Source organism: Dama dama, chromosome 8 (assembly GCF_033118175.1).
Source record: "Dama dama isolate Ldn47 chromosome 8, ASM3311817v1, whole genome shotgun sequence".
Lineage (NCBI taxonomy): Eukaryota > Metazoa > Chordata > Mammalia > Artiodactyla > Cervidae > Dama > Dama dama.
The window spans coordinates 14842118-14913735 of record NC_083688.1 but is presented as its reverse complement, the minus strand read 5'-3'; the positions used below and the strand labels follow the sequence as shown (position 1 = coordinate 14913735).

Sequence of the window (71618 nt, the reverse complement as noted above, 5' to 3'; positions counted from 1 at the left end):
GAAAGACAGTGATGTGTGCAAATTGGAGGTTATGCCTTTCAAGGAAAGGGGTGTGTTTCCACAGCCCCTTCATTCCTCCCTGCTGGCTGAAATGCAGAAGTGATGATCAGAGCTGAAGCCGCCCTCTTGGACCACTAGAAGGAAGCAGTATATTAAGGATGTCTGGGCAATAGGAGGGAAGGTGCCAGGCAGGGTCCTGAGGATTGTGGAACCACCATGCCCACTCTGGCCTACCTACTCCGGTTTTTACATAAGTGACAAGTAAACCTCTCTCTTGTTTAACCCATAGTTATTTTGGAGTCTTTATTATAGTAGTTGAGCCTGTTTCTTTCTCTTTTTTTCCATTTATTTTTATTAGTTGGAGGCTAATTGCTTTACAATATTGTAGTGGGTTTTGCCATACATTGACATGAATCAGCCATGGATTTACATGTGTTCCCCATCCTGATCCCCGCTCCCACCTCCCTCCCCATCCCATCCCTCTGAGTCTTCCCAGTGCACCACCCCTGAGCACTTGTCTAATGTATCCAACCTGGGCTGGTGGTCTGTTTCACGCTTGATAATATACATGTTTCAATGCTATTCTCAGATCATCCCACCCTCCCCTTCTCCCACAGAGTCCAAAAGTCTGTTCTATACACCTGTGTCTCTTTTTCTGTCTTGCATATAGGGTTATCGTTACCATCTTTTTAAATTCCATATATATGTGTTAGTATACTGTATTGGTGTTTATCTTTCTGGCTTATTTCACTTTGTATAATGGGCTCCAGTTTCATCCATCTCATTAGAACTGATTCAAATGTATTCTTTTTAATGGCTGAGTAATAGTCCATTGTGTATATGTACCATAGCTTTCTTACCCGTTCGTCTGCTGATGGGCATCTAGGTTGCTTCCATGTCCTGGCTATTATAAACAGTGCTGCGATGAACATTGGGGTACATGTGTCTCTTTCAGATCTAGTTTCCTCGCTGTGTATGCCCAGGAGTGGGATTGTTGGGTCATATGGCAGTTCTATTTCCAGTTTTTTAAGGAATCTCCACACTGTTCTCCATAGCGGCTGTACTAGTTTGCATTCCCACCAACAGTGTAAGAGGGTTCCCTTTTCTCCACACCCTCTCCAGCATTTATTGCTTGTAGACTTTTGGACAGCAGCCATTCTGACTGGCGTGTAGTGGTACCTCATTGCGGTTTTGATTTGCATTTTAGTAGTTGAGCCTGTTTCTAACTAATAAATACTCCAACTCAAACTCTTCCTATGGCTCCTACTGTTTTCAGGTTAAGTCCAAGCAAGTGAACCTGGAACTTAGGACTCTTTGAGATAAAAAGTGCCTGTCAGACTAGTTTCTTACCTTATCTCTTCCTCCTCTTTAGTATAAACTCTATGTTTCACTCAAACCAAACTAATTGCACTTACTAAGTGCACTAAGCTGATTCATGCTTCGAGGCCTTTGCTTAAACAGTTTCCTCTTCCTGGAATGCCCTTCCTGCTTCTTCTTTGCTACCTCCTTCCAGCTCATCCTTCAGGACTCAGCTCTGGAGTCATGTCCTTTGTAAAGTTATCCCAGAAAGCCCACCCCAGTCCCAGATTATTCACTTCTACTAAATGCTTCCTTAGTACATTGTGTCTATTTCTCTGGTGTCTGGTAGACTAGAAACTTCAGCAGGGCAGGGACTTCCTTGGTGGTCCAGTGGTTAAGAATCCACCTGCCAATTGAGGGGACGCAGTCCTATCCCTGGTCTTGGAAGATTCCACACGCTGCGGGACAACTGAGCCCATGCACCACAACTACTGAGGCTGCATGGCCTAGAGCCTGTGCTCTGCAACAAGAGAAGCCACTGCAATGAGAAGCCTGCACACCACAACTAGAAAATGGCCCCAGCTCACCACAACTAGAGAAAGCCTGTGCACGAAGCAATGAAGAGCCCGTGTGCCACAACAAAGACCCAGTGCCGCCGAAAGTAAAAAAAAAAAAAAAAAAAAATTTAAGCATAAAAAAAAATCAGCAGGACAGTGAGAACCCCCGTCTGGTTTGCACTAGATGTCCAGTCCTGAGCATATCAGAAGAGCCCAATAAATATGCATCAGATGAATGAATGACTAAATTAACCAGCCCACCTCATTTATCACACTGTACTACCATCCTCTGCTCATTCTCTTGTCTGTGTCCACTGTCATCTGAGATCCCTGACCCAGGGACCACAGAGTTCTTACCACCACAACATAGTAGGTGCTCAGTAAATGTTGTTCTAGGAGCAATTCCAACCCACTGCCCTCTGTTCTGCAGCATCATTTTCCAAGAGAATTTCTGGCTCGTTTCTCACAGGCAGTGTGTGCAGCCTTCCCCCCAAAGCGTGTACTGGTTGCTGTTAACAACATAAGCCTTTTCTTGGTAGGCTGGCAGCGTTTATGGAAATTAACATTTGGCCACAGTGACCTCAAAACGCTGCGAGCTGAAAGGCTTTGCTTGTTGAAGTGGCTTGGGCTTAGCCAGTTCTTTAGAAAACTGCATCTCAGCATTGTGGTTTGGATGGCAAAGGGACACGAAGCAAGTTACAGAGACTGGGAAGTAGGTACCAGGTCAGGGGAGGTTGTGGAGCCCCAGGAAGTCACAGAAGCAGGGTGGGTATGCTCTGGTAGATGGGGGTGGGGGTGGGTAATTGAAACTCAAAGTCCATGGTAAGTAGGTCTCAGTTCACTTGGCAAGAGCCTCTTGTCCAGCCACTTTGTTTTAACCCCAGTGAAGGATAGATCAGTTTGGATGGACTTGGTTTTGCTATAGTAAGAAACAACAGGGGCAACCTCAGTAGCCTGAAACAACAAAATAAATTTCTTTTTTATATAAATCACTTTATTTATTTATTTTTGGTTGTGCTGAATCTCCGTTGCTGTGCACAGGCTTCCTCTGTTTGCAGCAAGCAGGGGCTACTCTTCCTTGCAGTGTGCGGGCTTCTCACTGCAGCGGCTTCTCTTGTTGCAAAGCACAGGCTGTAGGCTCTAGGTGCCTGGGCTTCAGGAACTGCAGCACATGGGCTCAGTAGCTGCAACTCACAGGCTCTAGAGTGTGGGCTCAGTAGTTATGGCACAAAGGCTTAGTTGTTCTGCAGCATGTGGAATCTTCCTAGACCATGGATCAAACCTGGGTCCCTAGCATTGGCAGGTGGACTCCTATCCACTATACCACCAGGGAAAGTCCACAAAATAAATTTTTTGTTCATATTCTACACTCATATGAATCAAAAAGGGGTTTTACCTCAAGGCAGGTTCTCAGAGACCTAATCCAAGAGAGGGTCCATCTTAACACAGGTTTCTGTGTCAGCAGAGGCAGGGCAAAGAGAACATAAAAATCCTGCAATGGCTCTCAAAAGCTCTGCCCTGAAGTGCCATGCATGTCACTTCTGCCCACTTCTTGCTGAAGTTTCACAAAGCAGGGATATGTAACAGGGAAAGGCAGAAAATATCTGCGAATGACAGTGATCTACCACCAAAGAAAATGCCATGTGGTGGGAGCTTTCACTAACTGCAGGATTTCAAGCAAGCAATCAACCAGGCTGGGACTTGATTTTCCCAAACAGAAAACAGGATTGTGATAGTTCTGACACAGCCCTAGGGATGTGATGACTCAGTAAAATTATATGCAGAAAGTTGAACACAGGGCCTGGGATAAATACTTGCTCAATAAATGATTCTTCAGGGAATTCCCTGGTGCCCCAGTGGTTAGGACTCCATGCTCTCATTGCCATGGGCCTGAATTCAATCCCTGTGTTAGGGAATTAAGCTGCAAGCTTCGAGGCCAAAAAATTAACAAAAAATGATTTTAAAATTAAATTATGGAGAACCATGATGGCCAAAAAGCAAGAGTGAAATGGAAGCCCTGTGATCATGCAGGATCACTGAAGCTAGAACAGTAAGGACCCTGAGCTGCATTTCTCTCCTCTCTTTTTTTTCATACACACAGCAGTGGGATCAAAGGCTGCTGTTCTGCCTTGAGAAGGCCTTTGACCTTTATGGGCCCAAGCAGGCATAGCTGACCTCTTAGCCTGCTTTGGTTTTTGCCCGCTGGGCCAATGTGACCTGTGAAACAGAACTGTGATTGTGCCCAGCCAGCCAGGCCCTCTGGAGGTCAGCACTGGATTTGGGAGTTGCAAGGAGAGCTTTCAGGCTGATTGAAGCCTGGTCCTCCTAGGCCTGAGAAATAAACTCTGAGATATACATTTTGTGCTAGTTGCCTGCACCAGGCAGGCACATAATCAGCTCCTGCCTAAGCAGTCAGCCAGGAGCCAGGAGGAGATGGAGGCTTCTCACACCTAGCAGAACCGTCTTTCTGTGGGGGAGCAGCAGCTTGCATCTCAGTGTGGATTTGGGAGGCCTCAGCTCCCTGTACCTCCATCTGGGAACATGCACAATGTCTCCTGCTTAGAGGACTCCCAATAGATAGATTTCCATGGGCGCTAAGTCACTTCGGGCACGATTGACTCTTTGTGACCCTATGGACTGTAGGCTGTCAGGCTTCTCTGTCCAGGGGGATTCTCCAGGCAAGAATACTGGAATGGGTTGCCGTGCCCTCCTGCAGGGAATCTTCCCAACGCAGGGATTGGACCCACGTCTCTTAAGTCTCCTGCATTGGCAGGTGGGTCATTGGCCACCTGGAAAGCCCAGATTTCCATACACTGGGCCATTAAAGAAAAGTTGGCATTCTTCAGTTCTGCTGGTGTTTTTCATTAATCATTTCAGTCTCCTGATGGAACATCCCAGCCAGGCCAAAAGTTTGCATTCTACAGCAGCTCCTCTGAGAGCAATACTGGGGAGAAACTGGAGGCTATAGGAGGTCAGCCAGAGGGCAGTTGAGATAATCCTGGTGAGAGGGGAAGGTGGACTGAACCAGGATGGAGCCAGAGGGAGGGAAGGAAGGACACAGACATGAGAGGTGTTAAGGAGACAGGGCAGATACAACTTGCTGACCACTTAGATCTGGGGAAGGGGGAGGAGGGATGGGAATGAGGCAGGCTGACTCCCAGGACTGCCTTAGGAAAGACTTTTTAAATTTGTCACCAAAAGTTCCTTGGCAGCAAAATCTGACCTGAAAGACATTCCAACTTGAAGGATATGAGTCTCTATAATCTTTAGGCATCTCATACATTTTACTGCAGAAATATTCATGTATTTCATTACATGGGGCTGCCCCCGACCACACTCATGGGTTACATAACGCACTGCTCCACCCCGTGTCACTTTCGTTTAAAGTCCAAAAGAACTCCAAATTCTGAATCACATTTGGTCCTAGATAAGGGACTGTGGGCTTAAAAAAATAGCAGTGGCGGCAGCTGACCACCACACTAGGCTCCTCCTGAGAGGGCCTGCAGGGCTGTCCTTGTCCCCATTTGCTTTCCGGTCATCAGTCCACAGAGGTCTCTCCTGTGAGCTCCTTGTAACTCTCTCAAGGCCTCTTCTAATCCACTGGTCACCAGTGTCCACTGCCCACCAACCCCCAATGGGCAGCTATGCATTCTAATGCCCCTTCTGTACACTGGGTCAGGAGGGGGGCCATAGGGTGTCTCGGGTCTCTGGCCTTGTTCTGAATCATGGGTGGGGGTAGGGCTCTGAGATCCTATGCTTTCTTTGCCCCCCATCCCACCCCACTCTCCAGTCCCCAGAAAAATGATAGATCTTCATCTGCTCTAGGATTTCCCACACCTCCTATCATTGACACTCATGCCACTGAGCCCCAAGTTTCCCCAGATTTATGAAAATGCTTGGTTCTGGCAGTGGGGAGCTAACTTTGCTTCTTCTATTTTTCTTTTCCCTTAGGCAGGACCTCAACATTTAGCATCCTCAAATGAGACTCGTTCTCTTTTGTTTTTTGTCTTCCTTACTGTCATCCCTAGCATGAAGGTAGAAAAACTACAGTGGCAGAAAGAGATTGGTTATACTAAAAATGACACTCAGGCTAATAAACAGGTTACCTCTTTCTAGAAGACACCTTCCCTTCCACTTGGCCACTCCTCAGGTTACCAGCTCACTGTCTCCCTCCTTTCCTGGCCCAGCCTCAAGAATGAGGAATCTTGACTCACACCTCCCCCACCTCAATCCACTCTCCACCCCAACCTCCAGCTGAAACTACTCCCTTGTTAAAGGTAATAGACAAACTGCTGCTGCTGCTGCTGCCAAGTCTCTTCAGTCGTGTCCGACTCTGTGCGACCCCATAGACGGCAGCCCACCAAGGCTCCTCTGTCCCTGGGATTCTCCAGGCAAGAACACTGGAGTGGGTCGCCGTTGCTTTCTCCAAATGGACAAACTCCTTGAGGCCATTTCCAAGGAACTTTTCTCAGTCTTCATTTTTATTCCTTCAGGAAGAAGATTATATTATTGTTCATGAATGTTCACTGCTCCTCCTACTGGGGCCCTCCCAGTGAGAGGATTATATCCCAGTCTCCTTGGTTGCTATATGGCCTGGAGAATTGCTTTCGCAAATAAAATGTGAGTGCATATGACTTGTGGTAATTCCACAGCTTGTGCCATTTCTGGGCAGAAGCTTTAAGACCCAACATCATTGTCCTTTTTTAGTGCTGTGCTTCAGTTCAGTTCAATCGCTCAGTTGTGTCCGATTGTCTCAGTTGTGCAGACCTCATGGACTGCAGCACACCAGGCTCCCCTGTCCATCACCAACTCCCAGAGCTTACTTAAACTCATGTCCATTCAGTCAGTGATGCCATACAACCATCTCATCCTCTGTCCTCCCCTTCTCCTCCTGCCTTCAATCTTTCCCACCATCAGGGTCTTTTCAAATGAGTCAGTTCTTCACATCAGGTGGCCAAAGTATTGGAGTTTCAGCTTCAACATCTGTCCTCCCAATGAATATTCAGGACTGATTTCCTTTAGGATGGACTGGTTGGATCTCCTAGCAGTCCAAAGGACTCTCAACAGTCTTCTCCAATACCACAGTTCAAAAGCATCAATTCTTCGGTGCTCAGCTTTCTTTATAGTCCAACTCTCACATCCATACCTGACTACTGGAAAAACCATAGCCTTGACTAGACGAACCTTTGTTGGCAAAGTAATGTCTCTGCTTTTTAATACACTGTCTAGGTTGGTCATAACTTTTCTTCCAAGGAGTAAGCATATTTTAATTTCATGGCTGCAGTCACCATCTGCAGTGATTTTGGAGCCCAAGAAAATAAAGCCTGCCACTGTTTCCCCATCTATTTGCCATGAAGTGATGGGACTGGATGCCATGATCTCAGTTTTCTGAATGTTGAGCTTTAAGTCAACTTTTTCACTCTCCTCTTTCACTTTCATCAAGAGGCTCTTTAGTTCTTCTTCACTTTCTGCCATAAGGGTGGTGTCATCTGCATATCTGAGGTTATTGATACTTCTCCTGGCAATCTTGATTTCAGCTTGTGCTTCATCCAGCCCAGCATTTCTAATAATGTACTCTGCATACAAATTAAATAAGCAGGGTGACGACATACAGCCTTGAGGAAATCCTTTTCCTATTTGGAACCAGTCTGTTGTTCCATGTCCAGTTCTAACTGTTGTTTCCTGACCTGCATACAGATTTCTCAAGAGGCAAGTCAGGTGGTCTGGTGTTCCCATCACTTTCAGAATTTCCCACAGTTCATTGTGATCCACACAGTCAAAGGCTTTGGCATAGTCAATAAAGCAGAAATAGATGCTTCTCTGGAACTCTCTTGCTTTTCCGATGATCCAGCGGATGTTGGCAATTTGATCTCTGCAGAGTACATCATGCAAAATGCTGGGCTGGATGACTCACAAGCTGGAATCAAGATTGCTAGGAGAAATATCAGCAACCTCAGATATGTAGATAGTACCACTCTAATCATAGAAAATGAAGAGGAACTAAGAAGCCTTTTGATGAAAATGAAAGAGTAGAGGGAAAAAGCTGTTTTGAAACTTCACAGTAAAAAAACTAAGATCATGGCTCCAGTCCCATTGTGTGGGCAAACTGTGTGCTTTGAGACCCCATGGACTGTAGCACATCAGGTTCCTCTGTTCATGGAATTTTCCACACAAGAATACTGGAGTGGATTGCCATTTTCTCCTCCAGGGGATCTTCCTGAGCTAGGGATCAAACCTGTGTCTCTGGTAGTGTCTCCTGCAATGGCAGGTGGATTCTTTACCACTGAGCCACCTGGGAAGCCCAATCCCATCATTTCATGGGAAATATAAGGGGAATAAGTGGAAGCAGTGACAGGTTTTCTTTTCTTGGGCTCCAAAATCACTGCAGATGGTGACTGCTGCCATGAAATTAAAATATGCTTGCTCCTTGGAGGGAAAGCCATGACAAACCTAGACAGCATATTTAAAAGCAAAGACATCACTTTGCCAACAAAGGTCTGTATAGTCAGAGCTATGGTTTTTCCAGTAGTCATGTATGGGTGTGAGAGTTGGACCATAAAGAAGGCTGAGCACTGGAGAATTAATGGTTTCAAATCGTGGTGCTGCAGAAGACTCTTGAAAGTCCTTTTGGCTACAAGGAGATCAAATCAGTTAATCCTAAAGGAAATAAACCCTGAATATTCATCAGAAGGATTGCTTCTGAAGCTGAAGCTCCAATACTTTGCCCACTTGATGTGAAGAACTGACTCATTGGAAAAGACCCTGATGCTGGGAAAGACTGCAGGCAAAAGGGGAAGGGGGCATCAGAGGATGACAGCATCACCGACGCAATGGACATGAGTTTAAGCAAACTCGGGGAGAGAGTGGAGGACAGGAGAGCCTGGCATGCTGCAGTCCATGGGGTTGCAAAGTGTGGACTTAGTGACTGAACAACAGCAACAAATTATCTAGTTCAGTGTTTACTATGCTCCTGTGAGGCAGGTATGATCATCCTCACTCTGCAAAGAGAAACTGAGGCCCAGAGAGGTTAGGTATCTTGCCCAAGTTCCATAAGGTGCCTTTAGCAGCAGACATCAGAGCACCCAAATAAATGTGGCTTGAACATGAGGAGTTTATCTCTCATCACAAGGGACCTAGAAGAAGATGCTGGTAGGTATCAGGTTGTTTAACTGAGCAGCTCAGTGATGTCTGACTCTGGGTCAGCTTCTCTGAGAGCCTTGGTTCCTACCAAATGGTCCCAGGATGGCTATTAAGCTAGGTATTGCATGCTTCCCTAATATACAAAGGCAAGCAGGAAGGGACATTTTCCTCCTGGACATCTTCCTTTCTACTGTAGAAGAAAGCCTTCCATAGAAGCTCCCAGCAAATTCTGAGTCCCTGCCTCTTCACCCTCTTCTGTTTTTTCTCTTACTGTCTGTGGTAGCTGCAGCCAGACTGACCCTCTCTCAGGTCAGTATGATCAGGGTTTTGGTGCCTAACCTAAACAGTGAAGGAGTTTATTGAATAATGTGGGGGGTTTACAAATTCCAAATGTAGATAGGAACCAAAAGCAGTTAGGCTAAGAACACAGGCAAAGATGTGACACAGGAAAAGCCTGGTTGGACAGCCACTACTGGCCACTGGCTACACACTGCTGTGGGACTCTCCCCTCCCCTCCAAGAACAGGCCCCGCCACTTTACTTCTCTCTCTCTCTCTCTCAAAGGTCGAAGTCCTGGGCAGAAACATCCCACTAGTCAGGCCTGGTCATGTGCTCATTTCCCAGTTGCCAGGAAGGCAAGCAAGATTCCACCCTTTCAGCTCTGTAGGTGAGAGCTGGCTCCTTCTTCCCCAAGCCCTTTGCAGGACAGAATTTCCACAGCATAAAAGAGACGTTCTTCTGCAGAGTACCAAGGTTCCCCTCAACTTTCCATAGTCTCTCTTGCCTCCAGGGCTTTACATACACTCTCCCCCTTTTCCCCTCCCTCCTCTCCAGGCAAATCCTCTTCATTCTTTTCTTTTTTGGGCTTCACCAGATATTAGTTGTGTCACACAGGACCTTTCGTTGCGGCATGCAAACTCTTAGTTGCAGCGTGTGGGATCTAGTTGAACCTAGGCCCCCTGCATTGGGAACATAAAGTCTTAGCCACTGGACCACCAGGGAAGTCCTCTTCCACATTCTTGAGATTTCATGTCTTAGATGTCACTTCCCTTCAAATCTAGGCTAGGTTCTCCCACCCCATTGTGTTTCTGCTGCAGACTGTACTTTCCCCAGCACAGTCTCCATCATCGTGCTGAAATCACCATCTTGTCTGTTTTCCCCACTAGACTGCAAGTTTTATGACTGCTCTCTTCGTCCTACCACTGGATCCCTAGCACCCAGCACAATATTGGGCACATAACATATGCCCAATAAATGTATATTGAATGAGTCAATTAAGGAATGAATGAGATGAATTAGTGGCACCACCATCCCCCTAATCACCTGGGACACTGTCATCCCCATCTGGTCTGATGTCAAGTCCCATTAATTCTACCTGCATACTCCAGTCCCATATTATCTCTCTCCTGGACTTTTACCATAGCTACTTCTGACTTGACATCTGTCACTTCTGCATGCCCAACAGCTCTTCCCTCTTATTTTGGAAACTGTCATCATTTGTTTTTGAAGAACGACTTCTCCCTCCTTGCAGTCTTGAGGGAACTGTCAGTCAAGGCACTTTCCACCTTTGGCAAGGGGTGAACATGAGATCCAAACCAAGCCAGGACTGCAAATACTGAGTGAAAGGACACAGGTATAGAAGACAGTTGGACTGAGTCATTCCAATCATAGCATCCATGAGAAACTGTTTGTTGAGTTTGGGGGTAGTACTTGGCGGGTAGAACTTGGTTCTCATCCAAGTTTAGAACCAAAAGAGAGATAGCTACAGAAGTAGGGCAGAGGGAGATCAGAATATCAGCTTTGCTACTGACAAAGTTGCTGGGAACCTACCTTTAGGTCTGATTGACATGTGAGTTTACTAATACTGAACCCCCAAAATAATCTACTCTACCCAGTCTCAGGCAGTACTGGAATATCATAGTCCTTTCTATGAGGGTCAGACCCTGAGAAATTTAAAACTTTGAGGAAGTGCACAAAAAAACCAAGGTTCTTGTGGGCAGGTAGATCTGAAAGAAGGAGGAAAAGCTAAGTTGAGCTCCATTCATTCTCCCTAAACTCACATCAGATAATCACTCCTCCTCCTCCCCCTCTGGGGAAGATAGATGGGTGAAGGAGGGAGGCAATAGGCAAGAGCGTTATCTGAAAGAGATCTCTCCACACGGAAAAAGCTGGAGGAGGAAATAAACATTCCCCTCTGCATTGTCCCCTTGTTCCTGATATGTAGATTACCCTAGGCACCTCTGGCTCCTCTCATCCCCAAGGCTCAAAGTTGTACAACTATATCCCCTGAATTAATTCCCTTTTTTTTTTCCCGCTTAGTGTAGTCAAAGTCTGTTTCTGTTGCTTGCGCCAAAAGAACATGTCTTAGTTTCCTATTGCTGCTGTTAACAAATTTGGTGGCTTAGAAGAGCACAATGTATTGTCTTCTGATACTGGAGGTCTGAAGTCTGAAATGGGTCTTCTGGGGTCATCAAGGTATGGTCAGAAACTGTGCTCCTAATGAGATGGATAAAACTGGAGTCCATTATACAGAGTGAAGTAAACCAGAAAGATAAACATCAATACAGTATACTAATGCATACATATGGAATTTAGAAAGATGGTAATGATAACCCTACATGCAAGACAGAAAAAGAGACACAGATGTATAGAACAGACTTTTGGACTCTATGGGAGAAGGCGAGGGTGGGATGATCTGAGAGAACAGCATCGAAACATGTATATTATCAAGTGTGAAACAGATCGCCAGTCCAGGGTTGGATGCATGAGACAAGTGCTCGGGGCTGGTACACCGAGGATGACCCAGAGGGATGGGATGGGGAGGGAGGTGGGAGGGGGGGTCAGGATGGGGAACACATGTAAATCCATGACTGATTCATGTCAATGTATGGCAAAAACCACTACAATATTGTAAAGTAATTAACCTCCAACTAATAAAAACAATTGGTAAAAAAAAAAAAGAAACTGTGTTCCTTCTGGAGGCTCTAGGGGAGCCTGTCTCCCTGCCTTTCCAGCCTAAGAAGCTGCCATCATTCCCTGACTTGTGATCTGCAGCCAACAATCACACTACTCTGACCTCTGCTCATGTCATCACATCTTCTCTGGCTCTCTTCCTCCCTTTTACCCTTAGAAGGACCTTTGTGATTATATTGGGCCCATCCAGATAATCCAGGATAATCTTTCCATCTCAAAATCCTTAACTTAATCACATCTACAAAGTCTGCTTTGCCAAGTACGGTAACATGATCACAAATTCCCGGGATTGAGACCTGGATATCTTTGGGGGTATTATTTTGTCTACCACAGAACACTAACAGAAAGATTTCTTAGCCTGTCTTGCATTCATCTCTTTCATCTCCAGTCTTCCTGCAAGTGATCTTTATAAAATGTGAAACTGATCATGACCTAAGAAAATTCCTGATTCCCAAAAACCCACTGAATAAACCCCACGGCACCCCTGACTCTCTTTCACTTCAGGTGGTTTGCTCCAAATGTTCTTTCAGCCTGAAAGGTACCCCACCCCAAAGCCAAGTCTTCAGTAATCTTCAAGATCCCTCTTGCAGAAACCTCCATGATTCCTCTGGCTGGAACCCAGCTGCGCTGTGCGTCTCACATCTCCAGAGACTGTCTTTTCACCTGGCAGGGCTGGGTACCGGCCAGTCAGAAGATCTAACCTTTCTGTGCCTTTGTTTCCTCTATTTTAAAAACTGCACATAATAAAGCAGTGACCGCATGTATAGTCTGTTGTGAGAACTAAATGAGACAATGGATATAAAGTTTTGAGCACAGTGCTGGCATGCAATTTGGCACACAGTACTCAATAATACGTAGATGATAGCAGCTATTACTAAAATTTAATAGTTGAGTGAAAGAAGAATGAGGTACTCTCTCCTTCCCCTGAGCTGTCAATATTCCCTTTATGATCCTTAGTATGCCCAAAGACTAGGACATTTTAAAAACCTGAATGAATAACCCTGACATTTTGTGTGTTTCTGTGTAATCTTAGCTGTTTTCCTTTCTGGGGGCTCCATCCCTGGCTAGAATCATTGTAGGGGTTGATGGTAGAAGGGAAAGGCTGCTCTTATTCCTTCTTGTTCTAGTGCCCTGAGCGCATCAGACCTCTATAAACTCTGATCTTCTTGAAATGACTTTGAGGCAACTAGAGGTTTCCACTCTCACCTTCATGAAGCTTGTGCTCCCTGGGGCACCAGCTTGCGATTCTCAGGGTCAATTGTGACTCCACTACTGTATGGCTTTGGGCTGGTCACTGCATATCTTCCTGAAAAAATGGGCATAATGGGACTTTCTTGGTGGTCCAGTGGCTAAAACACTGCGTTCCCAAAGCAGGGGGCCCAGGTTCAATCCCTGGTCAAGAAACTAGATCCCACATGCTGCAACTAAGAGTTTGCATGCTGCAACAAAAGATCCCACATGCCGAAACGCCTCAACTAATACCTGTGCAGCCAATTAAATGTTTGGTTTTTAAATGGCATAATCATCACTGCATTCTCTAAGGTCAGGAACCTCAGAAGACAAGTGTAGGCATGAGGAATGAATGTCAACTTCTTTTGTGAGGTAAAATAGAAGAAACCAAGCTGAAGAGATAGGAAATTCATTTCCAGGATGTAGAAAATGAGTTGTGGGACTTTCTTAGCAGTCCAGTGGTTAAAACTCTGCCCTTTCACTGCAGGGGCCACGGGTTCAATTCCAGGTTGAGGAACTGAGATCCTACATGCCACTTGGTGAGGCTAGGGGGAAAAACAGAAAAAGGGGGAAAAAAAGGAAATGAGTTGCCGTAAGTCTGTGGAGAAACAAAATTGCTTCATAATCACACTCTGGACTAAAGGTCCAAAGGGGCCCTTGGGGCTGATCTTGCCAGGACCTCAGGGGTTGCTTCCTGGAGGGTGTGGATGAAACTTTCACACACCATAAAGCTGTCCAAGAGAAGGACACGTCTTTTGAGAAAAACTCCCTTTTCCTGCTTATTACAGAATTCATTACAGACCTTTTTGAAAATATAAAAATGCACAGAAAAGGGAAGACTGCTCCATTAATCACACCCTGTAAAGATCATCACTTATAACTATCAAACAAAACTGTGATCTTGTTGTAACTGCAATTTTGTATCCATTTTCCCACATGATTAAATATAGAACTGGGTGAGGGGGTTTCAGTATACAAACCTTTTGCTATTTATTTAACTAAGCTTATTGTTGAACATTTAGGATATTGCCTTTGTTGTTTTTATGTGTTTCAGGTTTGGGGACTGTTGTAAGCGCTATAATTAATATCTTTGTTAAACAAGTCTTTACGTATATCCTAGATTATGTCCTTGGATTTCCTGGAAGTAGAACTGCTAGACCAAAGGATATTTGATACATATTAGCCAATTTGTCTCCTAAAACTGATTTCACTCATTTGTTCTCCCACGGGCAATTTTATAGGACTTCACTCGGGTTGCCCGTGCCATTAACTGTCAAAAGCCTACCTAGAACCCCGATGCCGGCCTGTAGGCTTGCTTCACGTTTTCCCGCCCACTCCGCACACCCGCCGCGAGCCCCGCCCCTTCGTACATGGTGGCCCGCCCCTTCCTACTCCCTCACCGATTCTGTCCAATCAAAAGCAGCTTTCCCCAGTCTGGCTGCGTGGTTGGTAAGCTGAAGTTTCCGTCGCGCTCAGCGGCGGGCGGAGCAGACTGATGGACGTGGCGACGGACCAGTGTGAGCGGCGAGCGAGGCGTGCGTGGCGTGCGTGGCGCGCTGGCCTGGAAGCTCTGGACCTGAGAGGTGTGCGGGCGAGTTGAGCAGTGAGAGCTTTTGGCGGCCATGGCTCCCAACGTGCCCGCGCCCGAACCGGTCCCAGAGTCTCCTAAAGGCATCCGAGCCGTGCTCTTAGGGCCGCCCGGAGCCGGCAAGGGTACCCAGGTGAGCTGCTGAGCCGGGCTTGTCGGTGGAGCCCGTGGAACTCCAAGGTCAAGGCGGCCGAAGGTCCGGTTCGCCCCAGACTCAGGCCGCGCGGGCTGAGGCCTGGACTGGGGGTTCCCTGGCTGGCGTCTGGAGTTCTGGCAGGTGTTTTGGGGAGGGTCCAAGTTGGAGGTCGAGGGAGTCTGAGTTAGAGTTCTTGAGTGCCCCAGGCCTGAGGTGCTGTGTTAGAGGATCTAAGGACTGAGTAGTTTCCTTTAGGGTTTATAAGCTGAGAATATTTGAAGGGTAAGGGTGAACCCTGGGCTGAGGCATGTAGATCGGAACCCGAGTTGGAGACAGGGACCCTAGACTCAGTGCGATATGACAGTGGATTACGTTCCAGGGTTACGCACCCGATAGGGGTACGTTTCTGGTATTGACTAATACCTGAAGGCGGAGGAGCATCTCCCGGACGTGGGGGAGAGCGCGAGCTGTCCTGTGCTGATAAGGAGAACTACTCAGAGAAGTGAGGTATGACCTGTTTGAGCCAAGTTAGGTGGATGAGAGAGGGTACCTCAATGTACAGGTAAGAAAACAGGCTTGGAGAGGTCAGATGACTTTCCCGAGTTAGTAAAATTGACCTCAAGGAGCCTGGAACCTCAAGGCTCTGCGTGATTGGAGTGAGGTCACTTTCTGCTGACTGTGAGGCCTCTCTCTTGGCACCTGGGACATAATGGGCCCATAGGTCAGGAATGAGATTTATGATCTCAGGATTTGGAAGCCCATAGATTGGATTATTATCCTCCTGGAATTGTCCCCACCCCTTCCAGACCTCAGGATTTTGCTGGTTATTAGGATCTAAAGAAAGAATTCCTGAAAATCTGAGCTCCTAAGGAAATGGGGTTCTGGATGCTGCTCTGTGCCCCCTCCTCTATTCCTAGTCCTTGCAGAGATTGCAAAGTCTGGGCAGACAACTTGTCTACTCTTTCTTGGAACTCTTGCAACACCCAGCACATTTCTTCGCACTTGATGAGGTTACTAGATATGGATGATGCAGAGAAGGGGAGTCTGGGAGGATTCAGTTCATTCCTGTGACTTTGCTTTTCAGCTCTGGCTACTAGGTCAAGAAGTGCTTCCGAAATAGCTCAATGGTAGAGAATCTGCCTGCCAGTGCAGGAGATTTGGGTTTGATCCCTGGATGGGGATGATCCCGTGGAGAAGGAGATGGCAACCCACTCCAGTATTCTTGCCTGAAAAACCCCATGGACAGAGGACGTGGTGGGCTGCAGTCCATAGGATTGCAAAGAGTTGAACATAACTGAGCATGCACGCACTCAGTCAAGAAAGACCACTTTCCCTTTTCTGTCTGTAGCCAGAGCCGATTTGCCCTTTGAGGCTGACTGTTACCTAATCCCCTTGTCCTTTCACACTGAAGGTTCCTCTTTCCTGTTGCTGCCACCACCCTCAGTTATTAGGTAACCTGCGGCTAGGTATGTTTAATCCTAAACTCTATGGACTTTTTCTGTGAGTGACCAAAATAAACAAGGTAACTCAAATGCATTGATTTTTTTTTTCATAGTTCATATTGAAGTTAATAATTTCAGTGGTTATGAAATGAACAGCCCGTCTCAGTGCTGAGGCAAGGGCTTGACAGTTTAACAAACTTGTAACTTAGGCCTCACTGCTGCCAGCTGAAAAATGGAGATAATACTTACGCATTCAGCATTTCTTGAGCACCAGACATTGGAGGTAGAACAGTAAACAAGACAGAGAAGGTTCTTGTCCCTCTAGACCAAAAATTGACAGGGATACTGGAAAATTATATGTCTGTAAAGCACACCTAGATGACAACCTGGTGCATAGTAGGTGTTCAGTAATTGTCGACTCTTTCATCTTAATTGATAATACATTCCCTCAACCCCCAACTCAGTTGTATCTCAGTGTAAAGGGTGATGTACTCGGGAAGTTTTGGGGGAAATTCTACCTATGAGCTGACTTATAAGGGTGTATATATGATGAGAGTTGGTCAGAGAAGGCCTTATGGAAGTCAGGGAGATGTGATTTTAGCTGGGACTTGAAAGGGTAAAATTTACACAAGTTGCTTAACCTCTGTACACCTTTCTTAAGGTATTCGGAACCATAGGGATGCTGGCAGTTGTAGTTTTAAGGAGTTAAAACTTCATAAATCAGAGGTTGCAGAGTGGCAGCCTGCAGCAGCTTGTAGCCTGCAGACACACCCCAGCTTTTAATTATAAAGAGTTTGAATACACAAAAGACGACAGGATGGTGTAATGAGCTCCCAGGTACATATTATCCAGGCCCAGCTACCATCAGCTGGTGGCCATTCCTTCCCCATCCAGTCTCCCTTCACAAATGATTTGAAAGAAGCTCCCAGATATTGTAACATTTCATTTGTAAATATTTCAGTGTGTATCTAAAAGACATTATTTTTTTTTGTGGAAAAACATAATGTCCCATAAAAAATAAATAGTAGGAGTAAATGTTTATGTTTCTATTCATTTGCATTTCAAGTCTATTTTATGAGTATTTTAAGTGTTTATGTATTTATTTGACTGCACTGGGTCTTAGTGGCCACACACAGCATCTTCAATCTTTAGCTGAGCCATGTGGATCTTGTTCCTTGACTGAGGGTTGAACCCCGGCCCCCTGCATAGGGAGCTTGGAGTCTTAGCTGCTGGACCACCAGGGAAGACCCTCAAGTTTCTTTCAGTTTACAGGTTGTCCTGTACCTTGGATTAGTACCTAGTACCTACTCAGTAGTTTTTTTCTTCCCACTGGTGCTTCCTTTTACACCTCTATAAACTCAGTGTCTTAGGTATTTAATGTTGGCATGACTGAAATAATTGTTTCCTTTTAAAACTTAGTTTTAACTAAAATAGTTAAACATTTTTAAACTGCCTGCTTTTGCATCAGCATAATAATGTCTAAAATATCTGGACCATATGGGTTTGTTATTTTGTTTAAATAACCTTATTTCCCTGTCTCCCTTTTGGGGTTGGATGTTCCTAGGGTGTGGCCAAAAGCAGGGACATGTTTCCTGTTTTCCTCTGCCAAGCCCTCTCATGGTTTCTTCCATGTGTCCAGCTGACACCGGTTCTTCACGGCCAGCACGTGTGGGCTGTCAGCTGCCATCTTGCAGATCAGGATTGGTCAGTTACGTCTGTGCGCTAACACAGTGCAGAAGCAAACTCAGTGAGACCCATGTTCTTATTCCCCCTTTTACAACTAGAGAAACTAAAGCCCAAAGAGCTTGTTCTCTGGGTTACAGGGCAAGTAATTGGCTGCTCTTGCTTCTGAAATGACTCTGGAGCTCCTGCTCTTTCTGCTGCCCTGGGTTAGATTTGTCTCCTATCCTGTGCATGTTTTCTTAGGCATGTTCCTTGCTAGAGCTGCAGGGTAGCCTTCAAGAGGGTGTAGTATTGCAAAATAGTCACCCTTTCCTGGGTTCTGTGACAGATCCACCCCCCCCCATATCCCTCCCATCTCCCCCACACCTCCCCAGCCAGAGATTTAATCCTTTTAATCCAGATTTAATGTCATCTGATTTAATCTTTCAGCCCTTGGAGGACAGTCCTGTTGTTATCTTTGCCTTTTTACTAATAAACTGAGGCCCAGTCTGTATCTTGCCCTAGGACATAGGTAAAGTAGCAAAAATAGGATTTGAACTTGTGACTGATTTCTTGAACATCATTAACATCCTGTTGTTGCTTGCAATCTAGGTATAGGAGCAGAAACGAACATAGATGCAAGCAGTACTTACTACTGCAGAGTACCACAGGGGAAGTACTGATGAGTGACTGACAACTGCTCGGATAGTTCAGGGTTAGAACAAGGACTATGATTTGTTGAGGGCTTCCCTGATAGCTCAGTTGGTAAAGAATCGGCCTGCAATGCAGGAGACCCCAGTTCGATTCCTGGGTCAGAAAGATCTACTGGAGACGGGATAGGCTACCCACTCCAGTATTCTGGCCTGGAGAATTCCATGGACTGTATAGTCCATGGGGTCATAAAGAGTTGGACACGACAGAGCCACCTTTACTTGTGATATGTTGAGACTCTTCTGTTCTTCCTCCTACCCTTCCAGTGAAGAATGTTCCATTCTTTCTTCTACCTACCCACTGATACACCAATTTATAGATGAGGAAATAGTCTCAAAGAATCACTAGCCTGAGGTTACATGGTCAGTTAAAAGGCAGAGCTGAAATTCAAATACAGGTTTTTGTGCTTTTAAGACTTTAATTGAAGTATAATACACATAGAGAAAGGTGCAGACATCTTAAGAGGGCAGCTTGATGAATTTTCACATGTGAACATACTTGTGTAGCTTGTACCCATATCAAGAAGGCCTCCTTGTACTCCCTTCCACACACACACACATACATACCTTCCCCAAGGACAGCACTAAGGTTTTGGGGGTGGTGGTGGCATGTTTTGTTAGGTAAGTTCCTTGCTAGAGCTGCAGGGTAAAGAAGGCTATTTAGTGTCATGGATAAGAGCTAAGGCTTGACAGCCTTGAGACCAGTTACCAGGTCTGCCGTTACTAACTTTGCGATTTGGAGCAACTTAGCCTCTGAATTTCACTTGTAAAATGCTGATAAAAATAGTTACTACCTCCTGTATTTGTTATGTATTATGTGGTTTAGTTGCTAAGTCATGTCTGACTCTTTGCACCCCCATGGACAGTAGCCCGCCAGGCTCCTCTGTCCATAGGATTTCCCAGGCAAGAATACTGGAGTGGGTTGCCATTTCCTTCTTCAGTTATGTATTATACATACTGTAAAACAATGCATGGAAAAATTGCTTGGCATCTTGCAAACACCCAGTTAGCTGATGATTCCTTCTCGGAGGAAGAAAGGATAGTTGGGGAGGTTTTTGATGGGGGAAAGATGCTCAGAAGTTGACTCTAGAAGGGGGAGGGTAGGACTTGGACCAGTAAGGGGAAGGGAGAGGGTATTCCTCCATAGAGAGGAGCTTGAGCTGAGGTCCATGGAGATGCTTATGTATTTGGAAACCAAACACAGAGCAGCTATTAGCAGTGGTGCAGGGCATCCGGGTAGGGGGCTTGTGGAGGCCAATTTGAGTAGCTTGGGAGAGAAAGCAAATTGGTTGGGGAGGACATGGAGCATGTTACTGAGCTATTAGAACTTCTCCCTCGTCCTGGGGGAACGTTGAGGCTTCTGAATGTGTGTGTGTTTTGGGGGGTGGGTGGCGTGTCCAGCAGTATTTTAGATGATTGCAGCTGCATGTGCAGAAGCACTGGAGGTGAAAGTGGGAAAGACTGCACAGACGATGTTGAGGTGAGAAAACAAGTGTGTGTGCTCAGTCACTCAGTCCGACTCTTTGCGACCCCATGGACTGTAGCTCACCAGACTCCTCTGTCCATGGAATTTTCCAGGCAAGAATACTGGAGGGGTTGCCATTTTCTCTGTGGGATCTTCCCAACCCAGGGATCAAACCCATGTTTCTTACGTCTCCTGCATTAGCAGGTAGATTCTTTACCACTGAGCCACCTGGGAAGCCCCTGAGAAGACAAGTGATCATGATTAAATCAAATCTTGACTATCAGTTTCCCTTTATTTCCCTAAATGCCGGGCGCTGTGCTGAATTCTTTTGTATATATATATATAATCTTACCAAGTCCCCATAACAGGTCTGAAAGCCGCTCAATCATACACTTTAAAGATGGGCCTGGCTTTGTACTTTTAGCACGTGCCCTAGAAGGTTGTGGTAACACACTGAAGTTGGAGAACGCTCGCCCCACCACGCTGCCTCCCATGCTAACAGTTGGAGCCTTTCTGACCCACACCTTCCCAAGCCACAGGTTTCTCACACAGGTGAGGTGCCTGTTTCTTGGGCTCGACAGTGGCCCGTGGCTAGTGAGACCTGTGGCTCAGGGCCTCAGCCGCAGCAGAGTATGGCCCAAGGGTCAGCAGCATAGCCAATCTTGAAGCTCAGGCCCCACCCTACTGAACTAGAATCTGTATTTCAGCAGCATCCTTAGGTGGTTTGGAGTAGAAAAAGCATTGCTTTGAAGTATAAGTGTGAAGTCAGGGGAATATAATACAGCCATTTCATCAGGCTGCTTCTATAGTTTGCAATTAAAGAATAGTGTAAAAAATAAAGACCATGAAGGCAGTCTTCTAATTACTGAATGCTTACAGTGTCTGGGGTTTCCCAGGTGGCGCAGTGGTTAAGAATCTGCCTGGGGGGTCACATAGAGTCAGACACAACTGAGTGAGCGCACACACACACAGTGTGTCTGATGTTTTGGGTACTTTATTTCATTTTATCCTCACAACAGCCCTGTGAAGTAGACATTGACCCCCATTTAACTGGTGAGGAAACAGATTCTGAGAAGTTAAGTAACTAGCCAAAGGTCATACAGCTTTTGGGGGCTGCCAGGTTCATATGCAGATCTGTCTGACTCCTCAGTTCATGCTCTTTGCAGCCCACCATGATGATTCCTGTGCATCCAGCAAAAAATGAAGGCGTTAGTCTTGCTCCATGCCACCCCTTCCCTCTGGGAGTGTTGTTCCACAGAGCTGCAGAGGCCAGTCACCTGGAACAGAACAAAAGTGTCCTGTGATTTGGGGTGATAAAAATAGGATGGTAAGGTTCTGTGCTGACAGCGCTTCACTGGTGTTTTGGTTGGTCTCTCCCTTGGAAAAGGCGTGACCTCCAAATTTTCCACCCAAGTTAATTTCAACAACCAAGAAGAAAGATCGCCAGAAAAGCACAGCCTTCTGATTTTGTGGCCGCTGTGCCAGCCCAAAGAACCAGAGACTTTCCATTGCCAGAGGGGCCTGACCTTCATTGCTTTTCTAAAGTGCTGTTTTTAACACCTCACCTGGATTCTGTTTTGCTCCGAAGTTCTTTGCTTGAGCTGAATCAGTCCGTGACTCACAAACCAGCACTTGTTGCACTGAACCCTGTCTATTTAGCTTTTATCGTGTGCACCTAAGAAAACTCCTAACAAACTGGTTTGAACAAGGTCCCCACCCTACTTATTTTCTAAAACAGTTGAACCAGAAAGGTAAGTATTAGGCTTTTGAACTGATTCTGTTCCTTTTGAATTCTACGTTCTTTTTTGCCTCTGCAAAACCAGTGTGGAACTGTCCAGGGTCTCTTCCTCTTCTGGTATTCACTCAGTTGTGTAGTCTACTGAACTGTGAGCTCTCGTAGGGGACAGAGTCTGTGTCTCCTATTCATCTGTTTCACTGGCTCCCAGCAAGGTTCTTAGAAGAGGCGTATGAATGAACATGGAATTAAGGCAGGGGTCACAGTAACAGTTGATGCTTCCTGAGCACTTACAGTGATTCTTCATAATCTCATCAATCCAGTGATATAGGAGATGATAGTACCATCTCCATTTTACCTAGAGGAAATTTAAAATTTACAAAAGTGATAGAGTTTTTCTCAAGTCACATATCCAATCTTGGCAGACCTGGTGTATGAAACCCAGGCAGTCTGACTCTCCAGCCCGTGCTCTTAACCAAAAGGCTCTCCTGCCTACTAAACCTACCAAGAGCTTACTTCGCCAGGTGCTCTGCTGTTCTAAGTCGCTTCAGTCGTGTCTGATTCCACGATCCTATGGAATGTAGTCTGCCAGGGTCGTCTGCCCGTGGGATTCTCCAGGCAAAAATGCTGGAGTGGGTTGCCGTTTCCTCTTCCGGGGATCTTCCTGACCCAGGGATCAAACTCACATCTCTTATGTCTCCTGCATTGGCAGGTGGGTTCTTTACCCGCTTGGGAAGCCCCACTGCTTGTCAGGTGGTCTTCATATATAGCTCATCTGATGCTCACTGCTACCTTTTGAGATGGAGCCTTTGTGCTTTCATTTTAAACAGATTAAAAAACTCTGCCTCTCGAGAGGTTAAGTGATTTGGCCCAGGTAATGCAGCTACCTAGTGACAGGGAAGGGGAAGACCGCGTCTGCCAGGGAGAAACTTCTGCATCTGGCTCCAGTTGCCTCCCACACTAGTGACCACAGTACTTGACATCCACACATCCATTCCTTTGGCAAATACTCATTCAACATATTACATGCCAGGCATTGTGCCAAGTGCTTTATATACGTGAACTCATTTAAACTTCAGGGCAACTGTGTGAAGTGTTGGTATTGCTGTTTCTATTCCCTTCATAATGGGGAGCTGAGGCTTATGTGTCACTAGTGTGTCTAGTGAAAGCAGTGATAATAGCTGATATTTATGGCGATTTCCTGTGCTAGGTGCACTGTTGCAAGTGCCTTCCATATATTATCTCATGTAATTCTTACTGCAACCCTATAATCATAGGTTAGAATATAATGTAAGGTAGTTTTATCCCTGTTACAGGTAAGGAAATTGGCTCTTGTGCACACAGCCAATAAGTGGCAGGGTCAGATTCATACCCAGGCAGTCAAACTCCAAGGCCTGCACTGTTAACCGTATCCTGTGTTTTGTCTTCCCCTCCACAGGCACCCAAATTGGCTGAAAACTTCTGTGTCTGCCATTTGGCTACTGGAGACATGCTGAGGGCCATGGTGGCTTCTGGCTCAGAGCTGGGAAAGAAGCTGAAAGCAACTATGGATGCCGGGAAGCTGGTAGGTTCGGTGGGACCAATGAAGGTTGATCTTCCTCAGCCCAGGTCTGCCCTGCCAGGGTGACCAGCAGCCACATGTAGCTATTGAAATTCATTTTAATTTAAAGTTAACTTTCTCAGTTTCACTTGCCACATTTCAGGTTTCTGCTATCCAGCACAGATATAGAACTTTTTAATATTTATAATTTTATTTATTTATTTTCGGGTATGTTGCATCATCATTGCCGCACAGGCGTTTCTCTAGTTGTGGCGAGTGGGAGCGGCTCTCCAGTTGCAGTGTGCAGGCTTCTCATTGCGGTGGTTTCTCTTGTGGAGCATGAGCTCCGCAGTAGTTGTGGCGTTGTGGGCTCAGTAGCTGTGGCTCCCAGGCTCTAGAGCACAGGCTCAGTAGTTGGGGCACATGGGCTTAGTTGCCCCACGGCATGTGGGAACCTCCCGGATCAGGGATCGAACCTGTCTTCTACATTGTCAGGCAGATCACTGAGCCACCAGGGAAGCCCCGAGATAGAACATTTTAATCATTGTAGAAAGTTCTGTCAGGCAGCCCTGTGCTGTGGGGTGTTTTAACAAACTGGAAGATTATATGAACTTTTATGTTAGCAAGTCTGCTTGGTTTATTCTGAATTTATGGCACTGATTTTATTCACAGTATTCTTGAAGTTCCTTTGTGCTGACGTATTTTGCAATATACGCCTAGTTTTTAGGGCCAGAAACAAAACTGACATCCCTAGACCGGAACTCAAGGGTCCTTCAAGAGAGGACTCAAAAAGGCACAGAGTGCTTTTACTTACTTTTGTGACTGTCTTTTGTGTCTCTTAACAGAGGGGTTGCTTGGCAGTTAACAAAAGTATCCTTCTTATTTGGAGACTATAATAGCATTTTCTCTTGTTTTTAGTCCAGTTGATCTGATAGGAGAAGTACAATTTGTTATCCACTAGATCGTTTTTGGTTAGTGTGTGTGCTAAGTTGCTTCAGTAGTATCTGACTCTGTGCGACCATATGGACTGTAGCCTGCCAGACTCCTCTGTCCATGGAGTTCTCCAGGCAAGAATACTGGAGTCGATTGCCATCCCCTCCTCCAGGGAATCTTCCCAATCCCAGGATCGAACCCCTGTCTCTTATGTCTCCTGCATTGGCAGGCGGATTCTTTACCACTAGCACCATCCGGGTGCCAGAGCTTAATCGTAACTGAGTTTTTCTGGGACTTGGTCTTGGGAAGAATCATTTTGTGCTTGGGCCTCTGGTCTTTACATATCTTAGTATGTTGGTTAGGGCACATGCTGGGCTGAGTTACTTCCTGCCAGGCTTTGAGATTTTGGAGCTGGGGTAGCTCTGCTGATGCGCCTACTGCCCCTTTATTTCTAGCTTTCCCTTCATGTGAGTGAGGCTGTCAGTCACTGCTGCTCAGTATTTTGGACTTTGGACCTTGATAGAAGATCCTGTACTGAGAAAAAAATGGGATGTGACAATGAGATTACTTATCTCTAGCCTTCACTTAGTCGCAGAGCTTATACTTTGTCCCCAAGTTCACAGCTGGTCCCAGGAGATAAGAGCATTAGCTGCCAAAATGGGCAGCCTTCACTTTAGCACTGGCAGGGACCTTTTCTTCCAGTGATAACCCAGGAGGAAAACCAGTTTTTGAAAGCCAGAGAGGATCTTTACTAGGGTTTTCAGAGAGGCTCAGAGGGTGTTGGGCTGGCTCCTTGGTTCTGACCCAGTCTTGTCAGGTCAGTAAACTGTTGCTTCATGTCCAGGGTGGCCTGGGTCACTTTACTGTTAGCCTAATCAAAATTGTGAAACAGGTTAAGTTGGTGCCTTTTGACATTTTGATCAACCCTCTTTCTCTCCTGGAGCCTTCCTCAGGTGGTCTTTCAGCCGTATACCCTCACTGTCTTGTGTTTAGAGGACAGCTATTTGCTGAGAAGCTGTTATCTGATGATTAGGACTCTGACGAATAGCCAGAGAGGCCTTTGGGACCTAAGACTTGAAGGTCTCTGGGTAGGGTGACAGGCCCTGGAATCCTCTTTCCTCTCCCAGATTACTGGGACACAGGAGAGTCTCAAGGGAAGAGAATGCATGTGTGGCAACTACAGAAATAATCATGAAACTGAATCTTCCAAAGGGAGCCACTCCATAGGTGCTCTGATTTTTGCTGCTTTGGGATCAAGAACCTGTTTAGTAATCAGGCTATACAGACACAGACTTGTAACCCTGGAGTTGGGCTGATGCCACCTACTTAATGGATATAATCCCAACAACTGTTTTGTTCTTGACTTCCAGGTGAGCGATGAAATGGTCGTGGAGCTCATTGAAAAGAATTTGGAGACCCCTCCATGCAAAAATGGTTTTCTTCTAGATGGCTTCCCTCGGACTGTGAGGCAGGCAGAAATGGTGAGTGACTTGGTTTTTTATCACCAAGGCAGGAAAGCAAATCCTGGCCCTTTATCTCTTTATTCCTTTGAGGGAAATGGGTCTTATCAAGCTCTGGTAGCTTAGGTGGGCCACATGCTCTTTTTACAGCTTGATGACCTCATGGAGAAGAGGAAAGAGAAGCTTGATTCTGTGATTGAGTTCAGCATCCCAGACTCTCTGCTCATCCGGAGAATCACAGGAAGGTATTTGTCCCCTGAAGGTCCCTTCTTTTCATGCTTCCTCAGAGCTTTGGCAGACCACGGGAACTGCTCTGGCCTAATCCCAGCCACGAAGCTTAGTGCCATTTCCACGTGGATTGATCTTATTTGGTGACATGGGATGGGGATGTGGAAAGAAGAGCAAGGGATCCGAAGTCCAGCAGCAGCTCAGTCCTGTCACCTCTTAACTCTGACCCTAGGCAAGTTTCTTAACCTCTCTAAGGCTGTATCCTTATGTTGCATGGGGTTAATAGTACCTGCTTCAAGGAACCATTGTGCATGGTAGATAGCATGTTGTGCATAGTTCAGAACCTTGCTCACATGGGTGCTTAAGAAATACTAAATTCCTTACATGTGTATCTGCATTTTAGTGCTTTTTAAGTTTGATTTCAGTTGGAGTTACCACACCTTGCTGTAGGCTTTTTATTTGTTATAAAAATAGTAGGACCATCTTCACAGAGTTTAAAAAATTGAAGAAAATTTTGTTCATGGTACAGCCAGCTTAGCAAAAAACACTAATTTATTTGTGTGTTTTGTTTTAAAGTGCTGACTTGTCTATGGGAGTTAACATTGAACACAGAAACGCTTCTGCTTCTGACAAGTGGCTCTTAAAGAGTGCCATTGCTCTTAACCCTTTCACCATCACTCTACATCTGCCTTGTGCTGCCTTCCAGAGATACCTGGGAAGCTTCCAACTACTAATAGACCCTCCTGTTCTTATCTTGATTATAGACCATAGCTAATTTTTATCCCTTAGTCATTTTATTTACTTTTTAGAAAATTCATCTATTTGTCTATTACTGTACCAATAGTACACTTTATTTCTAAAGGTTTTTTTTTTTTCTTTTTTTTAAATGTGGACCATTTTTAAAGTCTTTTATTGAATTTGTTACAATATTGTTTCTGTTTTATGATTTGGATTTTGGCCACAAAGCATGTGGAATCTTAGCTCCCCGGCCAGGGGTGGAAACCATGCCCCTTGCATTGGAAGGCAAAGTCTTAACCACTGGACTGCCAGGGAAATCCCGCTTTAGTCATTTTAATGGAATCTCAGGAAGGTGGTCAGCTTTCCATCTTGAACCAGACTTCTGTGACCATTATTTTTCATTGCTGCATGTTATTTCACAGTAGATGAACCATCATTTACTTCATTATTCCCTAGTTGTTGTATACTTGTGTTTCTTCTAGTTGTCTACTGTCAAACTGATGCTCTGACCATTGTAGTACATGTAAGTTATATAATTAAGGGGGACTTTTTTTATTATAAATGTACTACTTTTATACATTTATAAAGTATAAATGTATACTTCTATACATTTATAAAGTATAAATGTATACTTCTATACATTTATAAAAGTTGAGCATTTTCCCCCATGTGTCTGCAGTTCGTGTCTTTAAGGAGAGAGGCAGCAGAATAAGTGTTAGAGGTGTTCTGGAAGGCGGTGTTAGATACAGGGGAATGCACCTTGTAGTTAATTTCTTTTTCAAATGTCCAGGTTTCATATTTCCAGCTATCACATAGGCTCCTTCAGTGCAGATTTTTTGTTTCTTTGCACTGGCACAGAGTAGGCAAAGTTGATACAGTCCAAGAAGCAGTAGGGTTGATAGGAAGGGACATCACCAGGGCTGGGGTCCCAGACATTGCAAAGTAAATGTTAACAGAGCTAGATGACACAAGGGACCTTTGATCTGATTGGCCCAGCTTCCTAAGTGCCTGCTTTGTTCACAGCACAGCTCTGGGAGCAAGGGACCAAGAGAGGATATACCAGTGCCCATCTCTGACCTCAGAGTGTCCCCAAACCCTACATGAAACCTGGGCTGTTTAGTGCAGTAGGGGTCCAGTAAGAGAGCCTGCGGGCAGAGAGGGAAGGTTGGCTATGAGAGAGACATAAAGTGAGACTTGACTTTCCTGGATAGAGAGGATTTTCTTGAGGCTTTCCCAGAAGGGAGTAGAGGCAAGAATATCCAGAGCTGGAGAAATGGCCTGGCAGGCTGGGTGGTAGAATGAGTGAGGTTGGGAAGGTGCAAGGTCTGCCAAGGAGCAGAGAGGGTAGACCTGCCTGAGTCAGGAGTCATGGGATGTTCTTAAGCCACTAGGTGCTGCGGCCAGTACAGCACTGTAAGAATATTGGCTTGGTCCTGGTATACAGGCTCCATTGAGGGAAAGAAGAAACAGACAAGGACCCCACCAAGGAGCCTCGTGTGATCCACCTGTGGAGTGATGAGGCTGAAGTTGGCTGGTGGGGAACTGAGAGATTCGGAGAACAAACTACAGAATTGTAGAGGGCGAAAGAGGGAAGGCTCAGTCTCCTGGTTTGGAAGTGAGTGCTTTCCTCACAGAGGAGGAAACAGGACAGGTCAGACTGTGAAAGTGCTTTTCCAAGTCCATTTGTATGTATGTCAGTGGCAGAACTAGCACCAAAAGCCTGCTTTCTGCCTTATCGTCCACTGTGCTGATGATTGCCAGAAAAAGAGTCAGGAACTAACCAGTTTAATATGGATCTTATCTGACACGATAAGGACCCCACTGTAAATGTCTTCTGAATTGGCTCAGGCCTCACTTCTAATAATTTTATGGGCGATTATTTTATTCCTTGCCATAAGTATGGCTGGTGGGTTTTGTTTTAACCTGTTCGGTGTTGGCTCTCTGGTTTCATTGGTTTCTTATGTCTTATGCCATTGCCATTCTCTGGATGAGAACACAGGTGTCTGAAGTATCACAGCCAAGGCTGTAGCATCCCAGCCTGGCCCCCCCACATCTTCACCTCCAGGCCAGGCTCAGTGGCTCTAAGAGCTGTTTTGGTTGGTCCTTGAGACCAGTCCCATTTTAAGAACTTGGAGATTGGTTTCTTTTCCCTTCTAGGGAATGAGTCTTGCATTCTTCTTAAGATGATATTTGGGGGTGGAGAAGGAGCAGTGTGTTTATACATAACTGTAAGGCTGAGGGAATCTGAGAATGAGCAAGAGCTGATGTAGAGACATGGAGAGGAGAGAGCTGTGTTTGTTGCAGCCTGGCTGCTATATGCCCTGTGCTATGCAGAAGGTGACGAAACATGGTCCAGGGACTTCCCTGCTGGTCCAGTGGTTACGACTTCATGCTTGGGGGCATGGGTTCGGATCCTGGTTGAGGAATTAAGATCCCACATGCTTCGAGGTTCGGCAAGAAAAAAGAAACATGGTCCCCATCTCATGCCCCCAGCCCTTCCTAAAGAGAAAGCTGTAGCCGAGCCCCAGCTCCTGCTCTTCCTCTCTCTGGGTCTCCCAGTGGGCGTTATTTCCAGTGAATGCACCAGAGGAACCCCTCCAGCAACTCAAGTAAAGAAAGGCTCAACCTTGGGCTGTATGATTGCAGTCACTTGTCCCCCACCACCTTATTCTATAAATGGACCCCTTGGCCCCCAAAAGTATGCTGTTATGAAAACACAGTGCTGCGTTTTGCAAATCTGTGTGGCTTCAGAAGTCTGACCCAAACTTTCGCAACTGATGTGCTGAAATACAGACCCTCTCTTCCACCAGAGCAAGCACGCTGAGTACTTTCTGTGCCTGCCAAGAGGTAGAAAATGTTGGGAAGCTCTGGTCTAACAGACTTCATGAGGAGAGCCGCCATAAGTTAAATAGGCAGATCTTGGTTGGCATAGAATTGGGAGACCACGGGAACTCGAGAGGGCCCCAGCTGCAGAGCAGCATTTGGCCTGCCTCCTTCCCTTCTTAGATTTCGGGGCTCCTGTGGTGTGGCCACTGCCAGCCATGGGCATGGGCTTATTGCCTAAGGGGACAAGGCAGAGAGGCAGCTGCTACCCACATATCCTGTGCCAGATAAAAGCTGCTTCTTGAGCTCTTTGTTCTGTGACTTAATGTGTCAGTTTTCTTGACACCTTGAATATTGCCCTCTGATGGCTGGGCTCTCTGTGGTCACAGAGGTGTGCGGTATTGTCTGGTGGCATCTGCGTCCATAGCACATGCTTTTCATATAGTGCCTTTCTTGTTTTTTACCCAAAGTAGGTTAGAAAATAAGGGTAGTCTCTCTGTCCTCTGTCCACCATGGCAGGTTATCCAAGTCTCTGTTAAAGGATTACCACATCTGTTGTAGTTACTTATTTCCACGTTTGTCTCCCTCTCTACATTAAGCACTGTTTGTGACCAGGGATCTTGACTCACTTCTCTGTAGCCTCTGGATTCAGCTCAAGACCTGAACTGGACTAGGCAGTTAGTCAGCACTTGTTGAATGAACAGGTGAACACATGGGTGGCTGTGTGAGACCTATGGGACACACAGCCCACAGGCTGTCATGCCAGCCGCCAGCCAGCCAGACACTTATTGTAATGTTGGGTCAGAAGAGAAAAGATACTCACTCTGGTATAAGCCCAGTTATTTTCCTAAGCAAGGGATGCCTGTAACTGGTTTCTCTGCTGGATTAAAGGCGTTGCATCCAGCTTCTCTGTCTGTGCCTGTGGTCTTGGAGACCCCTGGAGTTCCAGCAGCCTGATTGATGTTCATTTGCTGTCTTGCAGACTGATTCACCCCCAGAGTGGCCGCTCGTACCACGAGGAGTTCAACCCCCCAAAGGAACCCATGAAAGATGATGTATGTAAATTCAGGATGGAAAATGTCCTTTTCTTTCCTTCTTCTTTCTTACTTCACTTTTTCTTCTTTTTTTCTTCCTTTTGTTCTTCCCATCTTCCCTCTATTCCTACCAGCATCACTAAACTATGAGAAGTATCACTGTCATGTAAATCACATGGACTGTGGCTCATCTTTAGAGGTCCCTCCAGGTGATTTATTGCTTGGCCTTGAGGTAGCCACCCGTGCCAGCTACTTGATGGTGCCCAGTTTGTACCTGTTTTGTCCAGAGCAGCCCCTTCCTGGCATCATGGGAACCTCAATGGTGAACTAATCAGGAGAAGGCTGCTTGGAAGCCCGAATTAAAGCCAGGGTTGGGAGGACAGGACTGAAGAGAGGTTTGTTGACCAGCCCCGCTTTAGAAGAATATCCTGTCTCCCTAATGACTCTACTGTGCCCTACAGATTCCAGAAGAACTTGGCCAGGTTAACACTGCCAAGTTCCTATGACAGTCTTCAATTGTTTGCAGATGTAAAAGGGAGAGTTTCATACATAGTTGCTATAATATTTGCCATAAATAGTTCATTTCATCTGTTTCAGAACATGCAGGCCACAACAGAACAAATTTCCTGGACTTAACCTTTGTCAAATGAGACAAGTTCATCAGGTCATACAGGTTTCAAAGCCATCTGTCAGCTTTGTCACATTTCAGAGTTGCAATGCTATCACTCATCATCCCCTCCCTCACTTGCCACTTTTAGAACGTTGATGGCCTGGTAAAAAAACTGAGTCAGTTAAGATCATAATTGCTACTGCAGCCCTGATTTTGATGTATGCTCCTGGTCTCAGGGGCCTCTGTCTTTCTTGTTTCTGACCCTCGAAGTGTTTGTCCTGGAAGCTGAACAGCCTGAGCACCAGCTATGAGAGAAAGACATTGCCCATCGCCTCCCTCAGCCCTGTTCTCACAGTTGCTGTTTCAGGCTCCGCAATTTCTCTGGACCAGGTGGTCTGCTCCTGGGACCAGCTCACTGGAAATAGTGAAGGTCTTCATAGTTCTCTATTGAAGGCAGTCTAGATTGTCTGTCTTTCCCTGTGATGGACTTTGGGATCAGACAGCATCTCAGATCTGCATCTGGCCTTGGATTAGGAGACCTTGCCGAGTCCCAGCCTTTCATTTCCCTCTTCTTGTTCTCAGATCACTGGGGAACCCTTGATCCGCCGATCAGACGATAATGAGAAGGCCTTGAAAATCCGTCTGGAGGCCTACCACACTCAAACCACCCCGCTGGTGGAGTACTACAGTAAACAGGGGATCCACTCCGCCATTGATGCATCGCAGACCCCTGACGTCGTGTTTGCAAGCATCCTAGCAGCCTTCTCCAAAGCCACATGTAAAGACTTGGTTGTGTTTATTTAATGTCGGGTCCAAAAAGGAATTTCTTCCTTCTTACTTTCCCTGTTGAACGAGTGGGTGGGAATGGCAGAGTAGGCAGAGAGAAGCTTCTTCAGGCCAGCAAGAATATCATTTGATGTATTGATTAAAAAAGCACTTGCTTCATGTACCTTTGGCGTGTGTGCAAATCTCATCTCATCTGTGTGTGTGTGTGTGTGTGTGTGCGTGCATACGTGTGTCAGTATGTGTACACTCTCACACTTCCTAAGTTATAGGCGAGACTGTTTACTTCTTTAGCTGTACTCTTTATTTTCAACCAAATAAACTAACCAGCCAGACAAGTTACTGGGTATTTTTCCATCTCCAGCAGCTAATTAGAAGTCCTGGGTCACGTGCAGCCAGGCAGGGCTACAGTTCCTGATGGCAGGCTGTTGGCCAGAAATTCCACTTGTTTTCTCACCCATAATGAAAAGTCAGCGGGTCAGTGTGGAAAGGGATCATTAATTTTTTCCCCCTAAACAGGAATGAAAAGGCACTTACTTTATAGATTCTAGAAATTACTGGGAGAGGGTATCACCATAGAAAGAGCCTGGCCAAGTTGAATTATTTTTGTGATCTGCACCATGGTTCTGTAAAGTAGGAATCATTTGGTTCCTGGGTTGAATACTAAATTGATGCCAAAGAATTAAACCAGGTGAAAGGTCCTCTTGAATTCAGACTATCTTCTGAACATCCAGGCTGGGCATCTGAGAGCAGCCAGTCCACTTCCCCAAAAACAGCAGGATAGATTTGTCTTTATTTTTAATGTTTGCTCTGTTTCCAAGTGTGAACAAAATGGTGATTTGAGGATCATTTGGGGATCATGTTGATTAGAATTTATTCAAGCCCAGTCTCTACAGGATATGAAATCAGATATATCCCTTTTGAACTCAACCCTCTCCCTTCCATATCCAGTCCTTCACCCCTTATGTCATGACGGTGGTGGCCACAGTCTCCCCAAGAAAGGACCACCCCCAAAATAAAATCACCTATGGCAGTAACCAACTTTTCTTCCTAACCTCAGCTCCCGGCTCTTAGGCATTTCCTGAGGTCCACGCTGTGCCTTTTGGTCTCTGGTTTGATCTGTGGCAAACAGAGGAATTAATAGACTGCCCTGAGGGACCGCAAAAACAGCAGGCTCTGGAAAAACCATTAAAAAGTCAGTGACAGGTCCAGTAAATAATGCCACCTGCCCAGGGTACTCTGCTGACTCAGTGCAGTGGCCTCGCAAGTGCCCAGCCCCCACCTGACCTGAGCTCTCCTGCTGTCTGTGGGACCACCAGAGGGCTTGTCCTCTGTCCGCCTGGAAACTGGCTGCGGTACGTGGCCATCTGTGTCCCTCTGTGTCTGCTGGCTCTGCTCTGCCTGGTTTCCCTGGCTGGAAGCTAACTCCACCCATGCTTAACGGAAACCCAGTCTGGCATGGGATGTTTCTGGGAAGCACATGACTTCTGAGAATGGACTAGGAAGGGGAGTGAAATCAAAACTGTCTGCTGTGTCTGCCGGGATCTGGGCTGCTTCTCTGGGTGAGGTGACCTCATGAATCTTAGAGTTGACTCCCCTTCGACTGGGGACAGTGGCAGGCACTTGGCCTCAAAGTTGAGGTCCTTGAATGATTGCTGATAGAGTGTGCATGATCCTTCCTCAAATATTTGTCATCCATCCATGTGCATTCACACGTGCACACACATACTTGTGTTATTTGGGCTGCCAGTGGGAAAGGGCAGGTCGTCGGGGGTGCATATGTTTTTTTGGGGGTGGGTAGAATTCAATATTTGCTTCGCTTAATTCCAGAACTTAACCTCAGCAGGCATGAGAGCTTTCACCTGGCAGAGAAATGTCCAGTGTTTAATGCATTTGGTTGCTGGGGTGTGCATGCCAACCTTCTCTGATGTTTGCTTGGTTTTTAAACGCCCATTTTGTTTTCTCTTGTCTTCTCTTTATTTCAGCCTAGTAACAGAAGGCCAGGCGAGACTGCACCAGTACTCATCACCCCACGGCATGATCCCTGCTCTTAGGTGCTGGGCAGAGGGAGGGGCGGTCAGGGTAAGGATGGGGAGGGAGGAGCGGCAAGGGCCCAAGAGGGGGAGAGGAGCTGTGCTGCCGTGAAGCAATTTCTTTTACATGGAGTAGGACTCTTAAAAGTATAAGCAAAGGGAAAAATTAATTTTTTAAAACACTTGAATCAAGGGTATAAATAGAAACAAGGAGATGCAGTGTTATTTCTAAGGAATCCTGTTTTCATTTACTTTGGACTGGTGACAACTGGACAGGTCTCAGTGCCCAGAGACCTCAGCTTTTATCAGAACCTCATGCCAGCCCAGGAATGCAGGAAATCACACTATTGTCCTGTCTGCCCCATAGCTTGGAACAGGGCGGGAGTTGATTACTAATCCTGGTTACCCATACCATGAAATCAGAACGTCATCTCCACACGTGAAAGAGACATGGAGTGTGTTCCTGGGGGCAGCATCTCAACAAATCCGACTTACTGGAGTCATGGGGCAGGCTGGTGTCCCTCCCTTCCATACTCACCGCTGATTTACCAGCCTACCTGCCCTCATGGGTGAGACCTCGGCAGCCACCCAGCATACGCCACAGTCCGGCACTCTTGCCTTCCTCCATTCACATTATGTGAAAGGACTCTTTAATGAATGAGCAAGTGTCCTAAGCAACATTATCCAAAGACTGTCCTTTCCATCCTCAAATCCTATGACCGGGATCACTCTACAACACTGTGATGTATTATTTTCAATGAGGTGCCTTTCTTAACTGTCCAAATGCTGCCTTGTTTGGCCCCTAAATAAAGTGTGTGAAAAGTTTGTATCCCCTGTTGTGGCATTTTTTAAGGAGATGTGGGCTAGTAAATTGACGCTGAATTCTGGATCTGACTTGGAAGCCCTTTGCGGTCACTACAAGTCGTGAGAAGGCAGGAAGGTCCAAGTGTGTGTTCATAAGAAGAGTCTGCTCCCTCTTGGCCTTCAGCTCATCTGCAGGATTTTCTTGAGCCCTAGGACAAGGCCGCTTGGGCCAGAGGAGACAGTGCTGTGCTTGGGGTTCAGGGATGTACATCAAATCCCAGCCAGTCATTTACTCTGCTCCTGTTTCCTCGTGTGAAAAAGAGACTAGTGGTGGTCCAGTGGTTAAGACTCTACCTGCCAATGCAGGGGACGCTGGTTCGATCCCGGGTCTGGGAAGATCCCACATGCCACGGGGCACCTAGACCCATGTACCACAGCTTCTGAGCCTGTGCTCCACGACAAGAGAAGCCACTGCAGTGAGAAGCCAGCGCAACATAACTAGAGAGTAATCCGTGCTCTCCGCCACTGAAGAAAGCCTACGGGCAGCAGCAAAGACCCAGCGCAGCCAAAGTTGATAAATATTTTTTAATAAGAGGCTAGTGATACTACCTTCTCAGACTCATTTGCTAGTAAATGAAGTTTATAAGAAGGTTTCTATTTGGTACCTGGCATGGAATAGACACTGGATAAATGCTAGCAGAATCCAAGGATACATAGAAAAATAACCTGCTTCCTGCCAGGGTGGATGATTGTTAAGCAAACAGTTGTCCGCAGCCTAGAAAGCCAGTGCTTCTAATCCCTAAGCCAGATTTTTGGCTGCCTTTTCAGCTGCCTCTTTAATACCCTTGGTTGCTTCTTTGTAAATCCATTTCTTCCCCTGCAAAAAGGAGCTTAAATCATTTGTCCAAACTGAAGCTCTCATGCTCTTTGAAAGGGCTGTCTTTGCACTGGGGTTTCTGAGAAGTGACTGCTGTTCCTGAAAGCAGCTGGAGCTGACCTGGAAGCACCATCCTTCTCTAGGCAGGCGTTCTTGCTCTGGAGAGAGGCAGGCCTGTTTCTGGTGTCCGAACTCCTGCTCCCTCTTCTGCTCTACCACATCCCCCACCTCTGCAAGGTCATTCTCAGGTGATTTATTTGCGCTGATCTTTTCATTCCCTAAGTATTTAAATGTCCCATGAAAATTTTCTTCCGTTCCCTTGATCATCATGCAACAAACTGGGGGAAATCTTTGTCAGAGCAGCCTGGGAGGATACCTGGTATGGGTGGAAAGGAAAAACTGGAAGAAGACCAGGTGAGCTCTTGCTCGCTCATGCCTTTGGGCATGGCCTCCTCTCTGGAAACCGAGATTGGATGAAGTAAGAGTCCGCACCGCTTCTGGAAGGCTGACACGTCATGTGCTGTGCAGCAGCCCCACACCCACAACCTTGCTCGACCTCTCCCCAGCCCCTGCAAAGCGCCCTAGCTGGTTGGCGCTGTCTTCTGTCACGGGGGAGGAGACCAGGCCTCAGCAGTGGTCACACTCCGGAGGGCGCCGTAAGAAGCAGTCGGGACTCACACACAGTCTCTGACACCTTGCTGCTGAACTGATCCCGTGGCTTGCTGCCACTGCAGCAGAAAGGGCCCGTCCAGATGGGTTCTTTCTTGTGGACGCCCCACACCGCCAGAGCCAGTTTGGGGGATATTGTTGACAGTCTGAGGACCCAAAGTATGTGCTTAGGATCTCATGTGCACGAAATGTCGCAGACAGGATGGAGTGGGGTGAAGAGCAGGCTCGGTCCTCCAGAAGCCTAATCAGCCTTTTCTCAGGAAGAAGCTACATGAGTCAGAGATGACAGGTTTCAGCAGCAGCTCCTCCACTACCAGCCTTCCAGCAAATCATTGCACCTTATCCGTTGAATGGGAATGATCCCCACCCCTCAGATGTGCTGACGACACTGGTGACCAAGACATTTGCGTGGGCATGCAGCAGGTGCTCGGTGTGTGCTGACGGAGCTCAGAGTGAAAATGTGGGTGTGGGCAAGAGCTATCGTCTTCCTGAGTCAGGAACCAAGCTAGGCTAAAGATTCTTTTGTTTTTTTCTTTTTTTAAATTAAAGTGTAGTTGATTTACAATGTTGTGCCAATCTCTGTTATACAACGAAATGGCTCAGTTTTATATTATATATACATGTACATTCTCTTTTTAATATTCTTTTCTGTTACAGTTTATCTCAGGAGATTGGATAATTCTCTGTACTATCGAGTAACACCTTGTTGTTCATCCATCCTATATATAATAGTTTACATCTACTAATCCCCCACTCCCCCTCTTGGCAACCACAAGTCCGATCTCTATGTCTGTGTGTCTGTTTCCGTTTTGTTAGATAGCTTCATTTGTGCCATCTTTTAGATTCCACACATAAATGATATCATAAGGTATTTGTCTTTCTCTTTTCTGCTTTACTTAGTATGATGATCTGTAGTTGCATCCATGTTGCTGCAAATGGTGTTATTTCATTCTTATTATGTCTGGGTCATATTCCATTATGTATGTGTACCACATCCTCTTTATCTAGTCATCCGTTGATGGACATTTAATTTGTAAGAATTCTTAACCTGAAGATCTAGAAGTCTATGGACGCCTGAAATTGTATGTAGAATTCTGTGTTTTTGTATATTCATAATTAATCATAGATTAACATATTTCATGCTTACTGTTTGGTAGGTCCTGCATATATTATCTCAGTCTTCTCAATAACCATGTGGAAGTAAGTACTACCACTATCTCATCTTATATGTATGCATTTTGAGGCTCATATACCTATGAATGGCTAAGCCTGGTCTGTGACTCCATGCACACCATTGTGCCAATTGCTTTGACATTTTTCTGGAAGACAGATTTTGAAGGCACCTGTGATGCAGAGAAACCTGGATGAACAGAGAAGAAACCTGAGTAGATTTGCTCTGTCCCAGGGAAGGGCCTGGGTCAGGAGTGTCACCTCAGGGTAAAGTAGTTTTCTCTGTTGTTTTTCTTTCTTGATTCCTTGTTTGGGCATGAAGGCACTGATGTGTTGGATTTGCAAAGCTCTTGGAATAACCCCTGCTTCTGGGAAGGGTGGCAACAGGAGGCTCTGCCTGGCAGTCTTTCCTCTCAGGCTGCAGCTTCACACGTCTCATGGCTCCCACACCCCAGAGGGAGCATTGCCCTGCTGATGTCTTGGGAATGTGGCGGCTGTGTGTTTGGAGTCATCCAGGGCACTGCAATGGTGAGCTGCCCTCACAGAAGGCCCCTTCCAGGTACTCAGTTTGAATGAGGTGCCCCCAAGCAAAGAGCAGAGAGGAGGGGAAAGAGAGGTGTCAGCAAGGGCAAGACAAGACTTAGGCCCCCCACCCTATGCTGGTAACTCAGGCTAAATAGATCTGCACTTTGAGGGTAACATTGCTGCATAGCAAATGATTACTCTGTATGGGGTCCCTTAGATAAAGACTTTGGGGACAAACCTCTCTGAGCTTGGAGCTAGGAGATCCTTTTGCTTCCTATTTAGCTGGTCTGCACTCTTCAATTAGATAAGGAATGCTTCATTTTCTACTGTTTCCTTTTTGCCTGCTGTAAGAAAGCTCCCCTAATGTTCACTTGATATGCTTTCCTCTGCCATGGTTTCTTAATGAGATTCTTACACCACCTCACCCAAACTCTGCTTTTATAATTTTAGTGTTCTGTGCCCCAATGTGTGTTGTAAACTGCCTTGAGTCTGTTTTGGAAAAGAAATGGGATGTGGAAAAAGTGCTAATTATGTGGTGCAGGAAGTCAGACTACAGAGAAATGGGTAGCTTCATGGAGGAGGTGGGTCGATGTGGGTCCATGGAGGGAGGATGGGCATTCCAGGCAAGGGTCATGGCTCAAGGGGAGGTATGGAGGCCACTGGCACTTACTGGCAGCTTTTACCTAGTGAGCCTCTAGAATTCTTGGGAAATCTGCAACTGGTTAGAAATATGCTTGAAACCAAGCATAGGGAAGAGAAGGTTTTCAGCTCAAGAGTAATGTCGAGGGATTTCCCTGGTGGTCCAGTAGCTAAGACACTGCACTCCCAGCGCAGGGGACCCAGGTTCAATCCCTGGTCAGGGAACTAGATTCCACGTGCCGCAACTAAGAGTTTGTATGCCACAGCTAAAGATCCCACATGCCAAGATGAATATCAAAGATTCTGCATGCTGCAACTAAGACCCAGCACAGCCAAATAAATAATAAATATTGTTTTTTGTAAAAGTAATGTCAAGAACGCAGAAGAGCACAGAGGCATGTACATGTAGGCTTGAGGGACCACTGAAGCTCAACCACAGGCCACCCTTCTTCCTGCTTCCCCCAGACTCTCCGCATGGGTGCTTTGACCGTGAATTGGGTGATCCTTTGCTGTGGGACCCAGCAGTCCCTCAGAAGAGGGAGAAGCCCTGTTTTACTGTAGCTCAGCGTTCAGTCATGTGCCTAGTGGTTGTGGGCCTGGGTTGGGGGTGGCGAAGATGACCTGTCGTTAGATCTTGGCACTGACTGTAGCTCCCTTGTGTGCCTTCGGGTGACACTTCGCTGTGAAGCCTCAACAAGCTTACTGTAAAATGAGGATCATAGCACTTGTCTATAGGTGGGCAGAGTCAATATGAAATATAGCAGCTGCCCAGTAAGTGACCCTTTTTTTCTCCTTTCCCATGGCCACTTGCTGAGGATAAAAAGACCTTACCATAGCTACCAGGTGTAGTTCAGAATGTCTGTCTTAACCCTTTCCTATTCCCCAGTGCCACCTCCACCCCCACCACCCCCCCACATGGCTACCACACCAAACCAGGAAAGACTGCTTGACACTGGAGTGTTTGCCGAAACCACCTCTGGTACCTGCCCTTATTCCACAGACCACCTGTTGGCTGCCTGCAGGAACTGCCCTCCTGAAGCCAAAATGAGAAGGTGTGCAAAAGAGCAAGAGAGGTCTGTGTGCGTCCACGGCAGGGGTACCAGGGAGGTGCTGGACTGGGCTGAAAGAGAGTGCTGAGAATTTGTTGGCTTACCTCCCCCTTGTGGTTGGTGCAACCAAGTTCATGTGTATCAGACACTTTAGAACAGTGACGGCCTGTGGTGCTCCGTATGTGTTCCCTAGCTGGCAGCTCCGCCTCAGCAATTCCATTTTGTTAAGTATCCTAAGGAAATGACTAAGTATTCACAGCATTTGTATGACAGGGTAAGAACTGGAAACAACCTAAATTTCCAACAATAGGGGAGATAGGCTATGATTCATTCAAGGGATGAAATAGAATGCTATCATGAGATCATTCCAAGACAGAAAAATTTCATGATAAATATTGAGTGAATAAACAAAGGCTATTAAACAATAGAGAATGGGTCCATTTTTAAAAGTAAACAATTTATTTGTAATAATTTTAAGTTTACAGAAAGATTCCAAAGATAGTACAGAGAGTTTCTGCATGCACTTCACCTCACTTCTCCAAATGTTAACATCTTACATAACCATGGTACATTTGTCAAAACTAAGAGATTAACATCGGTACATTATTAGACTCTGACTTTATTTGGTTTTCACCAGTTTTTCCACTAATGTCCTTTCTTTCTGTTCCAGGATCCAACTCAATATATTACATTGCATTTAGGGTTGGTGTTTTTTTTTTTTTTAGGTTATACACACAGAAAAAGCATGGGAGGTTACAGATAAAAGTATGTTAACTGTGATCATAGCTGAGTGTTGGAACTATGGAGTTTTTAAAAAACTTCCTTGGGTCTTCTAATTTTTCTGTGTATAATTATCGCATACTTAGAAAACTAATGCCTTCAGGCTGAGCTGGTGTCTCTCTGGTTACTCCTAGTATGGCTACGCTGTGTTGTGATTATTTATTCATTTGTCCTCTTTAGACTGACCTCAAAAGGAGGGGCCGAGTCTTCTTCATCTCCTTTTCCCCAGTCTTGCAGCTTGGGTGGGGGCACTGAATTCTGATTGAATGAATGAGTAAAATCAAAGAATTTTATTGCTACCAACTCTTACAACTAGTCTTAGCATTCTCTCAACTCAAGGAAACCCCAGGCTTATGTTTCTCCAGTTGGATGACCCCTGCAGAAGTATTGGAACTGTTTTTAAAGTCTGCAGCCCCAGAGTTGACCCTAATGCCCATTACTGATTGAGTCACTGTGGGCAGAGTCATGGACTATGCCAAATAGCCAGACCTAGGTCATTTGACCAGGCATTTATATGGTGTCCAAAGAAAAGACAGAGTTCTATTGTCCGAGGGAGTGGGGTTGGATGTTAAGCAGGTTAAATATAACATCAGAGTCAGGTCCCAAAGCAGTTGCTTAAATCCCTGATTCTTTCCACTAAACTATAAACTTGAGGAGGATAGGTCCACGTCAATACTGTTTATTGTTAAATCCCTAACACCTAGCATAGCACTTGATATGTAGCAGGGGCTTAATCAATATGTAGTGAAGAAAATACATCTCTTTGTAAAAGTAGTTTATTAATAGATAGTATTTGAATCAGAATGATTTTAGTTGCAAATAACAGCAAACTGGCTTTGAAAAGGAAATTTGTTGGCTCATGCAGCTGAGAAGTCTAGTGGAGCCTGGTAGATTTGATGATTTGATCTATTTCTCTGCTGGTCCCCTAGCTCTGTGCTCTCAGGATCATCCTCAGGTTGGCTACTCTCATGCCAGCAAAATGACTGCAGCTGTTCCAGACCTCACATCTACACTCTATACCATCTGGAGCCAGAAAGAGAATCTGTATCCAAGAATTCCCAGCAGGATTTTCTGTGGACTAAGATCATCTGTTGTTCAGTTGCTAAGTCATGTCCGACTCTGTGACGCCATGGACTGCAGCACACCAGGCTTCCCTGTCCTTCACTGTCTCCTGGAGTTTGCTCAAATTCATATCCATTGAGTCAGTGATGCTATCTAACCATCTCTTCCTCTGCCACCCTCTCCTCCTTTTGCCTTTAATCTTTGCCAGCATCAGGGTCTTTTCCAATGAGTCAGCTCTTCGCGTTTGATTAGCTTCTTCACAAAGATCATCTGATCACTTGTGAACTGGCCATTAGTGGGAGGGGTTATTTATTGGCTTAGCTTAGATCATGTGCCCTACCATTAGAACAAGTGCAGGAGGGAGTAGAATCAGCTTCCCTGAAACCATGAGGAACCCCAATGGAAACTGAGATTTTTGAGAAGACAAAAGCAATCTAGTTCCTGGAGAGGTAACAAACAGGCATCTGACTCAGTTGTTGAGTTGTGTGGCATAGACATAGGCTGCAAGAGTTAAGAGAAGGCAGTGAGTGAGGGCTGCAGCAGCCGGAGGAGAAGGGAAGCTTCACGGAGAAGAGACTGAACTAAAACCTGAGATGAACGATTTAGGCAATGGTGAGTAGTGGGCTGGGGGCAGTGAAGAGGAAGGAAGGACCCTTGTGAAGATATCACGAGCATTTCCATGTGCCAGACTGCATGCTAACCCCTCTTTAGGCATTATCTCAGTTAATCACCACAACGACCTGCAAGTTGAGTATCTTCATTGTCTCCATTTTACAGGTGAGAATCTGAAACCCAGAGGACACACAGTAATTGTTGAAGTTGGGCCTCGGACCCAGCCTGTCTGGCTCTGGAGCCATGATGCTAGTGAGTGAAGAGGGCCAAGGCCACCTGAGAAGTGTGTGCACTAGTGGAGTGGCCTGACCTCAAAGATCATCACAGAGGTAGTTAAGACTGTGAAGTGAGGCTCTGGAATTTCATCTCCCAGCCTGTGTTCATGCTGTCTCTTCTACCTGGAATTCCTTCTCCACATCCCTCTCTAAACCCTGCCTCTTCACAGCCTGAGCCCCATAATACATTGTAACACCTAGCCCATGTGAACTTCATGAGACTGTGTTCTCACTAGACTTATGTGAGCTCACAAAAACTGCACTTCACCTTTGTATTTGGGGGGCTTGACACAGTGAACTGCCCTTTATGGTTGCCATGGTGACCTCCTCTTCTGAGGACTGGAGGGATATCAAAGAGCCCTCAGCTTTACGTTATCTAATCCTCTTGCTTTATAGGAAAAGAAATAGGCCAGAGAGGTTGGGACTTTCCCAAGGAACCAGTTGAGTCTGGAACCCTGGAGCCTGGGATTCCAAAATGATATGGCTTAAAGAGCATTATTAGCTCTGGAGCCAGATTGAACTCAGATCCCAACTTCTCTGTGCCGGGTTTTGTGACCTGGGCAAGTCACTTAACCTCCCTGAGCTTCATTTCCCTCAGCTGTATAGTGGGGTTATAATGGCGCCTCCTCCCAGGGCTGTTGTGAGAAATAGTTCTTTTGAATTTCCAGCACAGAACCTGGCACATGATGATTCTGCAGGAAATGGAGGCTTTCGTTATCCAAGTTATGGTCTGTGAGACACGGTGACACCAGCCCTGCCCAGCAGGGCCTTTGGAATCCTCCTGTCCTCTTCCACATGCCAGTCCACACATCTTCCCTTCAGAACAGCTGAGAAACCAAAAGGAAGTCGCTGTGATGACTTTGGGGTGGGGGTAGGCAAGAGTCCCCTCCTGTGAGATACTGGCTTGGGCTAATATGACTCCCTTGTAGGCCAGAGCCCTCCCCCACCCCTTGCTGCCCCACTGGCCTGAGGCCGCCAAGGCCGGGCTCTGAGACTCCCTGCTTCTGCCTCAGGCTGGCACAGGTGTGGAGTTGCAGTGTGGTCCCTCACATGCTCTGTGCCAGACCAAGAGAACAGCAGGAATAACAGATAGCCCTGGGCAGACCCCCAGAATACAAGGTCCTTTGTCTCTGGGGTGGAGGTGCTCCCCGGGCTGGATGGCACAATCACATGACTGGGCCCCCCCATTCAAAAGATATACTAGGTCATCCCCTTTTGAGAGTCACCACCCAGCCCCTGCTCCTTCTCATGTGAGCCCCTGACTCCCCACCTTCTGCATCTCCCTGGCTGGGGGATGGTGGGCAAGTCACTTTAGTGCACTTCAGCTTCCTCCTCTGTACTATGGGGACAGTGACACCTTCTTCAGAATTAAACAGAATCCTATATGTGAGAGTGTCCCATCCTAGGTCTTCACACAGCAGGTGCTCACTATATGTTTCTCCCCTCCTTGCTCAGCTGTGCCATTGTCCAGGCAGCAGGGATCAGAACCGAGGCATAATGCCTTTGAAAGGGCACCAAGCTCTGACCCACAGCTGTCTGAAATCACGCCTTCTGTTCCCACTGGATGGACTCCCAACACCTGGGCTTGGTCCTGGTTCTGCCCCTTACTAGGCAGCTTTTATTAATATGTATCATTCACATTCTATGAGCCTCAGTTTCCTCATCTGCAAGATAAACACATTTATTGATTCAATATATTTACTCTCTGTACTGGGCTCTGGGCACCAAGAAACAAATGAGATTGCTTGCCTTCAAGGACCTCCCGGTCTAGTAGAGGAGACACATGTAAAGTCAGAGACACGTGGAGGGAGCAGTAAGAGCACATCAGGGGGTGACCAGCTCAGCCGGGTGGATCTGGGAAGACCTCAGAGGAAGGCACATCTGAGCCACACCTTGAAAGATGAGTGGAAATTTGCCAGGCAGCCGTGGGGGACAGATTTTGTGTCAAATGTGTTTTACTAATTGGGCTGCCTGGCCCTGCTAGCTCCTACCTCAGCCCACCTTGCTCACAGAGGAAACAAAGAAATGTGCTAGAAACTCATCTCCAGGCCAAGAGTTCCTAGAACAAGGGGCCAGGGAGGCATAGCTACCTGCAAGGCAAAATCTAGACTCACCAGGCCGCCACACAGAGGCCCATCCACCTTCATCTTCCCCTTGTATATTACACTCTGGCACAACAGAACCTCTTTTTTTGTAAATTTATTTATTTAAATTGGAGGCTAATTACATTACAATATTGTAGTGGTTTTTGCCATACATTGACATGAATCATGTACACCATGGGTGTACATGTGTTCCCCATCCAGAACCCCACCTCGCACCTCCCTCCCCATCCCATCCCTCAGGGTCATCCCAGTGCACCAGCCCTGAGCACTTGTCTCATGCATTGAACCTGGACTGGCGATCTGTTTCACATATGATAATATACATGTTTCATTGCTATTCTCTCAAATCATCCCACCCTTGCCATCTCCCACAGAGTCCAAAAGTCTGTTCTTTACATCTGTGTCTCTTTTGCTGTCTCGCATATAGGGTCATCTATATTTCTAAATTCCATATATATATGTTAGTATACTGTATTGGTATTTTTCTTTCTGACTGACTTCACTTTGTGTAATAGGCTCCAGTTTCATCCATCTCATTAGAACTGATTCAAATGCATTCTAATAGCTGAGGAATATTCCATTGTGTATAAGTACCACAGTTTTCTTATCCATTCATCTGCCAATGAACATCTTGGTCACTTCCATGTCCTAGTTATTGTAAACAGTGCTGCGATGAACATTGGGGTATCTGTGTCTCTTTCAATTCTGGTTTCCTTGGTGTGTATGCCCCGCAGTGGGATTGCTGGGTTGTGTGGGAGTTCTATTTTCAGTTTTTTTTAAGGAATCTCCACACTACAACAGAACCTCTTAAAGGTCCCTGAGATCAACGTCAACCTGTCTCTCCTCCCTGAGTCCCCTCCCTCTCCACACCCGCCTGGCAACCTCCAGTTCATCTCCTGGAAACATAATTGGGCCCACAAGCCACCTGGACACCTTTTTATTTATAAATACATGGACTCAACCTACCTCCGCAAATGACTAAGGATCCTTCAAAGACAAAAAGTAGGTCTACCCAGTGTCCAGCATAGGATTGACCCAGGGCTGCATTTCTGGGTGGATGGTTCAAAGTCCACTTCTTCAGCCAACATTGGGCTTCTGCCTCTGGCCTGCTGGCGCTGAGCAAGGCATAGCGGATGCAAGAAGCACAGGGTACCGTCCAGGGAGAAACACACATTAACAGGTAATTGTAGTGTTGGGTGATATGGTGGGAAAACAAGTGAGAGCAATTATAGGTTTCCCCTGATACCTGAAATCGGGGCGTTCCACTGCAACCTTTCATAAGCCAAAATGGCGTAAGGCAAAGAAGCAGTTACCTCAGGACACAAGGATGCACAAAATAGAGCCCAGATGCTCATAGACACAGTTGAAAGCTATGGGGGCTTGATGCTGATATGCTGAGTGGAATTCCCAGGGAACGAGCTTGGCCATGCCACTCTCACTGTTCCACTCTGGGTGCACGCTGCCTCTACAGCTGGCTGCAGAACAAACTCTGAAAGCTGTTTTTGCTTTTTGCCTTGTTTTGTAAAAGTGAAAATCCCCTTCGGATTCCCCTTGGTTAGCAAAAACAGGTACTGAGGTGGGTCTTCTGTAAACACAAAGTGGTGAAAGCAAACTTTTGAAAAGTGGGGGATACCTGTAACTTTGGGTGCATTAGAGAAGACTTGCAGTAGCCAACGTGGAGCTGGGCCTTGAAAGCAAAGCAGGAGTTTGCTGGGTGGTGAGAGAAGAAAAAACTTATATAAGGCACAGAGGCATGAAAAAGCCCAGCATGCTCCAGGGACAGTAAAGTATTCCTTATGGCTGGAGCCTAAGAGGAATGGCCAGAGGCAAGGGGTGGGGTGGGAGGGGTGAATATGGGAGATGAGGCTAGGGAGGCAGGCAGGGGCCAAGGAGCAGCAGACCTCACCCTCATGTCAAGGAGTTTAGACACATACACATCCCAGGGCCAGTTATTAAAGATCTTCAAACAGGAGCAGAGTGACATGGTCAGTTTGAGGGATTCTGTATTTTAGGCCCCACAGTGAGGCATTCAAGATCTACGTTCCCTGACTAGGGATCAAACCTGGGGCCCCTGCATTGAGAGCATGGAGTCTTAACCACTGGGCCCCAGCCAGGGAAGTCCCAGTTTGCGTTTTAATGTAGAGGGAAGAGGGGATATAGAAGCCCGGGAGGAAGCTGCTCTATTAGTCCAGGGGTTTGGGCCACTAAATACTGTTAACACTCAGTCATCAGTCTGTTCGGCTCGATTCTAATCACCTTATACAAATCCCATTCTCCCAGGACCCTCTTTTAAAGATTGAAAAACTGAGGTGTAAAGAAGTCAAGTACCTTGCTTTGCTTGGTAAGTGGTGAAGCCTGGATTTGCACCCTGGTGGCACACTTCAGGGCCTGTGCTTTCAGTTTCTGTGCTATATGGGTTCTCACTAGCATCACAGCAATAATAATAATGCTATGCTAATGAGGTTTGCCGAGCGCATATTCAACTTTGGACTGTTACCTCAGGTTTAATCAAGATCTAATCAGGTCGGCAAGGATACTGTCCAGCTGGAAGGCCATCCCCAGAGCCCAGAGTCCAGTGGAGACACTGCTCCAGGCCTCGCTGTATCTGCGCCACTCAGAGAGAAGTGACCTGGCCACCTCCCCAAACTGCTGACAGTGACCTTTGGCAGAGGCATCCAGAGCCTCGTGCTGCAGTTGGCCGACAGCCCAGCCAGAACGGCTGAGCCAGTATGGCCTGGGCAGCTGCAGGGCCTGGGCCCCAGGGGCCTCCAGACACCCTGGCTTAAAGCCAGGACACTGTGCAAGGCTGCTAGAGCCCATAGCTTGGCACCCAGCATTAGGAGCCCCAGCTTGGTCACTGATGTGCTATGGAATCTTGGGCAAATCCCTACCCCTCCATGGGCCTCAGTTTGCTGGAAGGTGAATGAGTAAAACTTGCCCTTGTCCTTGTCCTTCCTTCCTTACGTGGCCTGTGATGGGCAGGGCACTGGGGCACACAGAGTCATCTCTCCTGCCAGGAAAGCTGGCCCTCACGTTACTTAGGGTCTCTCCTTAGTGCCAGGCCCTGTGCTCTGTATTGAGGCCACAGAGCAGGGCTGAGCTGACTCCTGCCTCCAAGCAGTTCCCAGTTAGCTGTGGGACTGGGGAACAGACAGTAAAACCAACTGCAGCCCAGTGTGGTTGGTACTTTATTGCACAGAGAGGATACCCAAGGGGGTCTGTGGGGCTCCAAGGAGGGAGCAGCTGACTCTGCCTGCAGTGACCTGGGGGGCCTCCAAATAGGAAGAACAGGGAACTGCACTGTGTTTTGCATCTTCCAGGTCGAGAAGAGGGTGGGGTGTGTTCCTATTGAGGCAACAACCTGTGCAAAGGCCTGGAGGCAGAAAAGACTGGTCTGTTGAGGAAAAGCTGAGCATCATGTGGCAGGTGGTGGGGAGGGTGGTGGGGAGGGGAGTGTGTATGTGTTCAAGGAAATGGGGCTGAAGGGGCAGGTGGGAGGCAGCACGGCGCCGCACTGAGTCCCAAGCCGCTAAGGCGCAGCTGAAGGCTCCTCGGCCAGAAGGAGCAGAGCCCACACACAGGCCTCGTGGGCAGCTGGGAGGGAGCCTCTGGAGCCCCAGGTGGCCAGTTCCTCCTCCCTTCCAAGACCAAAAGTCATCCTGCCCTCCTGGTCAGGGCACTCCATCCCCTCCAGTCTCAGACAAAGTCCTTCACAGAGCAGCCCAGTTATCTCAAGCACCTTATCCTTGGGAGCTTCACCCTCTATCTTCTAGATTTCCCTGGCAGTTCAGTGAGGCAGCTGAGGCTCAAAGCCGCCAGGTGATGCAGAAACAGTTTTGAGCACCTGTGGGTCAGTCCCCATGTTAATCTCTGGAGAAGGGGGCCAGACAGGATGCCTGCAAGGAGCTCACAGTCTGGCTGGGAGGACAAATGCTAAACAGGGGAGCATGCTGATAATTAATTATTTACTGTTGTTTTGGTTGTTTAGAAAAACACATCAGCCATAAAAAAAGAATGAAAATAATGCCATTTGTAGCAACATGGATGGACCTAGAAATTGCCATACTAAGTGAAGTAAGTCAGAGAAAGACAACTATCATATAATATCCACTTATACATAGAATATTTAAAAATGATGCAAATGAACTTATTTACAAAACAGAAGTTGAGTCACAGATGTAGAAAACAAATCAGTGGTTACCAGAGGGGGAAGGAGGGGAGGGATAAATTGGGACATCGGTACTGACATACACACAGTACTATATATAGAATAGATAACTAATAAAAACCTACTGAATAGCACAGGGAACTCTATTCAATATTCTGTAGTGACCTATATGGGAACAGAACCTTAAAAAAAAGTGGATATACCTGTATGTATAACTGACTCATTTTGCTATACAGCAGAAACTAACACGATATTGTAAAGCAGCCATACTCCAATTTTAAAAATTAATTCAAGGGTGGGATGAGAAGGGGGAGAGAGGCTCAAGAGGAAGGGGATATATATAATTATGACTGATTCGAGTTGTTGCACGGCAGAAATCAACCCAACACTATAAAGCAATTATCCTCTGATTAAAAAACATTGTGAAAAAAAATTTTGCAATAAAAAATAATAAAATTAATTCAAAATTTTAAAAATAATAAGTAAAAGAAAAATACATGTAGCTAGAGAACTTTATAAGAAGGAGTTGACCTCTCTGGGTAGACAGAGAAGGCATTCCTGATGAGGTAATGTTGCAGTCTGAGCCTGAGGATGCAGAGTTGCTGGCTTACTCATTGAAGCCCGAGAGGGGAGAATGTTACCAAGTTCCAGATGACTTGTCCCAGGTCCTCTGTTCACAAAGGGGATCTGACTCCAGGTCCACTGCCTCACAGTCCTCCTCCCATCAGGATTTTTCTCAAATTATTCAGATGTCACCAGTAAAGAATTTCCATATCTTTGATCTTGCTGGATCCTCCCTGAGGTAGGGCCCACCTGCCCATTTAGAGGCAAGCTGAAACCTAGGAAGTCCAAGTGACTCACCCAAGTCCACGGAGCGAGTCAGATCTAGGGCAAGAGTCCACATGTCTGGGCTCTGAGATACCCAGTGAAATCATGGAGGAAATGCGACGCTGTCTTTCCCAGCTTTGCCTTGGACCAGACCATCCCTGGAATGACAGACACCCAAGGGGCTTTCCTGGAAAACAACTTCCTTGAGATGAGAGCTGCTAAGAAATATTTTCAGCTCTGGGGCAGCCCCACGCTAAGACCATGTTCCTGGGCTTAGTGTGTCCAGGAACCCCCTTACTGGTAGCCCAGAGCTCAGAGTAAACACTTGGACCATGATTCTTTCTGCCCTTGATGTTTCAAACAGAACTGCTGCTGAATGAAATGGAGTGTAAGCAAGGGCTGGACAGGCCTCTAGGGGACACAGGCACCACCCTCAGAAAGACCTGTAAACAGTAGGAAGCTCTAAGCCCTGGAGCACAGGACCCTCAAGCCCTGAAGAGGGATGAGTATCTTTGGATCCCAAGGTGATCTCATCCCCATTCAGGGGCCTCTGGGTCCCAGTGGGAGGACCTCTAGACCATTACAGATGGATCTTTTGGGGGTTTTAATGAGGAGTCTTTGAATACTGTGGACCCCAGTGATGGGATTCAAACAATAACAGATCACTTGTCAGAATCATGGTAACAGTTGAAGTGTTTGCATATATTTGCTGTGTATCTATGGAGTCGCTTCAGTTCTTCTCATCCCTGGAGCACGCACTCCCTGGTGATCTCACACTCCACACTGGCCCTCAGAGCTTCATCTTATGGAGCTAAAGAGATTGAAGATGGAGAAATTAAATCCAAATCCCCACAGAGAAGGACACATCTGGAATCAGACCTGACTCTGTCCTGGGGCCTCCATCTGCCCTTGCACCCTCCCCACCTGCCCGCCCCCCGCACCAGCTGGCCCTGCCTTTCCAGCTCCTGCTGAGCAGCAGGCCTTAGAAGCCAAATAACCAGCCTCTACTCCTTTCTGAAAAAGCCTTGTCTGGGGAGGTGGGACGAACTGGAGACCTTCATCCTGACTCTGCCTCCTTCCGTGCTTTGATAGGAATTTAAGTGAAATCGTGGGTCTGGGACCTCCCCGGTGGTCCAGTGGCTAAGACACTGCACTCCCGATGCCAGGGGCCTGGGTTCAGTCCCTGGTCAGGGAACTAGATCCCACAGGCTGCAACTAAAGATCCTGTATGCTGCAACGAAGACCCAACATAGCCAAATAAATAAATAAGTAAAATCATGGATCTGAAAGTACTTGGTAAACTGAAAAACGTTGAACTGACACAAACAAGGGGAAAATACCACTCTTGTTTTGTACAGAGATGAGTGGTTTAACATCATGCTTCTGAGGGGCTCACAGTCTGGATAGACAGACACACAGACCAACATGGCATGATTAGTGTGACAGCAACCAGGGTGTGCCAGGCGCTGTGAGGGTACAGACAACTCCTGAGGGAGAAAGAGGTCTTGAGAGGAGGACACCCTGGAGATGGGCCCTGAGGGAGGTGTGAGAATTTACCAAGTAGACAAAAGAGAAGACGTGCATTTCAAAGGCAGGAACAGCTGGTGTAAAGGCAGGGGGCCTGGAGAGGGAATGGCATCCAGCTAGAACCAGAGAGTCCAGTCAGGGATGGGCAAATGAGCCTTGGCAAGGCAGCCAGGGCAGGGCAAAGAGCGCTGAAAGGCTTACCAAGAAGATTTGGAGTTCTTTTCAGAAAATAACAGAACTTCTAAAGCAGGGAAGTGGTACTTAAGCAAGAAATGATTTTTTCGATTCTTCACAAGTTTCAAAATAGAGACTTAGAGTGAGGAAGCAAATTGCTCAAAGCCTCAGTATTAGGAAAACAGAACTAATTGGAGATATGTATTTCTACACTTATATTTTTATATGCAAATATTTATATTTATATCTATAAAAGATTTCTTATAAGTATATATATATATATATATATATATATATATATATATATACACACACACACACATATATATGGGGCTTCCCAGGTGATGCTAGTGGTAAAGAACCCACCTGCCAATGCAGGAGATATAAAGAGACACAGGTTCAATCCCTGGGTCGGGAAGATCCCCTGGAGGAGGGCATGGCAACCCACTCCAGAATTCTTGCCTGGAGAATCTCATGGACAGAGGAGCCTGGTGGGCTACAGTCCATGGGGTCGCAGAGAATCAGACACTACTGAAGTGACTTAGCACACACACACATATATAGGAGATTTTTTTTTTTTATAAAGAATTGGCTTATGCAGTTATGGAGGCCAGCGAGTCCCAGGATCTGCAGGGTGAATCAGCAAACTGGAGGCCCAGGAGAGCTGATGGTTTAGTTCCAGTCCAAGTCTGGAGCTATCTGGACACCCTGTGATCCAGTCAAATTGGCACATAAAATTATCACAGCCTCACAGCTAACTAGTGGTAGGGCTCGGGTTCGATCCCAGGCTATCTGACTCGAGAACCCATTGCCGCAGCAGCCTCTGGGCAGAGATCCAGGGCTCTCCTTTCCCAGCCTGATCTCCAGCCTCATGCCAGCTGGAAAGAAGCAGCCAGTTACCAGCCAGGTCAGGCCATGGGCCAGCCAGAGATAACCAAGCGGGGCTTGGGGAAGGACTAAACAACAGCTTCTCTGTTTTAGGCAAGGCTTTACAAAGGGTCGTACGCCCTCTTGGGCAAGCAGGTGAGGGCAAAGGGGCTGGGGCTCCAAAGGAACCGGCCAGCAGGAGCAGGACCTCCCCTGCTCTCATCAGATGTCTAAACAGCGGTGCCTCTGTCTCCCTTCCCACCCCCTGCTCCCTGACCTGGAAAGTCATTGCTTTCAAGATTGTTGGAACTGGAAAAGCCCCCAATCTTCCCTTCTTCAAATCAGTTCCACACCATTATGCAGATGGCAAAACAGAGATCCAACGGGCTTCCCCACTGAGCCAATTCAGTTCTTGTCAACCCATGTTTATAGGTCTCACTGTGTTCTACCGTGTAGGGGCTCAGATGGTAAAGGAATAGAAGAGGCAAGTCCAAGAGAGTGGTTATGTGACTCTCTCCCCACCAGCCTGGAACCCCTAAGGAATAAAGATGGACCCACCTCTGTGCCTCCAAAGTGAGCACAGGGCCTAGCATAGAGAAGGTGTGTGTGCCGGCTATTCAGTATTGTCCCCACATGTTCCACAAGGTCCTGGGGTACCTATGAGAGACACAGAGAATGGAATCTTCATGGGTTGGGGCTAGTATAAAGGTGGGTGGTGAGAAAAAGGAAATTGAGGATAAACCATGGCAAGTTCCAGGCTTCAGCTCCCGGGTACATGGGGGTATGCTTCCCTAGTTTGAAGGACAGCTGGAAGAAGTGCAAATCTAAAGGGAGGATGACAAGCACAGCAGGGACCCTGAAATTATGAGTAAAGGTCTGGAGAAGGAAAAGTAAAAGGTTTGTTTGGGGAAGGCTGTTGGTATGTCTTGGAGAGCAGGAAGAATTAGGTATGAGTGGTAGGAGGTTTGGAGTGGAGGCTGAGATTGGTCCTTGATTCCTTTCTGGCAGTGGAGAGCCACGGTAAGTCTGTAACAGATCCTCAGAGAGATGATTCCAGAAGTCACTTCCAGGGCCTTCCCTGAGGGTCCAGTGGCTAAGACTCCAAGCTCCCAATGCAGGGCGCTTGGGTTCAATCCCTGGTCAGGAAACTAGATCCCACATGCTGCAACTAAGAAAGCACTGCCACAACAAAGATAAAAGATTATGCATGCTGCAACTAAGAACCGGTACAGCCAAATATATAATTTTTTTAATTCTTAAAAAAAAAAAGGGTCACTCCCAGCAAGCACCATGGAAACAGTACTGCCAGATTCCTCAGGGAGTAGGGGAGATGAAGCCAGGCTGTGCCCACATCAGTGTCCACTTTCTTCCCTGTTCACCATATTTACCCCTCCCTACTCTGAGGGGAGGGGTAAATGCCCATTGGGCAGATGAAGAAACTAAGACACAGGGAGGTGAAGTGTGTGCCCAGGGTCACAGCTGGGAAGAGAATCACTTGGAGCCCATCCCCCTCCTACCTCACAGAGAAAGAAAAAGAGGCCCAGAGGGGAAGGTCCCCATTTTGCCCATAAGGAAGTAGAAACACAGAAGGTTGGGTCTTTTCCAAGCTATTCAGTAAATAGTGATCAAGCCCTCCAAACATCCCGAGTGTTTTTTCATCTCTCCACAGAACTGGACCTTTCTACGGTCCTCAAGCCCAGAGTTTCCAAAATACTTGTCTTGGCCACTATATCTTTGGTTCAAGATGATGCCACTGTGGAACCAGATGCAACTTGACTCTGCCCTACTGAGATCCAGGGAGGGGAAACAACCTCCCACGTCACCCAGAAAATCAGGGTCTAAGGTTAACGGCTATTTCCATGTGCTGTCCCATAGAGTGGCAGGATAGAGGCTCGAGGGGTGGTGGGAGCAGCCTCTGGGTGACCGTGGGAAACGTCTCTGGGAAAACGAAGATTCTGAGGCCCAGAGACGGCAAGGGGCTGGCCCCAAGCTCCGTCAGCTAAGACCTGCTGTTGCCCTACCTCAGCACTTGGCGAACACCAGGTACTTTCTGGCGGTGAGGAGGATGGGCCGGGCCCCCGCGCCTGCCCCACATCCCACCATGAGAGCGCACCGGGAGCGAGGGGCTTTCCACTCAGATCCCCGAGAGAAGTTGCTCCATCATCCTGTCTCACCACAACCATTTCCTTCTCTAAAAACTCCCTTCCCCACAGGCCCTGAGGCCAGCCAGGCTCTCTCAACACAGAGGGACTAGCTTCTCTGGCTGCAGCCACGCCGGACTCAGGAATGTCCCAGGAGGCCCTCTTTCTGCCCCGGCCACAGCAGAGGGTGTGTGCCGGGTTGGCCCCAGGCTGGGCCGGGCATGAAGCTAGCCCCTCTCTGAGAGGACGAGTCACACACTCGCACCGTTGCAAAGCCCTCACACACACAAGAGCTCACTTAATCCTAACAGCCAACCCGCGGCGGCGTTACAGTTACTATCAATGGCCCTTTTCCAGGTAAGGAAAGTGAAAGCAGGAAGGAGCTCCGAGAAATAACGACTTTTCCGTCAGACTGAGCAATTTGTTCCTCCTAAAGGTCTGTTCAGTAGTGTATCAGTAGAGTATCAGGTTCTGAGTTTTGTTTAGCTTTCGCAGACTTTTTTGGAGGTTGCCTGGGAAAGAGTCAAGCCTCACCCGTCGTTTCCAAAGCGGAAGCCCCCAGGGTTGGGGAAACCGGAGCAGGAAAGGAGACTTGACTTAGCGAAGGTCACACACGGCAAGTGAACTAACTGGCTGGGGTCAGTCTTGGCGGCGGGAAGCACCTGCCAGGCTTGTACCCTGACACCTGGGCTGCCGCCTGCCGCCTCGCGTCCCTAAGGCCTCAGCTTCTCAGCCCTTCCAGAGCTCACGCCTCCGGTGGGGCCGCAGACTGTGGGAGCCGGGTGTGCCGAAACGCGTCGATCTCTGTGGGTGGAAATATTCCTACCCTACCCGCTTTGGGCGCCAGCAGCTCCTCCAGCCCCCGCTGGCCTCCCTGACCCTTCCAGCCCAGCCCCCGCCCCGCCCCCTATGCGCCAGGCACCTGAGACTTGAAAGGCTCCGCCCCCAGCGGTGCGGCAGGTCTAAGGGGCGGGGCCAGGCCGAAGCTCAGCCCCTTTACCTGCGGAGGCCCACCTTGGGAGACGAAAGGTTCGCTCCCTCTAGAAGAAAGAAGGTCCGGCTGGTAGGTGACGCCAGCAGCTACTGACTCATACACTCATCCATTCATGCATTCAACCTCCCTGATGTTTATTCATGCACTCCCTCGGCAAATTCTTAACCCCAGAACCTTCTAATTCTCTCACTAGACTCTTCCGGACAGCCAAACTGGGTCACGCCTTTTTCTGGACCCTGGGGACACAGAAATGCACAAGGTGGACACAATCTCTGACCTGGAGGAGTTTAGGAGTGCAAGGGGCACAGCAGCGTGTGTCTGGTGCTGTAAAGGATGGGCGCAAGGCAGCAAGGAAACAGGGAAGAAGCGTCATGTGTAAGAGCATCCAGGCAAGGCTACAGAGAGGAGTGGTGTCCCACCTCGATCAGGAAGGGAGCAACAACTGGCCAGGTGGAGTTAGCAATAGTAACAACCCAAATATAAGCTCTTTGCAGTCTCTTACTGTGTACTTTGGCTTCCCTGGTGGCTCAGCGGTAAAGAATCCGCCTGCCAATGCAGAAAACGTGAGTTTGATCCCTGGATGGGGAAGATCCCCTGAAGAAGGAAATGGCCACCCACTCTAGTATTTTTTTCTGGGAGATCCAATAGACAGAGGAGCCTGGCGGGATGCAGTCCGTGGGGTCGCAAAAGAGTGGGACACAACTTAGCGACTAAAACAACAACTATGTGCTTTATTTCCATTAATTTTCATCTTTATCACAATCCTGGAAAGTAGAGATTATCACCTTCATTTTACAGATGAGAAAATTGAGGCTTCAAGAGTTTAACTCAATTGTCAAAAGTGATACAACCAATAAATACAAAACCCAGAATCTGAGCCAGGTTCATTTCCAAGTTTAGACCTAGATTTAAGTTTAAAAATACAGAATGTTAAACATAAAGGCCTGGAGGCTATATCAAAAATATTAGCAATGGTAGTCTCTGGGAGATGAGTTTATATTATTATACATTTGAATTATGTATGAGATGAGATATCTATATATGTTAGAATTCACAATTTCCCTATGGTAGATTAGTTTTGCTTTCTCCAATTCTTTTTTCTTTCTCTCAAAATGGAAATTGCTTGACAGTGGTGTTTTTCCCTTGATTACAAAACATAGGGTCATTTTTGAAAATCAGTCCATTTAAAAACAATCATTTCCAGTGATTATTTTCCTAACTTACTGCATCAAGCATATATTACCTTTGTGATTCGAAAGCAAATGCTATTTTTAAGAAATGAATTGCACACATCGAGGACTGAGTGATCCGAACAACTAGAGCTCAGACAGTTCCTGAGAAAAAGGCTTGGGGGTTTTGGTTGACCTCAGACCAGAGTGAGTCATCCCAGTGAAGTAGCTGCCAAACACTGGGCAGACAAGTAGAAAAGCAGGTCCCAGACTGAAGAAGGAAACCTCTCTTGCTCCTCAGGGCTGTCAGACTTTACGTGGGCTGGAGAGCTGCCCTGCAGCTGAGGAGAACCTGAGTGCAGGTGAAGGACCTTGGAAAAGAGGCACCTGGGGAGAGGTCTTCACAGTACACATACAGTTGGCATGCAGGTATGGCAGAGTGACCAAGGGGGCTTAACTTGTCTGGAGAAATAGTGAGCAGGGAGAGGCTGGAAGCCCATCTCACTAATCGATCACATTAGGAGACCTCCCTAGTGTTTGCAGAATAGGAGTAGGATGTGTACAATGTTTGTAGAATAGGAGTAGGAAGAGATACACCCCAACTCATTATCTCAGAGGGAATGTGCTGAAACTATTAATAGTAACCAATAATGATAACAATAATGAGAATTGTTGTGTGCCAGACTCTTTATGCCTAGCACATTATATGTAATATATTGTAATATATGTAATTATATACAATGAAAGTGAAAGTGAAGTTGCTCAGTCGTGTCCAACTCTTTGCGACCCCATGGACTGTAGCCTACCAGGCTCCTCCATCTGTGGGATTCTCCAGGCAAGAATACTGGAGTGGGTTGCCATTTCCTTCTCTAGGAGATCTTCCCAACCCAGGGATCGAACCCGGGTCTCCCGCATTGCGGTCAGATGCTTTACCATCTGAGCCACCAGGGAAGCTCATTATATACAATATATAATATTAATTATGTTGATTATTATATGTAATACATGGTGTGTTATATAATTGGAACTTCCCAGGTGGCTCAGCAGTGAAAGAATCCTCCTGCAATACAGGAGATGAGGGTTTGATCCCTGGGTGGGAAAGATCCCCTGGAGAAGGAAATGGCAATCCACTCCAGTATTCGTGCCTGGAAAATCCCATGGACAGAGGAGTCTGGCAGGCTAGAGTCCAGAGGGTCGCACAGAGTCAGACACGACTGAAGCAACTTAGCACATATGCACGTGTGTGTGTGTGTGTGTGTATTTATATAGTTAGGCATAAAGAGCCTGGTTGGTATATATACCAGTGACTTTCACATTCGATCTATATTAGACTCCTCCGGAAGGCCTCTTCCAACACAGACTGCTGGGTCCCACTCCAAGAGTCTCAGACTCAGTATGTCAAGAGTGGGGCTAATTCACAGGTGATTAAATGTGGCTGGTTTGGAAACCACACTTTGAGAACCACAATATACTTTATCTTATTTGTCACAACCACCTTGCAGTAGAGATTCTGTTATTATCCCCATTTTACAGATCAAAAAACAAACAAAACAAAACACATCATCTGAGGTTCCTCCCAGAGGCAAAATTACTGTTTACAGCTAGTAAGTGGTGGAACCTAGATTTGAATCTAGATTTTTCTGACTCCAAAGTTCATGCTTAACAAAAACAATCAGTTCTTTTTTTTCCCCAATTAATTGATAAGTAGAAATCAAGATTGCATTGTTTGAAATTAACACAACATTGTAAATCAACTATACTTCAATAAAATTTTTAAAAAGATTCCATGGTTTGGTAACAAACTTGTAAATTGTTCCTTGGAGTTATCAAAAACAGTAAAAATTTTGATCCTCAGAAGAAGCCAGGCAGGAGTTATCAGTGTTTCAGAGGTGCAGAAAGAACAATGCCTTGAGGGAAGAAGAGGGATTTTGGATATACCTTGTCCAAGTTTTCTAAGTTCTTACAGCTTCAGGATCTTTTGCTGTGGGCTCTCTGCTAGAGCAGTTGTTCTTCCTTTTCTCAGGATGCAATATACCAAATGTGCATTGACCATCTTGTTCAATCGAGCAGGGTAGGCTGAATGTTGGCCACCAATGATATCAGGTCCTAATCCCCAGAAGCTATGAATGTTACCTTATATGGCAAAAGGAATTTTACAGATGTGTTTATATCAAGAATCTTAGACCTAAACAGACATTTCTCCAAAGAAGACATACAGATGGCCAATAAACACATGAAAAAATGTTCAACATCACTCATTATTAGAGAAATGCAAATCAAAACTACAATGAGGTATCACCTCACACTCTTCAGAATGGCCATCATCAAAAAAAAAAAAAAAAATCTACAAACAATAAATACTGGAGAGGATGGGGGGAAAAGGGAACCCTCTTGCCCTGTTGGTGGGAATGTAAACTGATACAGCTACTATGGAGAACAATATGGTGATTCTTTAAAAAACTAGGAATAAAACTACCATATGATTCAGCTATCTCACTACTGGGTATATAACCTGAGAAAATCATAATTCAAAAAGACACATTTAATACTTAAGAATAAATCTACCTAAAGAAACAAAAGACCTATATATAGAAAACTTTAGCACTGATGAAAGAAATCAAAGATGACACAAATAGATGGAGAGGTATACCGTGTTCATGGATTGGAAGAATCAATATAGTGAAAATGGGTATATTACCCAAAGCAATCTACAGATTCAATGCAATCCTTATCAAGTTACCAATGGTATTTTTCACAGAACTAGAACAAATAATTTCACAATTTGTATGGAAATATAAAAAACCTCAAATAGCCAAAGCAATCTTGAGAAAGAAGAATGGAACTGGAGGAATCAACCTGCCTGAGTTCAGAATATACTATAAAGCTACAGTCATCAAGACAGTATGATACTGGCATAAAGACAGAAATATAGATCAATGGAACAAATAGAAAGCCCAGAGATAAATCCACTCACCCATGGACAACTTATCTTTGACAAAGGAGGAAAAATATACAATGGAGAAAAGACAAATCTTTTTAACAAGTGGTGCTGGGAAAACTGGTCAACCATCTGTAAAAGAATAAAACTAGAATACTCTCTAACACCACACACAAAAATAAACTCATTATGGATTAGAGATCTAAATCTAAGACCAGAAACTATAAAACTCCTAGTGGAAAACATAGGCAAAACTCTCTCTGACATAAATCACAGCAAGATCCTCTATGACCCACCTCCAAAAGTAATGGAAATAAAAGCAAAATAAACAAATGGGACCTAATTAAACTTAAAAGCTTTTGCACAACAAAGGAAACTATAAGCAAGGTGAAAAGACAGCCTTTGGAATGGGAGAAAGTAAGAGCAAATGAAGCAACTGACAAAGAATTAATCTCAGAAATATACAAGCAGCTCACGCAGATCAATACCAGAAAAATAAATGACCCAATCAAAAATGGGCCAAAGAACTAAACAGACATTTCTCCAAAGAAAACATATAGATGGCTAACAAACACATGAAAAGATGCTCAACATCACTCATTATCAGAGAAATGCAAATCAAAACCACAATGAGGTACCATCTCACACCAGTCAGAATGGCTGCTATCAAAAAGTCTACAAACAATAAATGCTGGAGAGGGTGTGGAGAAAAGGGAACCCTCTTACACTGTTGGTGGTACAGTGTACAGCCACTATGAAGAACAGTGTGAAGATTCCTTAAAAAACTGGAAATAGAACTCCCATATGACCCAGCAATCCCACTGCTGGGCATACACACCGAGGAAACCAGGATTGAAAGAGACACATGTACCCCAATGTTCATTGCAGCACTGTTTACAATAGCTAGAACATGGAAGCAACCTAGATGTCCATCAGCAGACAAATGGGTAAGAAAGTTGTGGTACCTATACACAATGGAATATTACTCAGCTATTAAAAAGAATGCATTTGAATCAGTTCTAATGAGGTGAATGAAACTGGAACCCATTACACAGAATGAAGTAAGTCAGAAAGAAAAACACCAATACAGTATATTAATGCGTATGTATGGAATTTAGAAAGATGGTAACGAAAACCCTATACAGGAGATAGCAAAAGAGACACAGATATAAAGAACAGACTTTTGGACTCTGTGGGATGATTTGAGAGAATAGCATGGAAATATGTGTATTACCATATGTGAAATAGATGACCAGTCCAAGTTCGATGCATGAAACAGGGCACTCAGTCAAAGCCAGTGCACTGGGACAACCCAGAGGGATGGGGGGGGTAGGGAGGTGGGAGCAGGGTTCAGGATGGGGGACACATGTCTACCCGTAGCTGATTCATGTCAATGGATGGTAAAAACCACCACAGTTTTGTAAAGTAATTAGCCTCCAATTAAAATAAATAAATAAAAAATTTTTAAAAAGACACTTGCACCCCAGTGTTCATTGTCACACCATTTACCACAGTCAGGACATGGCAACAACCCAGCTGTCCATCGAGAGATGAATGGGTAAAGAAGCTGTGGTACATAGATACAACAGCATATTAATCTGCCCTAAAAAATGAATGAATCTGAGTCAGTGGATGAGTAGTGAGGTGGATGAACCTACAGCATGTTATATACAGAGTGAGGCAAATCAGAAAGAAGAAAACAAATATCGTGTATTAACACATATGTATGGAATCTAGGAAGATGGTACCCGTGAACCTATTTGCAGGGCAGGAACAGAGACACAGACATAGAGAACAGACTTGTGGACACAGCGGGAGAAGGAGAGGGTGGGATGAATTGAGAGAGCAGCATTGAAATATATGCATTACCATGTGTAAAAACAGACAGCCAATGGGAAGCTGCCGTATAACACAGACAGCTCAGCCCCATGCTCTATGACAACCTAAAGGGCTGGGAGGTGGGAGGGAGGTTCAAGAGGGAAGGGACATACACATACTGATGGCTAATTCACGTTGTTGTATGGCAGAAACCAACACAACATTGTAAAGCAATTATCCTTAAATTAAAAACAAATTCTTATAAAAGAAAATTAAAAGGGGGAGAGATCATCCTGGGTTATCACAGTGGGCCTATACAGTCGCAAGGATCCTCACAGGAGAGAAGGCAAGAACAGAGAAAGAGACTGGAAGATGTGATGCTGCTAGTTTTGAAGATGGAAGACAGGCCACAAGCCAAGGAATGCAGCTCTAGAAGCTTGATTTAGAAAACAGATTCTTCCCCAAAGCCTCCAGAAGAAATATAAGCCCTGTCAATACCTTGATTTTAGCCCCTGCAAGACACTTTGTGGACTTCTGACCTCCAACTATAAGATAAAAATATTGTCCTAAACCTCTAAATTTATGGTAGTGTGTTACAGAAGCTACAGGAAACTGTTATGAAATTAAGTGCTCCAAATAGAAAACTGCCTCTGGTTGTCACAGAAATGTGTGAGCCAATAAACATGCACACATCCAAATTCATACTCATATGGCTTCTGCCTTGTGCATGTAGAGGAGCAGGTGCAGACAGGTGCCTCAGTGGCTTCCGGCCTCAAAGAGTGAGAGTACCCATAGCCATCTGGACCCACACAGACCACTTCTGGTCTTTCTTCCAGTAAGTAAGAAAGCAAAGGTGATTCATTCCCTCAATAAACATTTACTGAGTACCTGCTCTGTGCCCAGTTTCATGCTGGATATGGGTATGAGAGATGAGGCAATCAAATCCTCGTGGGCTTCTGGTCCAGGGGTGGGGCACAGAAATGCAATACTCTTTCATATTCGTAATTATACTGTGGGTGTCTTAGAAGGAGGCTCAATTCAAAAGTCAGCACCCAGGTGGAAAGCATATATCATTCACAATTACATTTGAAAACCCTTAAATTACCTATAATGCACAATACTTTTTTTTAAAACTGATGAAGCTGATTGCCTGATTGTTCTTTTTTCCCCCAGGAATGGCAGCTTTATTTACTTATTTATTTTTGACCGTGCCATGTGGCATCCAGGATGGTTCCCTGGCTAGGAATTTCACTCAGGCCTCCACCATGAAAGCGCCATAAACTAACCATTAGGCCACCAAAGAACTCCCCACAATAATTCTTTTGTATGCTTAGATCTGAGAACTCAGCCAAAGGGAGTGACTAAAGGAGAGGCTGTCTTAAGATATCTGCACATTGAAGCCACTCTGCCTTTAAGAAAAAGACCCTATCTCTAGGGGTGAATTGATATTGGACAGAGAATTTGGGAGTGCTCCTGATAGCTGCAGGGTGATTCCAATCTGTCTTTATATTAAGCATCTATCATCTTAGTGAAGTTCAAAGATTAGTTTGTTTTTATGAGGATAATACAAATTCTGGAGTTGCATCTTTGGAGGTCAGTTGGAGGATGAAAATGAAGTGAAAGTGTTAGTTGCTCAGTCATGTCCAACTCTTTGCAACCCCATGGACTGTAGCCCGCCAGGCTCCTCTGTCCATGAGATTCTCCAGGCAAGAATACTGGAGTGGGTTGCCATTCCCTTCTCCAGGGGATCTTTCTGACCCAGGGATCAAACCCTGGTCTTCCACACGGCAGGCAGATTCTTTATCTGAGCCACCAGGGAAGCCTGATGGAGGGAGGGTAAGTTGATGTTTTAAATGTGCTTTTGATATGAATCTACAGGGCAAACTGTGGTCAGCATTATTATGGAAAAGAGCTGAACCCATGAGAATCTATGGTTGGGGAAGCATGGGGTCCCACAGAGGTCTTCCCAGAGGAAGTGATGTTGAACTGATATCTACAGGTCAGGTGGACAGGTGAACATTAACCAGGCAATACCACTAACCGGGAGAATATTCCAGACACACCAAAGTACCTCAGATGTGGCTAGAGTTGAGACCTCCTCTGTAGACCCAAGGCAGTGACACCCACAGTCTTTTGCTGCCCAAAGAAACTCTGGAACTCACTGTCCTAACACTGAGACTTTTAAGGATCCTTGTCTGTGAACCCTAGGCAATGTTCCACTTTGTAGGAACTGCTGGGGACTTCTTAAGACTAGGGATTTCTTGCTCATGCATGGGGCACTGTTTGTTTTCGGGAACCATGTGGTGAGGCTCTGCAGTGAGTAGTCCTAGAATCTGTCCTGACATTAACTTGCCAAGTGATCTTGGGCCAGTCACTTCTCTCTGGACCCTGATTTGTCCATCTGTAAAGCGGGTTGAGCCCTCCTCTGGGACTGTGGAGAAACAGCACCCTACAGTGGTTTGAAACCCCAGGCTGTGTCACTAGCTCTGAATGGGAGTCCTGACTCCACTATTTACTGGGACCTGGGGCAAGTCATTTTACCTCTCTGAGGCTCCATTTCCTCATCTGTAAAACAAGGGCCTTTGTTCCCATCCCTCTGGATTGTACGAGGATTAAGTGAGATCAGGGACATAAAGCATTTGTTGCCCTTGCAGCTGCAATCATTTTTTGTTATGGTTGTGAAATGGAATGAGTTAACTCTGCTGATTTCTGCAGAATGCACCACCCTCAGGGTTTACCACCAGCGCAATCTCGGCAAACAGCGTCAGAAGGTCCTCTAATGGGTATTCAGGGAAACACCCAGAACTGGGTAGCTGCATTTGGCAGGAACAGAGGAAACTCCCCATGGGGAAAGTTTTGATGGGTGGGTGGTGGCTGCACTAACTTGTGAATACAAAGATGATTCCCAGACGGAGCTGTAGGAGTGGGCCTGGGCTTGAGTCTGGGTGGCCTGAAATAGCTCAGGGTGGGAAAGGAAATGTCTCTTACCCTCAGCTGGTAACCAGGGCCAGGACAGCCGGGACAGAATGGGCAGGAGGAGGACTGAGTCTTCACTCACCGATGACTAGCTTCTGAGCCTCTGGTCCCACCCCACTTTGATTCTGACCATCTGGTGTCTATTCATATTGCAGCTTAGACAGTCTGACTGTGCTTGATACAAGGGATAGGAAACTGAGTCCCCGAAAAGGACAGGGACTTGCCCAAGATCACACAGCAAATCAGAACTAGAACTGACATCTCTCAGTTTTGTTTTGTTTTGTTTTTTTTCCCATCATCTCTCAGTTTCAGATCCAAGCATCTCTGACTGCATCAGGCAGCCTTCTTGACTCGGTCAAGTGAGTGTGTAGCTGGTGGTTGCCTGGCAACTGCAACAGTCCCACATGTTTTCTATCTCCACACTTCCATGGGAATCAGGCCACCCAGTGACTGGGCTCAGACCTCAGAGAGAAGTCTCTGGCTTATGGGGCAGTAGGGAAGAAGGTTTCTCTTTCTGAAGCACTGACCAGGGCAAGGCACAGTCAGTTCCCTTCCGGGTCCTAGTGGTCCTCCCAGGCATCACATATTTGTCTGTCTTTCCAGCTTAGGGACAGACTCCCACGATGCCTTCCCTCTAGGCAGAGCTGGGCTGTGGGCTGTCAGCACACACAGCAGCAAGTGCTGGAGAGGAAAAGCCCGCCAGGGCCTTTTCATCACCACTGGGAGGCACCTTAGGAGAGTGCCTCATTGGCTAAGTGACCCTAGTCAGGTCACTCCACCTCTCTGATTGGTTCCTTCATCTGTAAAATGAGGTTCATCATATCTTTCTCCCACATCTGGATAAGGAGCAAATGAAATAATGAATGTAAAGTACCAGGCCTGGAAGTTGGTACTCAGTATGATACCTGGATCAGTTGGTTTTATTAATTGTAAACAAGTCTGCTCTAGGTCATCTAGCAGAAAAGGACCAAAGAATCAGGCTGAGAGGCCACATGGCTAAGAAGCAACACCCCCAGACTGCAAGCACACGGTGCTGGGTGCGCAGAGTGCACTGGGGGGATGCTTTTCAGGCTCACTTCCCTGACACCTCTGTTTAACACTGCACCCTCCTTCCTCCACAGCACTCCCCACACCCTTCACTCTGCTTAGCCCTTATCACTTTCTGACATAATTTACTGACTATGGTTACAAGGTGTCTTCTTTCCCTCCTAAGCATCCTGAGAGCATGGATCTTTGTTTTGTTCACTGAACAAAGTATGGCACATAGTAGGTGTTCAAAAATGTTTGCTGAATGAATGTCAGTAAGATCCCTGAGGTCACACAGCTGGGGAGCAGCATGACTGAGGTTAGAATCTGATTTTATTTGACCCCAAAGCTATAGAATCTTCTTCCTAAAAAAAAAAAAAAAAAAACAACTTCTTCCTAGGGCTGTTAGGAGACTCAAATGAGTTTCACCTGTGTTAGCAACTTTAGTGCCTGATATCAAGGTTTTTGTACCATAAACATGGGCCATCATTATCATCGCCATCATCATCATTACCACCATTATTATTGAGGGGACCCCCTCTTCTCTCCTCATGGGCTCATTTTTCTAAACTCCATAATAGTTCATCCAGCGATCTGGGGTATGACTCCAAGCCTGGGGAGACACACTGACATGACCCTCAGGAAGGAAAAAGACAGGCGCCTCTCAACAGCCCTGGTGGCAGGAAGCCCTGCCTCCCCCTGCCTCCCACTTCAGACCCCCACTCCCCCAACCCCCACTCCCCCACCCCCCCCAAGACCCAATCCTCTATGTGGCCCCGCCTATATTGTAACTGACCTGAAATTGTTCTCTCACTGCTGCAAACAACACAGACTTCCTGTGTTTTGAGAAAGGGGAAGTCCAGCAATTTACCTTGAGTCACTTGTTTCAAGAAGGAAGCCTTCTGCAGTTGGCAGAAGGCAGCAGAAGGAGGAAGGCTACCCAAAGAGAGAAAGGAGGATTCTAGAAGTGCCACCACTTTGTGACTCTATGCTGAGCAAGTCTCCTCTCTGGCCTTTTCTCATTTGGAAAACGGGACAGTGATCTTTATCTCACCCACCCCTCCGCATTGTACTAGTATCATCAGTTAGTGTGTGTGTGAAGAGCAGGGAATATGTAAATATTGTGCAACTGGAAGGTCTTGGAATGGCCCCTGAGTCCAGAAGTTAAAAACACCCTGATCTGGATTCAAATCCTGCCTCCATCACTTTCTAGTTGTGTGTTCCTGGACAAGTAATGGAACCTCTCTGAGCATTGGTTTCTTTTTCTATGAAATCGGCTTTTGGTTTCCTCAGCTGTGAAATAATAGCTTATCTCCTAAATTGGTTTTGAGGGTTAATTGAGAATCGCATGTCAAGGCTAGGAAAGACCTGGGCACAGAGCAAGCCCTCAGGAATGGTGGGCCTTGTTTTTACTCCTCGATGACCTCTCACTTCTTCACCTCTCCCATGTGTTACCTTGTCCAGTCCCTGCTGTACTCAGGACAAATCCCCTTCTGAGACTGCTTCTCACAGACCTTCCCCCACACCTGTGAGGCCACAGATAATTGTGAAAATAGTTTTACTGATTACAAAAGTAGTAAATCCACGCTAGAAAAAAACTTTAAGCAAATAAGTAAGAAGAAGAAAATAGAGATTACACATAACTTCACCACCGAGAGATAATCACTATTGATTGGGTGACTTTCCTTCCTGATTTCTTTTTAATGAATGTGTAACAGGATGTTAAATGCAAGTTCCCTGTCATTTTGGCAGAGGTAACAAATGCCACGAACCATGGACCACCCAGGCAGGGCATGGCTGAAGGATGGAGAAACCGGTTCTACCAGCAGTACCCCATCACCCTCCTCATGAGAGGTTGTGTTTCTGTGACAGAGAGAAACAGAGACACAAACAGAGATGAAGGGAGAGGAGAGGCTGGTTAGGAGGGATTTCTTTCGGAGAGGATTGTTGGTTATTCTTTGGTCCCCACTGCAAAACCCCCTCCACCCAAGAGAGGTGGTAGACTTGAAGGGAACAACCTAGTGAGTTTGAGATGTACCTGGGGTCCGCAGACCAAAGAGAATGGCAAGTATAAAGCTATGGCACTCTCTTCTATTGTTAGAGGAACTACTGACTGAAACTGCCCACCCTGGCCAGACACCAGAGTAACCGCTTGCATGAGCAATCTTAAATAGGAGGTCCTGGTAAGGAATGTGGAACTAACACGCTACCACCAACCAGAAGAATTCAGGAAAGGTCAAAAGGAGAGAAGACTCCAGTTCATATTGCCTCCCAACTTCCCAGAACCCTTCTCACTGGGATCCATCTTGGCTGAGTGATGCATATGCCACCAGGAAGGACCCCAAATCAAAGGGATTGGCCAGAGACAACCCAGGCACTAGCCTAATTACCATGAAATCCGAGACTTCAAGCCATGTGGCAGAGTGGTCCTCCTAGGTTCCCTTGCCCTACTGCTCTCCACCTGGGCACCCCTTTCCAATAAATTCTCTTGCATTGTCAGCACATGTGTCTCCTCGGACAATTCATTTATGAGTATTAGACAAGAGCCCACTTTCGGACAGCCCACTTTTGGACCCTGGAAGGGGTCCCCCTTGCAACGCTATCACTCACACTTCACCCAACACAGAACTTATCAGGCTGAATTTTTAAATATCCACTGGGTTGTCTGCCTCCCAGCTTGTCCTGGAAAAGACTTTCAGATAGTCTAGGCCTTGTATCCCCTAGCACTTAGTTGATGTTTGATAAATGTGCTGGTGAATCAGGAGAAGCCTGAAGAAGCTGTGGCATCGAAAGCAGAAAGAACAAGGGTTTTAGACCCACACAGATCTAAGTTCAAATCCTGCCTCTGCCACTCCATAGCTGTGTTATCTTTGGGGAAGTCACATCATATCACTTACCTCATTTTTTTTTCACTTTTAAAATGAGAATAATTTAAGTATCTGTTCTGCAGAGTTTCAAATGAAATAAAATCAAGCAGTGGCACATAGTGGGTGTTCCAGCAATGAATGAATGAATGAATGAAGACACTGTAGTCTTAGAAACTGCACAGTGGCTGGGCCTCCTAAGAATTCCTCTTTGAACCGATACAGTTCTGGAATTTCTGGATTTTTTTTTTTCCTGAATAGTTTCTTTATCTATCAAAACTATTTCTGGATAGCTTCTTTCCCTGCTCCTTTCTCCATCATCATCATCATGTTATCATTATCATCAGCTGCTAGTTTTATGGAAACTGCATGACCTGGTCTCATTTAAATCTCACAATAAACCTGTGAGATCTATAATCCCCATTCCACAGACAAGAAAACTGAGGCCTACAGAGGGCAAATCACTTCCTTAAGAGCGTGAACACCTTAGACTCATGGGTGCTGCTTTTGGCCTTCCTTAAACTAATTGATTTAACGTGTACTCAACACCCCCTCTGTGTGTCAGGCACTTGAAATTAGTGACTTGGCTCCTGTCCCCTTTTGATGAATGAGAAGGACAGACACACAAATTAAAACAGTAATTGTAGCTCTGCATAGTAAGGGCTGTCCAGAAAAACCCCAAAGAAGATGATTATTTCTTCTGCCGAGGGCAATTGGCTGGAGAGCAGGTCCAGCCCACTATTTCCTATCTCTGTGACTTTGGGCAACTCACTTCACCTCTCTGGGCTTTAATTTCTTCATCAGTAAAATGAAGATTATGATAATATCTCATACAGTCACTGTGAGGATTGTAAAGATTATGTACGTGCACAATGTCTGGCACAAGTAACCACTTAGTAAATTATAGCTGGTTCTTTATTACTGTAACCTAGATGTCAGCCAGTGATCTCCTGACCCCTTGAGATCATGGGATGAATCCAAGTACCTATTCCAAAACCCTCTCCAAGATTACTGCAAATTCCTGGGAGGCTTTATATCTCGTGGTTCAGCTACTGATTCAGTCTGTACTGTCTTTGGTCAGCACTATACCAAAACAGATGGAAAACTTGGCCCCTTCAGCCATTTTCACAAACACTCCAGTTGAGGCAGCCTCAGTGAGTACCAGATTTTTTTGAAGATCTCCAGGAATGGGAGACAGAGGAAGAAACCACATCATAGTTATATCAACAAAAGAGCTCAGGGTGGACTTCCCTGGTGGTCCAGTAGCTAAGACTCCACAATCACAATCCAGGGGGCCTGGGTTCCATCCTTGGTCAGGAAACTAAATCCTCCATGCCGAAACTAAGACCCAGGACAGCCAAGGCTGTGGTGGGTCCTCATTCCATCACGTGGGCTTTCTCTAGTTGCAGTGAGAGAGGCTACTCTTCATTGCAGCGTGTGGGCTTCTCATAGCAGTGGCTTCTCCTGTTGCAGAGCACAGGTTCTCAGTGCACAGGCTCCAGTAGTTGCAGCATGGGGGCTCAGTAGTTGCAGCTCACAGGCTCTAGAACACAGGCTCAGTAACTGTGGCACACAGGCTTAGTTGCTCCATGGCTTGTGGGATCTTCTCAGACCAGGGATTGAACCAGTGTCCCTTGCATTGCAAGGTGGGTTCTTAATCACTGGACCATCAGTTCAGTTCAATTCAATTCAGTCACTCAGTTGTGTCCGGCTCTTTGCAACCCCCATGAATCACAGCACGCCAGGCCTAGTCCATCACTAGTGCCCAAATAAATGGTTTTTAAGAAATGATTTAAAAAAAAGATCTTGGGGTGAACTAGTAATACACTGGTTCCCCAGACAGCCTCAACAGCTCTTCTGCTTCCCTCCACACTATTCCTCAGCTGTGGCCAACTCCCATCTCCTGGTCCTGGGTTTCTGCCGTATGGAGCTCCGAAGAAAGCTCCAATTTCCCTTCCAGGCATTACCCCACTGTGTGAAGCTTTAGGAGTTGGGGAGTTGGCTTCCCCTCCTGTCTTCAGGTCACCTCCTCACCCCACCCTTTGCAAGTCCAAGCCCCTCCCTGGCAGGGCCCCTCCCTGGCCCTTATGCGGCCCCCATGAGGATGGAAGGAAATGTTTGCTATCATTCACAGCGGTTGATGCTGGTGGGTGGGTGCCCCAGGCTGGCTTCCTGCTGTCTCACTTCTACCTCCCACAATCTTTACCCCTACTCTTGGTTCCTACCCATTTCCCAAACTCAGTCCTCCAGTTTCTGGTAGATTCTCTGAGTTAAAACAGATTCTGAGTTAACTCAGATTCTCTGAGTTAAAATTCTCTAGCTTAAAACATCTAGAATCATTTTAGGAACAAATTCAAATCCAAGTCCTCTTCTACATTGCCTCCACAACAGCTGCCTCTGAGAGCTTCAAGATGACACCTTCTTAAAGAGTTTTTCAAAGTATTTTCCCAGCAAAAGGCATCTTCTTTCCTAAAGAGAAGAGGTCACACACTGAGGTCTATGAGCTGCATCTGGTCCACAAGATGTTTAAAAAATATTAAAGCAATATTTTAAAAGTGAGCAATTACACATAAAAATCCGGGTTTGTGGTTTTTCCTGCAAACTCATGATATCTGGCATCACAGGATCCACAGTCCCCCCAAGGAACGTGTTGGCCCCAGTGAAGAGCTGGGTCCCTACCCTCTAGGCATAAGATTTTCTTACACCTCTGCCCACTGGCCCTGTTTATTTCTCCTGCTTAACCCTATAGTCTTTCAACTTTGTGATCTTTGTTGAGACATTTCAGCACCAGTTCCCACCCTCCATTGAATTATAGTTAAGTTCAGTTCAGTTCAGTCGCTCAGTCGAGTCTGACTCTTTGCGACCCCATGGACTGCAGCATGCCAGGCCTCCCTGTCTATTACCAACTCTGGAGCCTACTCAAACTCACGTCCATCACGTCAGTGATGCCATCCAACCATCTCATCCTCTGTGGTCCCTTTCTCCTCCTGCCTTCAATCTTTCCCAGCTCTTTTCTAATGAGTCAGTTCTTCGTATCAGGTGGTCAAAATATGGGGAGTTTCAGCTTCAGCATCAGTCCTTCCAATGAATATTCAGGGTTGATTTCCTTTAGGATGGACAGGTTGGATCTCCTTGCAGTCCAAGGGCCTCTCAAGCGTCTTCTCCAACATAGTAAAGTTGGGTCTTGTCAATGTGCTATGTTTGCAAAGGGCACCCTAGGCGCAAGGTACCAGCAAGAGTAGTCACTTGAGTATGTAAGTGACGGCTATATCTGAAAGGGCAGGAGATCCAGAGGGACTGGGTCTCTAATGCAAGGGGGCTGTGGGACTGGAAAGGGTTAACCTGGGCTTGGCTATGAGGGGCCTTAATGCTCCCCTATAGGGTTATTGGGAGCCAGTGTAGGGTTTAAAGCTGGGCGACACAACATGAAGTGTGTGACTGGG

At 46.2% G+C, this 71618-nt stretch overlaps 1 protein-coding gene across 2 annotated transcripts; it reads left to right on the top strand.

Annotated features, from left to right (window-relative positions):
- The first annotated feature begins 14706 nt into the window (after positions 1–14706).
- On the top strand, positions 14707–34943 carry AK2 (adenylate kinase 2). 2 transcript variants are annotated; one of them, XM_061148495.1, is made up of 7 exons: positions 14714–14919; positions 23375–23500; positions 25780–25890; positions 26020–26114; positions 30641–30713; positions 31885–32080; positions 34071–34943. In XM_061148495.1, the coding sequence occupies exons 1-7, from the start codon at positions 14821–14823 to the stop codon at positions 34073–34075; spliced, it is 705 nt and encodes a 234-aa protein (XP_061004478.1). In that variant the 5' UTR covers positions 14714–14820; the 3' UTR covers positions 34076–34943. The 2 variants fall into 2 exon arrangements, with proteins under 2 accessions (XP_061004477.1, XP_061004478.1); XM_061148494.1 differs by lacking the exon at positions 34071–34943 and having other exon boundaries at positions 14707–14919; positions 31885–32251.
- The last annotated feature ends 36675 nt before the right edge of the window (positions 34944–71618 follow it).

What these genes read in the sequence shown, in the direction of transcription:
- AK2 (XM_061148494.1), top strand. Translation starts at nt 14,821, where the DNA reads ATGGCTCCCAACGTGCCCGCGCCCGAACCGGTCCCAGAGTCTCCTAAA. An exon ending in CTATGGATGCCGGGAAGCTG is followed by an intron (nt 23,501 to 25,779) that starts GTAGGTTCGGTG and finishes CTTGACTTCCAG; the next exon opens with GTGAGCGATGAAATGGTCGT. An exon ending in AGGAACCCATGAAAGATGAT is followed by an intron (nt 30,714 to 31,884) that starts GTATGTAAATTC and finishes TCTTGTTCTCAG; the next exon opens with ATCACTGGGGAACCCTTGAT.